Raw genomic sequence first — 72,089 nt, 5'->3', positions numbered from 1 at the left:
TTTTTTCTTGAGTGAAAAGCTGGTGCGTGGCACTTCTCCACGTAATTTTTGGCAAGGAATACTAACACAGATTTTCAACGAAAATATAACTCTTAGATGAAGTTAAAGTCTTAGTTATTTTGTTTAAGAAAAAGTCTTAGTTTTAATTTTGATAGTGTAGGATTTAACTCATAGAGCTATAGAAATAATATGGGGAAGATGAATTATTATCCTAAAAATTATTAAAGACTCTATGATATTAAGGACTCTAAAAAATCATTTAAGATCACATTGAGCAAGTTTAGTTAAGTCATCAGTAGAAGGGTTAACAAAAGGTTTTCACTTACATATATTTATATATATTCCAAATCACATACTTTTCCTTTCTTTAATTTTGTTACTTTCTTCTTCTTCATTTTAAGTCACTCACGTGACTCCTCATTTTATTTTTATTTTTATTCTTATCTTTTCAATGTATCTTTTTAATTTATTTTTCTTTTCTTTTAAGTAAGAAAATAATCCTAATAGTATTATATAAATATACAGGTATAATAAACACATCAAATAAAGCTTAATAGTTCTAATTGTCTTTAAGCCAATAAATAACTAGTTATTTAAACGTTTATTTTATTTGGGTCTTTCATTACTATCCTTCTTACAATAGTTTCACCCTCGAAACTATAAGTCAAAAAATAGTCTTAGATACTACCCTCTCATCTTCTCCTTCTATTCCCAAGTTGCCTCAGCATATATCCAGAACCCTAGGGAAGCGACATAGTAACTGATTTGTATATATTGACTTTTTTTCAAAGTTAGTATGTTTCTCCACATCTTATAAACCCAATGTCACAACCTAGCACAACAGACTTATTCCCAAACAAGCTCTTGTACTCTTAACCAAAGCTCTGATACCATTTGTAACATCTCGATCTGACGACTGGCCTCACGGTAACAACACGAGTCTTTTCAGTGCTCTTTGACCTCACTCGTGCACTTCCCGGGAAAACTTCTCGAGAGGTCATCCATCCCAATATTTCTCCAAGGCAAGCGCACTAAACCTTTAAGTTTTTATGAATTGGGCTTCCGAAAAAAAGATGCATCTTGTTGTTATGAGTAGTACCAATCAAATCTTTTATAACCTCCTCAACTGTATAATCTCATACCATACAGTCTCGGAACACCTCTTGTTCTGATACGAGATCGATTCATTCATGTGTACCTCCGCCTAGAAGTCTGTCTGGAGTCGCACCTTATTCGTTCCTCACTACATCGGCGATCATTCCCCGCCCTCGTCGACTCTGGGTGTCACAAGTGGGGGTTGGAACCTTGGAGGCTTTATTTCAACTTTTCAAGACACAAAAGGGAACATGAATTAGGATCTTTATTGTGTCATCTCAAGGAATCCCACTAGGTTTAAGTTTAGAATTAAAGAGAATTGTAGTTTGGATATGAAGCCTTAATTTCTAGCATTGAAATTCTATTGGCTTTAGGAGCCAAAAAAATATCTATGAAGAAGATATAGTCCACGTTTCAAGAATCAGCAATCATGGCTGGCTTTTAATGTTGGTAAGCGTGTGATCGTGAGTATTTTGGTGGCTATAAAAGTGGGCCACGAAGGAAATCATATTAATCGACTAAAAATTCCCATTATTCTCCAAGAGTAGGTGTTGATCGAACAATGACATTTTTGGGGGGCGCATATTCGCTTAAAATTTTACGCTTGGCAAAATTGAAGCTAAAATATTAAGTGTTATTGTGGAGGACGTTTTTTCGACTAACTAATGTCAATTTTTCCATGAGGGAAGAGAATTAACTAAGTATCAGAGTTGTTAGAGGAATAATTATTTAGTCATCAAAGTTGATGAGGAAGGATTTTTTGCTGCTCTTGGCCATTGTGAAGGGATTTGAAGGAATCATTTTCAGCCTATTGCACTACTTTGAAGGCTAGCTCTTGACTGGATTACAGGAATTTTTTTGTGTTATCCTCTGTGATACTATGTATAGTCCTTCTTAGAGACATCATCTTGATTATTGAATCCATGTACTCTTTTTCCTTCTTCAGATTTTCCCAAGGGGTTTTTCCTGATAAGGTTTTAACGAGGCATGTGTTCTCTAATCCATGTACTCTTTGTATCAGTACGTTATGTTTTCAACTGACCCCTTGTGGGCATCGACAAATGTCTTGGTGCCCAGATTCAACTATGTTTATCGGAATTTGAAAGTTAATGAATGGCTTAGCGGTTGAACTGGACTAATGAAATTGGAGCTACGTGGGAAGTGCTGAAAATCGTGGGGACTTAATCAATGGCAGCCACGCATCTAGCTATTTTCTAGGGCTTAACCACCGATTGGAAGTTAGATACTTGGTCTATAAATGGTGTGATCTTGGATTGTAAAGGGATTCGCGAATTTACACCTAGAAATAATTCCATATGTGCTTTTGAAATATCCAAACAACTGAGACTAAAAATGCAATATACCTGAATTCAACTGAGTATGTGTTTGTTTGAACCCTCTTTGATTTTCACGCAAATGTCTACGTTTTGTATTGAAGTTGGTGTATGCTCTTTGTCATTTAGTTAATCTTGTTTTCATGTTAACGAATTCCCTTGTTAGTGCACTTTTGTTCTAAGTTTACTTCGTTTAATCACAATTTTTTCACTTTAATTTCTGTTTCGATTACTTCTGGACAACGTTTTCATTAAAGATAACCCTCAATTGACTTGTTTCTAATCTAAGAATTATAATTTAGAAAAAATATTTGTGTATCCCCCGTTTCAAAATAACCGTCCGCTTGAAAAAAAATTGTTTCATAATAACTGCCTACTTAGAATTTTAAGGGAGTATTAATTAATGTTTTTCTATATAATGCCCAGATGAGAACGATAAATAAAGAAGATGAAAATGCAAATTTAAAGGTAAATTAGTATAATAAATAATATGTTCTTTTAAAATAAATAGTATGTTTTAAGAGTTAAAAATACTAATAATATTTTTAATATGTGTTTTTTCTCTTTTGAATAACTATATTGAAATAGGGTGAGTACATCAATGACTACTTTAGAATTAATTACTAATAAATCTATATTAGTACTTTATTAAAAGTATACACTATAGTGTACACGAATGTGATTTTAGAATTAAAATAGAAATAGAATGTGCGTACAGATTTATTTATTCAAAATATATCATCTTTATCGATACCTAATTGCACAATGACATGTCAAGATTGTAGGATCAACTATTATATGATTGAATAATTGCATAATGGCGAAGTTGTTAGGACATCGCATTCAATAAAAGAACATGGTAGTCCTCAACAGGCAATAGATCACATCAATGGAGAAAAAATACATATACTAGAGAAACAAAAATACAAGAACAAAAGCAACGTGTTTTAAAGAATAGATTATGCTGATAAATATGTCTAGGAAACAATAATGCATTGTCACGAAATCCTTGTTCGCGGTATACTTTATTGGATGGTTTAATATTATATATTGTATAATTTTGATACTTTACCCATTTTCTTTTCCACGTATTTTCTCTTCCAATCTCACTCACTTTTTTCTATCACATTTCTCATTTATATTTTACACCTTGATGGAAATGGAGGTGAAATTAAGGTGCATATATATAGGTTATTGTCCTTAGGATAGGCAACCAAATGTGACGCACGAAATTTATATTTTAGGTTTTTTTTTCCCTTAGGTTGTTGTATAATCTATTGAGTATGAGTAATTAAATACTTTGTTGAAGTGTTTCCATGTCACATATTCTTGTACTATTATGTACTATTTATCATTTCAAAAAAAAAGTGCTATTTATGTATTTTTCTTAAAATGAGTTTATTGTTTTCCAGTAAGTTTAAACTCTTCTTTACCAAATGTCTCAATCCTATAATTGATGAGACCTCATTCAGGGTGGTTGCTAGTTTTAAGTTTTGATATTTTTTAAAAAAGCAAAACTGTTTTCAATTTACAATTTTTAATGGTTTTCAATTTTTTTTTAAAAAATTATTGTAAAAATGTGTAAAACAAGTTAACCTGATATGATTGTGGATTGCGCTCGCATCTTGGGTTTTCGGTTTGCTTCTGTTATGAACTCTACTCCCTCAAGTCTCTTCTCCTAAGAGTGATAGTAGATATATTTAAGTTTATGAATCATAAAGTATTTTTAAAAAAGATTTGACTCTAAGATTATATTTTATGTTATGTTACATGAATGAGTAAGTTAAATAATATGGGGTGGTCATAGCCACCTTGAGCACCCGTAGTGGCTCCGCCACTTGCTTAGACTCCCTTGGGGAATTATTTCCCCTATTGTTCTGGCCATGATTTTGGTCTCTCGGATCTTCACTAGTTTTGTAAGAACAGCCTCCCCTATCATTATGGCTTTTTTCCTGTGACATATTTTTTAACTTCTCATCTCGGATATTTGTTCAACCCTGATCGTGGGTTTAATTAATTCATTTCTATTTATCTCATTTCTACCAATTCATTTTTATTACATGATTTATTAATTATATCTTTTTCAAATTTTTCTTCTTCCAATGTCTCTTGGAGTGTGCACATATTTGGGTGTGAATGAAATTGTTACTGAAGTTTTTTTTATAAGCCAAAATTTACATTAAATGGGGTATAAAAGGAACTCAACCCAAATACAAATAACAAAATAAAAGCAAGATAAACCAACTAGACAAATTACAATGACCCAGTACACAACACAGCAAAAACGCCACTACCCAGCACACCTACCCGAGAAGAAAAACCAGACTACACCAGACAAAAATAACACCCAACACCAGCAGCTATGCATAGGACCGGCCACGAATCCCAGCAGCTCCAAGCACCCATGTCCAAACTACACAGATTGCACCCAGACAAATTGTTACTGTAGTGATCACACATTTTGACGTGAATCAATCATATTTCTCATCTGTTGTGAATTGTGATATTGTCGTAGGAACATACTGCTGAAATAATTATAATATGCAATGATGGTGAAGACATTTCACATCAACTTTTATGATTCTTCATGATGCGTGGACCCGGCAAGTTAAGACACGATGAATACCAAACGTAACTTGTGCATGTCAATGCAAAACTATTTACAATAAAAATTCATTTACACCAAATCCATCCCATAGAAATATGAGAGAAGGAAATATGTGATACTAGTGTTTTTACCCTCGACGATCTCGCAAAAATGAATATTTAACCAAGTAAAATCACAATGAGTATCACATAACTTGCAGAATTTGTCAAAAACTTCATATATATTTAATCCTAAATAGTTTGTGAAAAACACTTTTAAAATTGTGAAAAACATACTTAAATGAGATGAAAAATTGTTACCGAGAGTTGCGAAGGTATAAGACATAAGGGTTGAAGGGAAATGAAGAGTTAGCAAAAATTATTAGTTTTTACATAAATTAGTTTTTATGTAAAATGTCTTTCCCCGTGAAAGATTTTTACCATGTGATCTAAATATAATTATATTTTTCAGTACACTAAATATAAGTATATAGTACTCATTTAAGAAAAATGTTTTAAAATCTCACTGAATATTTGGCCCCAATTACTATTATTTAGTACTAATTTTAAATTTCAAACTCAAATTACAATTTTTTTTACAAATTTTAAAAAAGGAAACACATTAACTTAAATTAAATATTGACTCCTTAATCTATACATTAACTTAAATTAAATATTGACTCCTTAATCTATGAGATGATTCTATAAATTAATTAATTTATTAAAAAAGTAAAAAAAGTCATTTAATTATTGTGAATGAATTGACAAATGATTTAGTGTGAAAAAGAACGTATTATGTATCTAAGCAAAATAGTTTAAAATCCGAGTGAAAATTTGGTTCAAATTACAATTATTTAGTACTCATTTTAAATTTCAAATTTAAATTAAAAAATTATTTTTTACAATTTTAAAAATAAAAAATGAATTAAGTTCGAAATTTATGTTCTTCCAAATTATTTTCATACAAAGTAAAACTTTTCACAATAATTGTTTAGATTTTATTCGAATATACTTTCCCTCATTTACCATTAAAACATGGATTTTAAACCAAAAATAGGATTGGAAAAACATGACTTTTCATAATTTGTTGTAATGATAATTAAAGGAATTAAAATTAATTTTCGTATACATAAAATTAGGATCGATCCATTGAATAAGTAAAGAACATGAGGTGTACCCATCTTGGGCAAGTTCAATAGTTATCATTTTCTGTTTAATATCATGTTTCTCGAACTCTTGTTCTCCACTTGCTACAATGAGAATCCCAATTACATCTGGTGAAATACATAAAAAAAAATTGTAAGGAATGGGAGTTTAAACTAAAAAACCGGATTTTCTATTTAATGTAAAAAAATGTTTAATGTATTTTTGTATCATGTAATATTCTAAATTATTTTAATTGCATTCAAAACCATTATTTTCTTTTCAATTAAATTTATGTTAAATAAGGAAATCAGTGTTTTTTTCTCTTTTTAATAGTAATTAGTATTAAATGTTGTATTATGATTTTTTTAAACATGTAAAAGTATTAAATGTTTGAAATTGTCAATGATACATAATTAAAATTGTCAATGATACATTTTAATGTGATTTTCATATCATGTTATTTTCGTATCATGTAAACATTATTTTAATTGCATTCATAACTATCATTTAATGGGGGACAAAAATACAAAATTATAGGGAAATCAATTAACTGTTTTTAATATGTGTGAGTCTCTGGCTGTGACACTTGTCAGCCAGAGAGGGGGGTGATAACTTTTATTCTTGTAATGTCATGTGTATAATGTTTTTGGATAATGATTTTCTTTTATATAGTATATAGATAACGTGACATAAAAAATAGAAATATTTTTGGACCGTCATGAATTTGGATTGGGTCGAACGTGCCTCCAAGCAGAACGCCCCAAGAACCAAGTAAGGAAGCCCAAAAGGTAGACAGCCAAGCATGAAGCGGAGCCCATATTCATCCCCCTATTCTTTCCAAGAATAGTCAAAGTAGTTATTATTATTCCCCTTAATTTCCTCCCCAAATCATGTAACCTTGTCAACTCATTCAATGCATTTATTACTAGGGTTGTGGGTTCACCAATATATAAGGGGGAGTCTGTTTTTTTTTTTATCAGCAAAGTGAATAGATATATTGACAAATGAGGCACAAGGGGAGGCTCAACCCATGTACAAGTACAAAGAAGGTAAAGAGACAAACAGAAAAAGAAAAGGCTCAACATGAGGAACAGTAGCCTTCTTGCTCAAATAACACATTCAGCAAAATACCAAAAAGAAAGCAACAAGACTAAGCCTTATTTTTAGTTTAGAGCTCAACCAAGTGGAAACATATCCTCTGTGATATATAAGGGAGGTTCACTCTATTACTAGAATAACACTCTTGAGCTTCTTTGCTCTGCCCTAGAATTTTATTTCAGAACATTGGCGTCCACCGTGGGACCTGGTAAAACATTTCCCAGGACCTCAAGAAAATACCCGCAGCTGCTCCAAAGCACCCATGGTTGCTCTCTCCTCAACTCTGGACAAAATCAACAGCGGCTAGATCTTCTCTCCAATACTCACATACTGAAGGCCGCTATTTTCCTTCCAGGATGGTGATTAGGCAGCCTGTTGTCCTACAACAAAACCACAGCACGCCCATTCTTCCCTTGGCTACCACTTCTTGTTATATTGATTTGAGTTTTAAATTACAAAGAAATAAAAAGAAAAAATATCAAAATAATGAGACTTTATGAGCAATGAAGTCACCACATCAACACAAAATACATCATTTTAATTCAGGTTTAGAAGTTTTAAATTTCAGATTATGCAAATCTCTTGAAGACAGATATTAGTTAACTCTGGTAACAGTTTTCTATTCCATATTAAAATTGGGATGTTGAAGTATTTTTAGAAGTGAGATTATTTTATTTGCATGACTTACAGATTGTTTCTTAACTGTGCTGGTCTAGCAGTCAGTTGGTTTAATTTACGAAAATAAGGTTGTGGCTAAATGATTTTCGGATATCCCTTCATATCTTTCATTGTGCTTCTTTTTTGCTTTATGTTATCATGTAAGAGATTATTATTTCAGTACCTATTGAGGTCAGGAATCCTCCACAAATCTCGTTAATTATTTACTCTATTGCGTTCAAAATGTGATTTGTACATCCTTATTTTCCTACCATAATCAATATATTTATTGTTTCTCTGAAACGGTTTCTAAACATGTTTATTGCCATTCAATAATCATTGACTGGGATTCACTACATTCATGGACGCTATTTATTGCTATCTTTTTATGATGTGTTTTTTTTATATAAGGTAATTTCATTATGACTAATAAATTGGCAAGCCAATCTGTTATTTTCTCTTGTAATATGGAAGATTTTCACAGACTGACGACATAAAGAAGCTCTGAAAATCAAGGAGGAAAGGGCTAGAGGTTCCTGAGCTCGGCTAAAAAATCGAAAAGATATGTAAACCGTAAATTTGAAATGGCAGCATAGTCAGCCAACTTAAAATGACCAAGTTTCTAAACCATATAAGACCAAGTTGCCGCTTATCCTCTCAACATCTTCAAATTGATCAAATTAGCTCGTGGCTGGCCAGCCTGGCCTAAGAGTAACGGATAGCTAACCTACTCGCTTACCATGATCCTCTAGCAATGTCGTGTTGGTCTATATGACTTGAAGACTAAATTACTAAATATTGGCCAAAGTTGGATAGCCTTCTCTGCTCGTCTGGTTGACCTCATGGAAATTCTATAGTGTATCTCCACAAGTGCTATATTTGGATCTCCGCCAACACCGATTGCGTGTCGACGTCACCGCCTGGTCCTCGACCAGGTGCATTAAATCTCCGCCAACTCCGGTTGCGGTTGCGCGTCGAGCCTCACTGCCTGGTCCTTGACCAGGTGTGTTAAATCCCTGCCAACTCCAGTTGCGCGTCGAGCCTCACTGCCTTGACCAGGTGTGTTAAATCTCTACCAACTCCAGTTGCACGTCAACCTCACTGTCTGGTCCTCGACCAGGTGAGTTAAATCTCCGCCAACTCCGGTTGCGCGTCGAGCCTCACCGCATGGTCCTCGACCAGGTGCGTTAAATCTCCGCCAACTCCGGTTGCGCGTCAAGCCTCACCGCTTGGCCCTCGACCAGGTGTGTTAAATCTCCGCCAACTCCGCTTGCGCATCGAGCCCCACGACCTAGTCCTTGACCGGGTGCGCTAAACCTCTGCCACCTCCGGTTGCGCGTCGAGCCTCACCACCTAGTCCTTGACCAAGTTCGTTAAACCTTCGCCAACTCTGTTTGTGCGTTGAGCCTCACAACTTGACCCTCGCGCGAGGCGTCGAGTACGATACGATGCAAATAAGTTTAAAGAGGAAAAAACAACAGGTTCATTAAAGACAGCTGACTTAAAGCAACACGTGCCCAATTCTTAAGGCTTTTGTGCCTAGTTCCTAGCCACAAGCCTTGGGAGGCTGTGGACCGTCATGAATTTGGATTGGGTCGAACATGCCTCCAAGCATAACGACCCAAGAACCAAGTAAGGAAGCCCAAAAGGTAGACAGCCAAGCATGAAGTGGAGCCCAGATTCATCCCCTTTTCTCTCCAAGAATAGTCAAAGTAGTTATTAATATTCCCGTTGATTTCCTCCCCAAATTATGTAACCCTGTCAAGTCATTCAATGCATTTATTACTAGGGTTGTGGGTTCACCAATATATAAGGGGGAGTCTTTGATGTATAAGGGAGGTTCACTCTATTACTAGAATAATACTCTTGAGCTTCGTTGCTCTACCCTAGGATTTTATTCCAGAACAATTTTTGATATAAAATAAGAATCAAATATGAAGGAAAAAGGGGTAAAATTAAGATGGAGGAGAAATGATAGTTTCAATATATCAAAATCCTGCTTTTGGAGGTAGTAAGTACTTGGGGACCCATATGTTTAAACAAAATTGGGGAAACTCTACCTTGTAGGTTGATACAGTACTGTTTAATGTTTAATAGGAATAAAAGAGAGAAATGAAAAGAAAACTTAAATATATATAAGATAGAAGAGAAATTGAATATGAATGACATAGTCAATACTTACCAATTTTTTTCTCAATTTCTTAATTGCAGTTTTGGTCCCTGATCCAATACAATTGTGCAAAAATGGTGTCTAATTTTTAAAACGAGCGGTCAAGGTCCCAAACGTTTATGTCGTGAGAGGTTTTACTCCTTCCGTTAGTTGACTAACGGAAGTGGCTGATGTGTGCTTCATTAATTGACGTGGCACCCATGTCAGCCATCCGAGTAGGTAAATAGTTATTTAAAAATTAATTTCCCCCAAATTCCAAAAATCATTAAATTAAATTATTAAATCACCTAAATAACTCAAAATTATAGTTCGTTCTCTTCCATGACCATCCCACTAAATTCATCTACTTCAACCATCTTCCCCGTGGGTGTATATTTAGAGAGGGGATGACAGGGGTCATCGCCCCCAAGAAGTTTGAAATTATTACCAACAAAAGGTATTTTTATAGAGGTTTTTTGGTAGTCAAAGTCCGGCCCAAAAATTGTTGATGTTGTAGAATTTTAGTCGGATCTCTTAGTTATTTCAAAGTTTAATTGATTTGCAACTATCTGAATTAAATAGAAGATTTAATGCAGAGGCAGTGAAACTTCTCATACTTAGTTTATCTTTAGATCCTAAGGAAATTTGTAAATCATTTGATAACGAGAAAATATGTAATCTTGTTAAGAAATTTTATGCAGATGATTTTTCCGAGCTAGAAAAAAGGAATTTGTCGTTCCAGGTGAGACATTATCATTCAGATGTTTCCCGAGATCCCAATTTAGGAAAAATTTCTTGTTTATCCGAGTTTTACCAGAAGTTAGTTGAAATTGGAAAAGTGACAATATTTCCACTTGTTGATAGATTGATACGTCTTGTTTTGACACTCCCTGTTTCAACAGCATCCACAGAGCGATCTTTTTCTGCAATGAAAGTTGTTAAGGCTCGGCTTCACAACAAAGTTGAAGATGATCTTCTCATAAATTTATTAGTTGTAAATATCGAGAGAGAAAATTGCTGAAAAAATCTCTGTTGATACAATAATAGATAAATTTAGTACTATGAAAGAACGAAGAGTTGTATTTAAATAATTTTTTATTATTGAAAGTTTATATAATATTCAATGAAGATTTTTTTAGTCTTATGTTTTCGCTCCCCTAATAAGAAAATCCTGGATACGCCCCTGATCTTCCCAAACCTAAATTAATCCCCTAAAATCATCGTCCTCTTCCCTAACCTAATTAACTCTCTAAAACCATCTTCTTCAACCAAATTCGCCCCCTTCCATCCCACCACCACCTATCCTCACCCCACCCCATCACCACCAAACCTCTAACTAGCAAACTGATCCACTACCCAACAACCCCACCCCCAAAGAACCTTTGCCCCTCATTTTTTCCCAACATCTGATCCCCACCCCTTGCAAACACAACAAGGAGGAACGGTGTGAGAGAAACCCAAAACAAGAGAACTCCACAAAATCATATCGAGATCCAGGATGAAGGAGGAAAAGTGTGAGCTTTGAAGCATTTGGGTTCTGGTTTCTCAATCTCTGATAATCTTCATGGTAGTTGAGAAAAGACCAAGCCAATTCTCAATCTCGTGCTCCTCATCATGCTCGGCAGATGAATGATCATCGTCTTTGTTCGATGCAGATGCAAAAAAAAGCGAAGCTAGCTAGACGCATTTTCCCTCACTATGTCATGGAAGCGTTCCATGATTGTTCTTGATCTAGAATGTTGCAGCTAATTTCCTTTCCATTTTGGATTCTTCGACTTCATCCGTTATACTATTCCCCTTCTCTTCTTTGCTGAGTAGTCTCCTTCAACTCGACCCTCCTTCATCATTTTTCTCTTCAGAATACCCTTTCCCCTTTTTCGTTGAAGAAAATCTACTTTGGAAATTTTGTTTTTGGTTTTGAAAATTATTTGTTTTGGGTTCTGAAATTATTCTCCCCTTTTTATTCTGGGATTTCTAATATTGATTCAAGGGTCAAGGGGTTGCATTGTAAAAGAATGGTTTTTGTGGATGCTTGATGAGTGCAATGGATATTCATGTTTTGTTGTGTTGTTTGGTTTTTGTTCTAGAGATTAAAGAAGAATGATGAAGATGGAGATGTGTTTAATTTAGATTTGGATTAAGGAGTTATTTAGGTTTTAATAATGTAATTTAATTATTTTTGGAATTCAGGGGAAAATATATATTTTTAATAATTATTTACCTACGTGGATGGCTGACATGGGTGCCACGTCAATTAATGAAGCACACCCATCAGCCACTTCCGTTAGTCAACTGACGGAAGAACTAAAATCTCTTACGGCATAAACGTTTGGGACCTTGACCGCTCGCTTTAAAAATTAGGGACCACTTTTGCACAATCATGTTAGATCAGGGACTAAAACTGCAATTAAACCTTAAGAAATTGGGTTTGCAACTAATTATCATAAACTCTTTATAAACTTTTCAACCATATCAGAGTGGACCTTAAGAGTTTGTTTATTTGTTTTCTCACTAATATTTTGCTCCCCACCAATTTATGTACCTATTTAGAGAGATAAAGAAATAAAAGAGAAATAAGTAATGAAAAATTATGAGTTGACATTTATTCTACTAACACTCATACGAGAAACATAGGAATATGAGAAAGAAATTAGAGATGTGATGAGTAATGTAATAGGAAAATAAAAAGTGAATGAAAATGGGTGATGGAAGAGAAAATGAGTGTAATATATCAAAGTTAATAAGCGGTAGACACAAAAGGTGATATGATGAGAAAATAATAGAGAGATAACAAAAAAGAGGAAAGAAAGTGAATGTAATAGGGCTAAATAAGTTGTTGGTCCCTGTGTAATAGGCAAAGTTTGAAAATGATCCTCGTCTGAGTGAAGATTGGATTCAGTCCCTAGTTTTTTAGAAACTACTCAGTTTTGGTCCCTTCCAAAGGAGCTGGTCTGGTGACCTTGCCACATGGCTTCACCGGTCCTACGTGGCCATGCCTCGTGTTTCATGAGGCTAACGTTGAATTTTTTCTTTTATCTTTAAATTTCATTTTTCCACTTTAGTTTGCCTCACTAACACCTAAACTAACCCCAGTTTAACTCTAACTCACTCACCAATTAACATAACCCTACTAATTAACATAACCCAAAAACAAATTAACCCAAAGGTGATTAAACCTAAGTGAAATTCACAAACCCAAACACCGAAAAAATTGAAGCAGCACACAACAGCACACAATCCAAAAAATCGAAGCACATCGACGGGAAGAGGAACGCAGAACATCGACGAGAACTTGAACACAGAACATCGAGGAAGAGGAAGATGGATTGGTCGAGGAAGAGCGGCACATTTCTTATTCCAGAAAGAGCGATGAGAGTCAAAAGCAAGAGAAAGAGCAAACGCTCTTCACTTAGGGTTCTTACACGGTTTTATGGTCCCGCGAACAGAGATGAACAGAGTGAAGATGGAGGTGAGATGGATGATGCAAAAATGGCGCCAAACAGGGAATCGAATGACCGAAGATGGAGGTGAGATAGATGATACGAAAATGGAGAAAAACATGGGAAACAAGGACCGAATGAGAGAAGAGAAGGAATGAGAAGATGGAAGACGATGGAGCTTCAAGGTTCGATAGAAATTCACAAATCTAGGTTTTTAATTCATATATCTAACTTCCTCTTCCTCTTGAATCGATTTTCCTCTCTTCAATCAATCTTCCTCTACATCAATGTTCCTCGTTGCCAGTGGCGGATCCAGGACTTTAAAAATATAATTAAAAACAACTTTAATATGTTTATACATAAAAAATTATACAAGTCATAGTTGATGCAAATACGTGGGTCTTTGGTGCAAATAGGCGCAAAACTTAGTCTACTAGTATAATTTAAAATTTTCAAGGGGTTCAAAAAAATTATATAAGGAAATAAGAGCAATTTTTTTATTCGGGGGGTCCGCCCCTACTCGTTGCTCATTCGCTCTCTCTCTTGTCAAGCGTTTTGGCAGTGCAGTGAGTGTTTTGAGGATTTTAGTTTAATCAGTTCTAGGTTTAATTAGGGGTTATGTTAATTAGTAGGGTTATGTTAATTAGTGAGTTAATTTTGGTTAAATTGAGGTTAGTTAGGTGTTACTGAGGTAAAGTCATGTGGCAAAATGAAATTTAAAGGTAAAAGAAAAAAAATTGCAATCAGCCTTGTTAAGCATGTGGCATAGGCACCACGTAAGACCGGTAAAGTCATCTGATAAGGTCACTGAATCACCACCTCCAACAGGGACCAAAACTGGGTAGCTTTCAATAAAAATAGAGACTAAAATCAAATTTTAGTCCCACGAGTAACTATTTTCAAACTTCGCCTATTAGTCAAGACGTAAATTAATCCTATAATATATCTGTGAAAAGTTCACCTTGTTAATATCATCTACCGGTAATTTCAGCCACCAAGTAATGACAAAAAAACAAGTGTCTAATTAATTTCATTTTCTATATAATGATTGGATCCCAACACCAACAAGACACAGCCTATACAACTCTAGCTTCCAAATTTAATTTGTTACTGTCACTGATTTCATTTCTCAAGAAATTCCATAACAATGGGAGAGATTGATCCAGCTTTCGTTCAGGCACCAGAGCACAGACCCAAGCTCAGTGTCATAGAAGCTGAAGGAATCCCTGTGATTGACATGTCCCCTCTGTTATCATCAGATGATGCAATTTCCAACACAGACCCTTCAGCCATTGAAGAGCTTGTGAGGCAAGTGGGCAGTGCATGCAAGGAGTGGGGGTTCTTCCAGGTGATCAATCATGGAGCTCCTCTTGAGAGCAAGCAGAGGATTGAATCAGTTGGGAAAAAATTCTTTGCTCAGAACTTGGAGGAGAAGAAGAAAGTGAGGAGGGATATTGTGAAGGTGATGGGATATTATGAGACTGAGCATACCAAAAATGTTAGGGATTGGAAGGAAGTGTTTGATTTTACTATGGAGGAACCCACCTTGATCCCAGCTTCAATTGACCCTGATGACAAGGAGATCACTGAGTGGTACAATCAGTGGCCAGAGTTCCCCCCAGAGATGAGGTAATTTAATTTGATGAGTATAATCCATAACATCTCCCTTTGAATTTCAACCCTGCACAAATTGGGCCCGACAAACTAATAGCATGTTTTTTTTTTTTTTGAAAAGCCAAACTAATAGCAAGTTATATGTTTCCAGAATCAATGATAACACTCAAAAAGTACTAAAAGTTATAAAACCAAAATCAATCAATAATATAATTGAGAAAAGTTTCTCTGAATAAATTTTAGGTGAAATTGATTCTGAATATTAATTAATCCAAATATGCTTAAACGTTTCCACATATATAATTTTGACTTTAAAATCAATTACAAGGTTTCCAAACTTGTAGTAAGCTCAATTGCACTCATTCAATTTAGAAAATGTTAATTACGAGAAGATTTAAAAATTCTAGCCACTACAAAAGTATTGTAATATTTTATGAGGAAAGTGGTATTTGTCAAATTTTGAATATAACTATTCTATATTTACTCAATATTGAATTTTCATTATTGGAGCTTGATAAAATTGGCGCTCATGTGGGTAGTTATGATGGAATTGGGTGAGGGGTGGATCTTGGGAGGAGAGTGTTTTTTTTTGTTCTATCGAAAAACTAACAATAAAGAAACAATTACAACGAGATCAAGCGATTCCTCAAGATTAGGATTTCTAAGTCCCAAGGGGGAGTCTCAATCACGCACCAAGGATTCAAAGGAGAAGACGCTACTCTCTTCGCCAACCAATCCGCCGGTTCATTACATTCTCTAGAAATGTTATCCAAATTAACCCTCCAACTCCTTTGCAAGAGTTGCTGAATGGTCCTCAAAGTTGGCATAAGTAGATGAGAAAATCAATTTTTCTAGAATAAATAAGGTTTTTTTCACATTAAAATTCTTCAAATTTGGTTTTAGTCTATCAAGAGATGTCTCTCATCACATAATCTTCTTGGCATATGGTGTAGCATACAACGTAGGCGCTCAAATGCGAGTATTTTGCTTGAGCTTACATTTAGACAATGACTAAAATAAAACAATTCTCTAATAGTGTAAACTGTAAACTAAAATGCAACTTTGCTTCCGCTAGTAACTAAATTTTATTGACCTAAAAATTAGAGAGATCACAAATATATTTAACTTATTTTTAGAGTTTAATTGATATACATCGTCAGTGTAAAATAGTTTTACACTAACAATCAATTACAGTATGACATGTGAGAGAATCTATTACATTTACTTTAAATTTTAATTAGAGAAAAAGGATGATCCACCGACGGTGTAAAGTTTTTTTACACTGTCAAACAATCAAATTTCAAGGATGTGCCACCTCAACTAATGAAATAAAATAAAAATAGAGATTTTCTCACATTCTTGAAATCTGATTGGTTGATGGTGTAAAAAACTTTACACTATCAGTGCATAGAAATTAAACTCTTTTAATTAATACAAAAATATACTTTCTGATTTAGCGGATATCAATTGGTTGTCTGTGTGAATAAACTTTACATTGTTAGTGTATATTCATTTAACTCTTTTATCGGAAAACCATATTTAACTAATATTTTTTATAAGCGCCAATTTAATTAATTATTTAAATATTCTAAGTTTATTAGGCCTATAAATACTGTTTTTATGCCATAACAATTAGAAAATTAAATACTTTCACTCCCTTGTTAAAAGTCATTTTTTCTATATATCTTTTGTCCTAGAAAAGAAATTACTTTACAATATCTATTAAGCTTTAATTTTTGTTTTCATGTTTACTTTTATATTTAATATTTAATACTCTACATTGAAATAATTTTTCTACTTTCCAAAATTTTAGATAAAGGAATGTAAATATGGAGAGAGAATTTTAATATAGGGAAAATTTTTTTGAACTCAATATAGGGAAATTTAGGAAAGTTATTAAATAACCAAAAATAATTACTACTAAATTTACGGAGTATTAACTAATCTTAATTATTTTTTATAATCTTAAAAAATTACACTTAGAATGGAGAGAGAATTTTAATTTAACGAAATTTAGGAAAGTTATTAAATAACGAAAACAAATTACTACCAAATTTACAGAGTATTAACTAATCTTAATTATTTTTTTTAATTTTAATAAATTAAATAAAAGTGACTTATAATAAGGACGAAGAGAATTTTTTTTTTGGTACATAGGAAAATTAAAAACAAGAACTACAAAGCAACTAAATCCTTCTGGAGAAGAGGCACTACTTCCTCAGGAGGAGAATCTAAATCCATTGCAGCACACTGAAGCCTGGCACCAATACCCGCTAGACAGTCTGCTGGAGCATTTCCCTCTCGCTGAACATGACCAATTTTAACATCCCAATTCCTAGAGAGAAGCAAAAGGATATCCATTAACACAGTACTATACCGATGAAACTCCGCGCCACGCTTCTCGATTGCACGAACCATCTCCAAACAATCTGATCCACAAACAACTTTCCGCCAATTCTTCTTCCAAACATATCGCAATCCCGTTGCCAGTGCTTTCATTTCTGCATACAGAGGGTCTCCTCCATTACTCCCAACATAAAAACCTCCTAGCCACAAGCCTGCAGAATCACGCACAAGGCCTCCCACTCCCATACAACCACTAACCGCACTATAGGAGCCATCCACCATGAGCGAAACACACCCCCTGGTGGCGGTGTAAGGACGAAGAGAATGATCAGTCACAAAACATATTGGAGAAATTAAATATAAAATTAAAAAATCCAAGATTTATTGTATTTACATCGTAAATGTAAAAATCCTTACACTTCTTGTTTTTTTTTTTTACAACATAAACTCATATATATTATTGATTAGCCATAAATCCGGCAAAAACAGAACCAACATCTGATCAAAACCTGCTCCTCCAGAGTTTACAAACCCCACCTAATGATCACAAAGAAACTTTGACACTTCTTGTTATTTGTCATGTTAGAATATAAATTTTTAATTTAATTAAGGTAATAAACTATGTAACTCATTAATTTTTTTTTGGTACATCAAAAGATAGATAACTAGTTAAACTGATATAGTATGAAAGATCAAATGTCCATGTAGTTCATCAAAATTAAGCAAATAAACAGCTAAAAAAATTAGAGATTAATTTCTATGCACCGACGGTGTAAAAAGTTTTACACCATCATTCAATCACAACCTTCCATTTCCTATTTTTAGATATTCCTAAATTCAAAATTAATTGTAAGCTAACAAAATGGAGGAATGTGATTGAATGATGGTGTAAAACTTATTTACACCGTCGGTGCATAGAAATTAATCTCAAAAAATTATTAAATTTTTGTGCACTGTTACTGTAAACTTATTTACAGTGTCATTCAATTGAATTCTACTAGATGAAAGAATATTTTTGTTTTAATTAAAGTTTAAAAAGAAAGATATTATTCCTCCTACATTATTGCATGCTTATGATTGGTTTTGAAATGCATACATTAAAGTTTCAAAAGTTTATCAAATGAAATAGAATAAAAAATAACCGCATATTTTAATTTAATAATAATCCTATATTCATCTAAACTAATAAAATATTTTTTAGAATTTTATGTTAAAAAATGAATAGCAATTATTCCAAAACTCTTGTGCTAAACCAAGAGCCCAACGCAAACACTCCGGAAGAGCTAGGTAGTCTGTTTCAAAACAAACACTCCGGAATCCCAACTCTTGTGCTAAACCAAGAGCCCAATGCAAAGAGAGAGCTTCCGCCAAAATCGGAGTTAAAACTGGTCCCATCACCATTGTTGCTGAAGCTAAAACTTCTGCATCCCTATTCCTTGCCACGAATCCAAAGCCTGCCTCATGAGACGGTTGTAGAGAAGCATCAAAATTGATTTTAAAAGTACCTGCCGGCGGACGAGACCAAGTGACGAGACCAAGTTTATTAAAAAAGCTTTAAATTATTTAAATAATCTCTTTTTTAAATACTTTAAAAAAAATTAAACTAGTTAAATAAGCTTTAAATAAATCAAATAAAGTTTAAGATATTTGAAATGACCTGCCAAACATAAAGTTAGAAGAAATTGTGGTATTGAATCCATTGAACCAAATTATATATCAATCATTGCTCTCTCTCACGCACACAACACACATAAAGAGGGTAAATCTAGAAAGATAAGTATCTACGTAAGATAATTCCACTAAATAATTAATATTTAATGTTACCTATAAAATATTGCATCATTATTGAGCTTTGAGCTTTATGGTGGTAGGTTTTGATTTTGATCTCTTGTACTCATTTGGGAGGGTTTGTCCTGAAGTTTTATCGGTTAATGAATATTATCTTTTGTTGTTAAGACTTAAGTAAAACATGGCATCAAAAGATAAAAAAAAGTCGCCACACACCTAGTGATAGCTAGTTGTACACTTGTACTTTATTATAGAAAGTTAGAAAAAAATAAATAATCTTGTTAATCATTAAGGTTCATGGGCAGTTCTATAACTTCTATCCAATGAACGATGTATTATAAGTATTGGAGAAATTATTTTAACTTATATTATGAACCATAACTTTTATTAGTTTACAATAGACAAAGCTAATACTGAAGGTTAGATATTATTTAAATTTTAGTTTTGTATATAGAAATTTTTTATGTGTTTATTAAAATATTTTCTTTGAAGATTGATTTTTTTTTGAATAACTTTGAAGATTGATTTTAAACATAATAAGAGTATATTATAAGGATTTTGTATTTGACGGTGTAATATTTTTATACATACTCTAATGATTGATTGTTAAACAAACTTTTAATTTAACTAGAATGTAATTGTTTTGAATATGTGACATTATTGTCACGGTAAAGATATTTTACACCAAAGATATTTGGGGTGTGTTTGTTTCAACTTATTTTTAAAAGAAAAATTTTATTTTTAAATTATACAATTTTTAAGATGTTTGTTTTAACTTTTTAAAAAATCACTATTTTCTCCTTCACTTGGTTTTTATCCCATTGGTTTTTCCTAGTAAGGTTTTAATGAGGCACAATCTCTATACTTGGCCTTTTAAGGGGAAGGTTTGTTGGCTTATGTGGGGCGGTTTGTGTAGTTGTGTCCTACCTAATGAGGGGTTGTCCTCAGGTACTTGTACTTGTCTCATTTCAATAATATCATTTTACTTTCGAAAAAAAAATCACTCTTTTTTAGAAAAAGATAAAATCATATTATTTAAAAAATATTATTTAAAAAACTATTTTAATTAACTTTTCCGAAAATTCTCTTATAATAGATTTGAGAGAACATAAAAAAATTATATTAATTAGCGTAACTAAGCACAAATCACCTTATATTAAAAAATATCCTTTTTAGACAGTTAAAATTAATTTTTTATTCAGAGACAATCAAAATCTTTCCCATTGTGAGATTTATTGATCATATTTAAATTTCTGACATTTGATTATATAGAGAGACCTTCCAAGAATATGCTCATCACATGGAAAAGCTAGCACTCAAGTTAATGGAGCTTATTGCCATGAGTTTGGGCCTGCCCCCAAAGCAATTTCATGGGTTCTTCAAGGACCAAACAAGCTGGATTAGGCTTAACTATTATCCACCATGCCCAAACCCTGACCTTGTTTTAGGGTGTGGTCGTCACAAGGATTCTGGTGCTTTAACGGTTCTAGCCCAAGATGAAGTTCCTGGGTTAGAAGTGAGGAGAAAATCTGATGGTGAATGGGTTCTGGTCAAGCCCTTACCTGATGCTTATATCATCAATGTTGGAGACGTAATTCAGGTACGTCCATTTCATCTACCTCTCCAAATTTTTCGTAAAATTAAGTTTAGTAAACTTAAATTTATTACAATTAAATTTTATAGTATTGAATTTAAGCCACTAAGTTTGTGTTTGAAAATGGTATTGGAAAAGTTAGTTTAAAATAAAATATATTTAGATGGCAAGATAAAATTACTTTTAAGATATAAATATAGACGTACTGTCTTAACGGAATAAGATTTTTTTCAGTATACAAAAGTGTTAGCCACACTCTCTAATTAATTGAAATTTATGTGGATCTCACTAAATTTCAAGTGGGGAACATACCCACATCAATTACAACCAATGAAAGAAAAAGGGTTAAGAAAAGAGTGTTGCTTAGATTTTTCTTTTTTGTACATGTTATTTACAATATAGTTTTTTTATTTATTTGAAAACACAATATAGTTCTTATTCAGTTATTCTTATTCTTATGATGAGTTAAAATCAATTTGTAATGAAGAAGTTCTTTTAATTTGTGAAACATATCTTTCTGAGTTCACACGGAGCAGCTTTAATGAGCACCTTCTATCATTATTTGTGTTTGCCGCCTTGCCGGATAAATTCGCACCCATTATGTGTAACATTGGTAGAGATAATTGTTTCCCTCAGGTTTGGTGCAATGACGCATATGAGAGTGTTGAGCATAGAGTGATGCTGAGTGCTGATAAGGCAAGGCTTTCATACCCGTTCTTTCTGTTCCCTGCACACTACACCAATGTGCAGCCTCTGGAGGAGCTTACAGATGAACAAAACCCTCCCAAATACAGGCCTTACAATTGGGGAAAGTTTTTAGCTACGAGGAAGCGTAGCAACTTCATGAAACTTGATGTGGAGAACATCCAAATTCATCATTTCAGGATTAATAATTAGATGCGGCATTTTACAATGGTGCTGTGATGATCAAGAAGCCGGGTCTGGAAAAGGAGCATGAAAATATGAATAAGATGTTGTGTCAACCGATAATTATGTATTATGATCTTAAATAAGGAGCCAGCTCATGGCCTATGAATATTATAATGCCACCTCATGTGAGTTTCTGAAGCCATTTTCCATGAACTCTTATAATGACGGCTATTTATATATAGTTCGCTTTAAAAATATTATTGTGCCATAATGTCTTTATATTTTTAATTTTATTAAGCATTCCTTGTATATTTTTTAATCAATGCCACGAGCAATTTTTTTTGTTAAGCAATAAATAATATAAATAGGCACAAGGGGCGCCACACTCATGGTATACAAAAAGTAAACAAACACAAGAGCCAGAAAAATGAAACACAAGCACATAGGGCTGTCCAACATGACCTGGACCGAACCGAACCCGCTTAAACCGCGTTTTTTTTTGCAAAACCGGTCCAGTCGGGCCGGAAAACAGGTTTTTCGGTTGAAAAAATCGATTTCTGGTGGTCTGGACCGGTCGGTTCCGATTTGACCACCAAACGACCGAACCAGTTTTAATAAACTAAAAAAAAACCCAAGCCCACTAACCCTAACCTAATAATATAAATACTCACTATCCTCTCCCAAAATACCCTAGTATACACATTGAGCCTCCCAGCCGCCACCACCATTGCAAATCAGCCTCCACCCCCACTTCTCACCATGCCAACCAGCCTCCTCCACCATGCCAACCAGCTATCCGTGACCACCACTGGCACCCAAACAGAGAGTGCGGTGGCTCCATTCTCAACCTCTCATCGCCGCCACCCACCACTATTCTAGCTTTTACTTCTCCTTCTCCCACTCTTTCATACGAAATCTTCAATGGATGTGCTCGAAATCGCATTGCTCCACCTTGCCTCTGATGATTTCATTCCTCTCTCTCACACATGAGATGCCACCTCGCCTAGATCCAGATCTGGTCGAGAGATGATGAGATGAAGATCGAGTGAGAAGAAGAGATGAAATCGAAAGATTTGTATCATTGTAGCAAAATCTGTAACATTATTTTCGTTTCTCTATCAATGATTTCTGATTTATGTTCATCTTCTATGCTCTATTCATGTTTTTTTTAATGTTTTCAAAACCAGTTAAGACCGACCCACGAAACCGTGATCCGGCTAAAACCGAACCGAGCAACCCGTGTCTTCTTCACGGTCGGCGGTAGATCTTAGATTTTGGTGTTTTTCAACCGTTCAAAACCGAAGCACTGGCCCGAATCCGACCGTACCCGTCCGATGGACACCCCTACAAGCACAGAGAGAGGAAGAGAAATACGGAACCGACACAAAACAAGAAAAAAGAAAGAGAGCAAGGGAGCTAGACAAAACAAGGGCGTATTGTAAGACTATGTACAATGATTTTGTCATTCAACACCCTCATTTTTCACTTTTTACACTCCACATCATCTTCTCTCTCTTCCACCTAATAATTCAACACACGTTCAACTTTTACTCACTACAATGGTTTTGTTTAATAAAATTCAACACCCTACCTCACCAGTTTTATTTCATATTCTTATTTTCTTTTATGTTTTTGTTTTTTGATTATATATTAATAACAATTATCGATTTAAATTAAATTAAAATAATTAAGAGTTAATTTTTTTTTTCTTTCTAGTTTAGTAATTTTTTAATTTTATATTTTTAATTAATTTTTTCTTGCAAGTAAAAATGTGTTTAGAGCTACAAACAAGAGTTTATTGGAGGCTAAATAGAAAAACTAGAGGGGAAAATGTTGTTTTTTTACAGTGTTCAAATCAAATGAACAAAGTCTATATTTATAGACAAAAAAAAGATAAATTTTGGTGAAAAAAAAATTAATTTACTACGAAATAATTGACCCCAAATAATTAGGATGAGATAAAAATCTGTAAATTACAACAACCAATGAGATTTTGCCAAGTGTGTTGAGTGGGCCCATTTACTATTCATTGAACTATGTTGAAAGTATTCAACATGTTGAACATTAAGCATGTCATTCAACTATCTCATTGCACATAATCAATAGTTGAATGCTTGATTCAACTACCACATTGCATATAGTTTAACCCGTAAACAAAGCACCAACACCCACTTAGGTAAGCCTCGAAATTGCTCATCAGACATGAAGGAAATCTTCCTCGTTTGCTCTTCCAACCAACTGGGGTGAGCTGTCCTCTACACCTCTGCACGGCCACACCTAAAGAGCTCACTTTGTTTTGCAGATAGAGAGAATAAGCAGTGTTGTTGTAGATGGGCCATCATCTCGAGGTTTGCACACTTGGTCCCACTTAATCCATGCTATCTTGTGATTCACCTCAATTCCTCCCCAAAAGAAGGTTCCCATGATACTTGTTGCTTCTCTAATCACACCTTTTGGGACCCAGAAGAAGGAAAGGAAGAAGAGTGGTAGAGCATTGAGCACACTATTGATCAGGCGTAATCTCCCTCCCATCGAAAGGGTTTTTTGTTTCGAGGAGGATAACTTCCGCCTCATTTTAGCTAAGATAGTTTGTCACAAAGAAGATCATCTAGGGTTTCCTCCTACTGGGATGCCAAGAAAAGTAAAGGGCGGTTTTGTCACCTTACAATTCAGGATTGAGGGGAACACCTGAAGCTCACCCTCCGTTACAAAAATACCCACACAACAGCTTTTAAGGAAGTTAACCTTGAGACCCGAAGCCAATTCAAAGCACTTGAGTATACACTTTAGAGTAAGAACATTCTGAATTATTGGCTCTCCCATTAGTAATGTATCATCCACAAATTGGAGCACTGCCACCTCCACCGCCTCTAACTTGCCCACCTTGAAACCCACCAGTTTTCTCAAGGCCATTGCTTTTATTACCAAGCCTGTCAGCCCTTCAGCAATAACGAGAAAGAGAAAAGGAGCCAAGGGTCACCCTGTCTAACCCCTCTCATCATACCAAAGTCCTCACAGCAATGATGTAAAAAAAAAAATTATACATAGACATCTAATTAGGTTTTTATCGATGCCACGAGCTAATAATCGATTACCCAAGTGCTAAGTGAATAAAAATTAAAGTATTTTCTAGCAACAAAAAAAAACTTTCCAAGATTGTTTTTATCAGAAAGATTTAAAAAAATTAAAACTCATCACTTTCAAGTTAAAATAAAAACAATAGTTCAATAGTAAATAGTCCAGTAAATGTAAAGAAATCTAAACTTTGTTGTTGGGCTGAAATAGCATGCTATCATCTTCAGGCTTCGCTAAGCTCTCATTTTCAGGCTTTGTTTCTGATTCTGATTCAAGAAACAAAACAAGTATAAACAAGAAATAGCAGTACTGATATGCATATATATAAAGTGAAAATAGAACATGGAAATAATTTGGTTGTTTTTCATTCAGAAACATATAGGCAATATATACACAAATACATATCTCTAACTAAATGATTCTCCTCCTATAACTCAGCACTCTATTCCTACAATCAAGCTATTCTAATATGACTAATATGATTGTTACCATATTTACACCAAGAATCATGGGATACAATTAACTCTCATAACAATAAAAATCATAGAATATAGTTGAATTTTCTAACAATATATGAAAAAACAAAGCAATATTCACATCAAAAATAGAATCAAATCATAATGTGATAATCAGTACACAAAGGAACATAACGTATTTGATCTTTGAGCAAGAGAGTATGTAGAGGTCTACCATAGGGAAATGTAGCCTTTTTTCTATCCTAATCATGAAGTTATAAAGTTTTCCAACCTAAATAGTGGATAATTAATTTTCTGTTCCGCTCTCTCTCTTATCATTAAACTATTTATCATTCTTCCCTCCCTTAGCAATAAAAATTTATAACCTCCCTCCAATTTTTAATGTTAACACCTTTTTCTATGCAACTTTGAAAGCTCTTTTGGGGACTTTCATTGGAATTTAATTTCCACTTACTAGACAAGACTTTGAATTGATGTAATGGAAATTTAATTTCCACTTACTAGTAAGGGTATAATTGACAAAATAGACCTTAAAACATCAAAACGACAGTTAAATAGGAACAAAAAATTTCTTTTAAAACGACACTTAAAAAGGAACGGGGGACTATAACACATTTCTTTACCAATATTCATCTCATCTTCAGGCTTTGTAGTGTTGTCCCCTTGAGACAGGAGTTGAGGTTGTTCATATTGCAAAGCTACCCCATCAGTGTTGTCTCCTTGAGATAGAGGCTAAGGTTGCGGTTGTTGAGACAGAGTGAGATCATCTCCTTGAGTAGCAGGATTTTCAACGTCGGCTTCTTCATTGTTGGTCTGAGCATCCAAATCAGGTCCATTGAAGCAATAATGGCTACAAACCTCAGGAAGGACCAACATTAGAGTAACATTTACAAGGCCAACGTATAAGACCACTTGGGGATGTGCAGAAACATTAGAATATATCACGCCAAATGTGAAGCATAGGATGAGTAGGATTGACTGAACGGAGCCTTCAAAACCACTCTTAATTTTTCTTCTAATGTGAAACACCCCTATGCAAATCACGACAGTCATGATATAGGCGCTGATCACAAGCATGGAAACTCATTTTTCTTTTTCACCCTTAGATTTTTTCCCCTGCAGTGATAGGTTGTCCACCAGGATGGTGAGAAGGATGGATTCAGCCATGAAATAGCTCCTGAATCTCAACTTGTACCACCATAATTTTTCCACCTTAGCTCTCAGGAAAAATTGAGTATGTTAGAAGTGAATCTAAACAGTTAGACCACAGGATTGTGAAGGCATTGTTTACAGCACAAGTCAGGGATTCAGCAGCATAAAAAACTTTCCAAGCTTGTTTCTATCAGAAAGATTTGAAAAAATTAAAACTCATCACTTTCAAGTTAAAATAAAGGCAATAGTTCAATAGAAATAGTCCAGTAAATGTAAAGAAATCTAAACTTGGTTGTTGGGCTGAATTAGCATTCTATCATCTTTAGGCTTTGCTAAGCTCTCATCTTCAGGCATTGTTTCTGATTCTGATTCATGAAACAAAACAAGTATAAACAAGACATAGCAGTACTGATATGCATATATGTAAAGTTTAAAGAGAAGTATAAACAACACATAGCAATACTTATATGCATATATGTAAAGTTTAAAGAGAAGATGGAAATATTTTGGTTGTTTTTCATTCAGAAACATAGAGGCAATATATACACAAATACATATCTCTAATTAAATGATTCTCCTCCTATAACTCAGCAACCTATTCCTACAATCAAGCTATTCTAATATGACCAATATGATTGTTACCATGGTAGTCAAAATCGCGTGTTGGAGCGTGAGATCGCATGTTCTTACGTGCTGGTCACCGCCGTGCTCGATCTCGCCCTCCGGCGCGGAAATATGGAATCGAGTGAGATCGTCGTGCTGGAGCGTTAGATTAGTGGAATCGACGTGCCGAGGCGAACCCAGATTTGCGTTGTATGGATGGTTTTTGACCCGTTTCGCCCGCTGATTCGCGACTCGGGTAAGTTAAACGCTTAAAATCCCATAATTTTCGTAACTTCCACCGTCTCCTCGATTCAGCCATGATTCAGCCTCGAATCTGTTATTCAACCATTAATTCCTAAAATCTCTCAAACATCCAAATTCAATTTCAAATTATGCACGATCTGTTTTGGGTTTTCTATGTAATTGCGTTATTCTCCTCTTCTCACTTCTCAGTTCTCAGTCTCTCACCATCAGAAGTTTTGCTTCATCTTCTCCCTTACTCTAAGTTGCACACCATGTCTGGAACAGGGGCTCCAAACCCTGCTGTTGGAGGCTCATCCTATGGTGCTGGTGCTGCACCTACTGCCACAGGTGTGGCTGCTACTGCTGGTGCTGTGCCTCCTGTGGTGTCTAGGTCAATGGCTAGGAATGCAAAGGGAAACAGAAGCGATGTAGCATGGAAGCATGGGATTGTAGTGGATGGTTCAAGAAAAATCCAGTGCAAATACTGTCAGAAGGTTATTACACGAGCAGTTTATAGGTTGAAACATCACCTAGCCTGCACTAACAAGGATGTTGAGCCTTGTATTGCTGTGACTGATCAGGTCAAGATGGAAATGCTTCTGATAGTTGCTGGTTTGCAACAAAAATTGATCAAAAAGTCCATGTATGAGGAAGAGGAGGAGCAACCCCAAGTCCAACCGCAAGTTGGTGAAAAAAGGAAAGACATCGAAACCATGTTCAAGAGGAAGACAGTTAACACTCAAGCCACCATCAACAACATCTTCAAGAAAGGGGATTAAAGATGAAGCACACCAAGCAATTTCAAGGTTCTTTTACAACAATGTCATCCCATTTAATGTGGCAAGGAGTGAAGAGTACCTTGAGATGTTTGATTTGGTTGCTAAACATGGCCAGGGGTTCAAGCCTCCATCCTACCATGAAGTTAGGGTCAAATACTTGAAGGAGGAGATTAAGTTTACCCATGCTAAGCTAGAAGAACACAAGGCTGAATGGAAAGAAAGTGGGTTGTACCATAATGACGGATGGCTGGACCGACACAAGGAGAAGGACAATAATAAATTTTTTAGTGAACAGCCCCAAGGGAACAGTATTCTTGAAGTCTATTGATGCGTCTTATATTACCAAAACAGCTGAAAGGATCTATAAGATGATTGATGATGTAGTTGAGGAAATTGGGGAGGACAACGTTGTTCAAGTGGTGACGGACAATGCAGCCAACTACAAGGCTGCAGACGAGATATTAATGAAGACCATGAAGAAGCTATATTAGGCATCTTGTGCAACGCATTGTATAGATTTAATGTTAGAGTACTTTGAGAAGAAGATTCCCATCCATACCAACACAATTCATAAAGGTAGAAAAATTACAACTTTTATCTATGGGAGACCTTCTCTAGTTTCTTTATTGCAGCAACACACAAAGGGAAGAGACATAGTGAGACCAGGGCTTACTCGTTTTGCAACTTCATATTTGACATTGGGTTGCCTTAATGATAATAGAGGTAGTTTGGTAGGGATGTTTACCTCAGCAGAATGGAAAACGACCACGTATGCTAGGTCGCAAGAAGGGAGATTTATAGAGGATGTGGTGTTGGATAAGGAATTTTGGAAGAATATTGTTTTTGTTTTGAAAGGTGCATTTCCATTAATGAAAGTTCTTCGATTGGTTGATTCCGATGATTTTGAGGATCCACCAATGGGAAAAATCTATGAAGCAATGGACCAAGCCAAGGAGAAGATGCAAAAGGCTTACAAATGTGTCGAGGACAGGTAACATTCATCTAATATCTAAGTTCAATTGATTCATGTAATTGTTTTATGTTGTTGTCTTGAAACTAATTCCATTCTTTATGCTCTTTAGTTATATGCCTCTGTGGAACATCATTGATGATAGATGGGATAGACAACTCCATAGACCTTTGCATGCTGCTGGTTATTTTCTTAATCCTCAGTTACACTATGCACCTAGATTTATTACTGGTCTTGAGGTTAGAGATGGATTGTTTGATGCCATATCAAGGATGTTGCCTGACATTCAAGAGCAAGCCAAGATTGCGGTTCAAATGGCTCGTTTCACTAATAAACAGGGCCATTTTGGCAAACCTTTGGCTTTGGCAACGTTTATGCATAAGAGTCCAATAGATTGGTGGACGTTTTTTGGGGATGAAACTCCAGAGCTTAAAAAGTTTGCTCTTCATGTCTTAAGCTTGACATGTAGCTCTTCCGGGTGTGAGCGTAACTGGAGTGCTTTCGAAATAGTAAGATCTCAATAAGAATTTGAATTGACTTGTATTACATTTTGTGTGCTTAGCTTATTTGTGCTTGGGTTGAATGTTTGTCTAGGTCCACACAAAGAGAAGGAATAGATTGAAGCAACAAACAATGAATGATGTCGTCTTTGTTATGGCTAACTCCAAATTGGGTAAGAAGAAGCAAGCTAGGAGGAGTGATGAACTAACTATTGATGACATCCCATCTGATAATGAGTGGATTGTGGAGCAAAACAATAATGAAGATGGTACAAATGAGGCTGAAGATGATTTGATTCGAGAAATACTTGGAGAAGATGTTGGTGAACATCCTCTAGATGATGTGGATGGTGAAGAAAATGACGATGAAGCTGCATTGGAAGATGATTATCAAGATTTTAATGTGAATGTTTTGCTAGATTAGATTTTGATGCCTTAAGACTTTTGGATATGGAGACTTTAATTTGAGTTGTTAATTTATTATGTTGTCTTTGGATTTGGAGTTATTTTGTAGTTTTCTGGAACTTTGTTTCTGCTTGACAAGTTTTGGCTACTGTCATCACACTCTCTTGGAGGGCTTGCTATCATCAATGCATCTTTTTTATGCTTCCTCTCCGTTCTGTAGCTGTAGCTGTTTGGATTGTTGTTTTTACTCTTTTTTATGGCTTTCTAGCTTATGTAGGAGTAGTCTTTTTATTAAGTGTTGTATTATTTTGAACGCTGGTTATTTAAGACTTTTTATTTAGTTTGATGTCCTATGTTATGAGTTGGTATTTTACATATATATGAATTTTTATGCATATATATATATATTTATATATATATATATATATTTATTTATTAATAAGTAGGATCTTACGAGTCGTGTTACGATCTCGCTTTTACGATCTTTTACTCCCCTCCCGATCCCAAGTAGAATCTCGATTTTGACTACCTTCATTGTTACCATATTTACACCAAGAATCATGAGATACAATTAACTCTCATAACAATAAGAATCATCGAATATAGTTGACTTTCCTAACAATATATGAAAAAACAAAGCAATATTCATATCAAAAACAAAATCAAATCGTAATGTGATAATTAGTACACAAAGGAACATAACGTATTTGATCTTTGAGCAAGACAGTATGTAGAGGTCTACCATAGGGAAATGTAGCATCTTTTCTATACTCTTTGAATATTTGTTAAACAAACAGAGATTAAAATTAGAGAATAATGCAATCAGATTCAAGATAAGGAATAAAATATCATAACAAAATGAACATGAATCTTAGAGATGAAGGATTCAAGATAACTTTCTTTCCAATGCAAAACACCTCTGTGCAAATCACGACAATCATGATATAGGTGTTGATCACAAGCATGAAAACTACTGTTGCTATTTAACCTTTAGATTGTTTCTTCTGCAGTGATAGGTTGTCCAATAGGATGGTGAGAAGGATGGATTCAACCCTGAAATAACTCCTGAATCCCAACTTGTACCACCATAAGTTTTCCACCTTAGCTCTCATGACACTTGGCATTGACAGAAGCATGGTCGTCGATGCCATGTATGCCAGGAAAAGGATTCTGATGAAGGAGGCAATATTATATAGATAAACACCAGCAATGTGCTTGGTAAACTTTAGGGTCAGAATGAGTGTCGTTAGTTTGAAAATCCACACGAAACTATTATAGAGCCACATGTGTTTATCAGTGTATTCAAACACTTTGGTGACACTGGAATTGGCCATGGTTGTTGTTTTTGTGAGAAAGAGAACAAGCGGAGTTTTCCACCTTAGCTCTCATGACACTTGGCATTGACAGAAGCATGGTCGTCTATGCCATGTATGCCAGAAAAAGGATTCTGATGAAGGAGGCAATATTATATAGATAAACACCAGCAATGTGCTTGGTAAACTTTAGGGTCAGAATGAGTGTCGTAAGTTTGAAAATCCACACGCCTAAACTATTATAGAGCCACATGTGTTTATCAGTGTATTCAAACACTTTGGTGACACTGGAATTGGCCATGGTTTTTTTTTTTTTTGAGAAAGAGAACAAGCGGAGAGAAGAGGGTGGGGTGAGTAAGAAGGAAGAAACAAAGTGTTGTGAAAAATCGTAGTCATTTTGTTGCAATCTAAAGTACATAATTAGAAAATAACAGAACGCAGAGAAGAAGCGATGCTCAATGGAGAAACAACCAAAAATAGGAATGGTTTCAGAGCATTCATAATTATGGGAAAATGGTGATCGGTTTTTTTTAGGAGGAGGAACATGTGACTCTCTCTAGTCAAAGAGTCAATCGATGATGATGTGTTAGATGAACAAAATGTAAATAAGGCACTTGTCAACTACTGAGAAGATTAAATAATAATAATTTTAAGAGGTATATTGAAATGTTATCAACTTAGTGGAGGTCATGGGTTTTAATCATCATAGTAGTAGTACTTGGTAAGTAGAAATTTAACATTTTCTAAAATTCATATAGTTTAAAATACAGTTGAATTTTGATAATTGTCTCATTGAAACATAAATATAGTTTAAAATACAACTTGACAAATAGACTTTTGAATATTAATTTGGATTCCAACTTCAATCACGTTTAACATTTTCAACTTCTTGCCCTTGAATTTTTTTTCTAAAATATTTTTTTTCGACCCATTGGAAGATTACAAGGAGAAGCAAAAGACTAAGGAATGCCTAGAGCGTACTTTAACGAGATAGTTTCCAAATCCACCGGAGGAACCTCATAAAATTGAGTACTTTAAATATTTTATCTTATTTGGCATCTATATTCTATATTATATACTAAAGAAAGGTATACTAAAGAAATTTTTTATACGAAGGTCTATGCCTCGTGGCACCCCTCAATTCATCCAGTTTCCCTCCAAGAAAAAATGGCATTCAACTTTTTTTGTCACAACATAGAAGCATGACTCGCAGTATTTAATATGATCTAATTTAATTAAATTGTAATTTTCAATTGTTTGTATAACCTTTATTTTCAATTTCTAATTGAAAATATATCAAATATTAGAAGAAAAAAAAAAACAAAATTTGAAATTATATAAAAAATAATCACAAATTATAAATTAATTTTCAGTTTCACATTTTACCATATTACAAAAATACAGATTTTAAAATGAATGAGATTACCCGGGCAATCTAAATGTCTTCTTTTTGTGTAGAGAATATCATCTGAAAGTTCTTGCCAACACTTATTCCAAACCACTTCAAGATTTGACATGTTAGAAATCAACACCACAAACAATCTTCTAAGGTGCTCCCCTGATGGCTAGAAGCTCCCTTCATTTATTGCCTCTACAAATTCTATATCATCTTGTAGCAAACCAAGAGCATAACATGCATCCTTAAAGTTATTGTAGGTCACTTCATTCACAGTCGGAATATCTTTATAACTCGTGCAATTTTTTTTAACATTCAAAAGCCTTAAGTAATAGTCTTCATCGCATGATGGAGGCACATGTGAAATTCTACCAATTGAGAAACCATGTTTTCTAGGACGTCATTCTCTTGTATCATCTTTCCAAACAAATTTGATGGGGTATTTTAAATAAGTAATGTCTTGCCCCACTGCATAAATTTGATTAGCCTCCATTCAACCCAAAAACTTATTTTTCTTAATGTCGGCTTTTTCAATTGCGTCCTGAACCGTCTCATTGTCATTGTACACAATGCTCTATTCATCTGGAAGATGGAATTTCAGCCTCACAAGTGGAGGCTCTCTATAATGGACTTCAAATTCAAACAATCTCCAAGCTGCCTCACATGAAGAGATGTGTCTGCTCATCCAATACCAATCGAGATACTTGTATATTTGTTTGATGTAGTTGAAGAATTGTACCTTGAGTGAGACCTTAAATACAAATGTCTTTTCTTTGAAAAGTTCTTGAGCATACACATCCATGTTAGCCTAAAGAAAAAAGAAATTGGTAAATATCTGTAATTGTAAATGTTATAGAAGTACACCTAGATGAGATTACTCTGGCAGCATATAAATTGTTAAGTTCAGCCGCACTTTTGTTTCAAATAATTTGAAGCCTCACCGTCAAATACGGTGAATGTTGTAGAATTAGTTCCACCAACCACCATTAATTGAATGTTGTAATTGATAGATTGTCTTGTAGTTGTATTAATAATTGAAGATTATCGAAGCTATTAGTGTATTTACTATATGTTTGCGTAAGTTTAAAATAGACACCTAAATATAGCATTCTGGTAATTAACCCTTGTTGCATTTTATGCAAAAATATTTTCCATCTTCATCCCTCACACATGTTAAAAATTTCTCATTGGGCACGTACAATATAACCAACTTGTTCTTAAATCAAAGTCTTTCACAATTTCATATGTCACAAAATAACCATCCTGAAGAAATGATTATGAATATCGTTAATTTTAAATTTGAAATTATGAATTTCAAATAGGAAATTATTTAGATTCATTATTGTAAAATTATTATGGGCTCATTATTGTAAAATTATTATGGTCTTTACTCCCAATAGATTTTGAATTTGTATTAAATCTTTCTTAATCTAATATGTTTTTAAAATTTGTATTAAATCTTTGAAATTCAGAATTTCAAATTTCGAATTAATGATCTTCATAATAATTTCTTCAAGATGGTTATTTTGTGACATATGAAATTGTGAAAGACATTGATTTAAGAACAAGTTGACTATATTGTGCGCACCCAATGAGGAATTGCTTAACTGGAGTAAGGGATGAAGATGAAATATTTTTGCAGAAAATACAATAGGGGTTGCCATAATGTTGTATTTAGGTGTATATTTTAAACTTATGCAAACATATATTACATATACTAATAGCTTTGTTTATCTTCAATTTTTAATTCAACTACAAAATAATCTACCAATTACAACATTCAATTAATGGTGGTTGATGGAACTAATTCTACAACATTCACCGTATTTGACCGTGAGGCTTCAAATTATTTGAAAAAAAAGTGTGGCTGAACTTCACAATTTATATGCTGCCATAGTAATCTCATCTAGGTGTACTTCTATAAAATTTACAATTACAGATATTTACCAACTTCTTTTTTCTTTAAAGAAAAGACATTTGTATTCAAGGTCAAAGTGAAGATACAATTCTTCAACTACAGCAAACAAATATGCAAGTATCTCGACTAGTATTGGATGTGAGTAGACACATCTCTGCATGTGAGGAAGCTTGGACATTATTTGGGTTTGAAGCCCATTATAGAGAACCTCCACTTGCGAGGCTGTCATTCCATCGTCTAGGTGAATAGAGCATTGTGTACAATGACAATGAGAAGGTTCAGGACGCAATTGACAAAGCCAGCATTAAGAAAAACAAGTTTTTGGGTTGGATGGAGGCTAATCAAATTTATGCAGTGGGGCAAGACATTACTTATTCAAAATACCTCCATCAAATTTGTTTGGAAAGATGATACAAGAGAATGACGTCCTAGAAAATAGGGTTTCTCAATTGGTAGAATTACACATGTGCCTTCATCATGCAGTGAAGACTATTATTTAAGGCTTCTTTTGAATGTTCAAAAATTGCATGAGTTATAAAGATATTTCGACTATGAATGAAGTGACCTGCAATAATTTTAAGGATGTGTGTTATGCTCTTGGTTTCCTACAAGATGATATAGAATTTGTATTGGCAATAAAGGAAGCGAGCTTCTGGGCATCATGAGAGCACTTAGAAGATTGTTGTGGTGTTGTTGATTTCTAACAACATGTCAAATTTTGAAGTGGTTTGGGATAAGTGTTGGCAAGAACTTTCTGATGATATTCTCTACACACAAAGAGGGCATTTAGATTACCCAGGTAATCTCATTCATTTTGGTTCTTTCTAAAGAGCACATAACCTGCCAAACTGATCTACTTTATATGTGTGCATGCTTGAATTTAACAGATGATCAGAAGAAAAAAAATCTAACACTTGCTGAGATTGAGAAACTGCTACAAAACAATGGCAGGAGTCTACATGATTTTGCTTCAATGCCTTATCCTTTAGATATTGTCGTGGAAGACACAAATCAAAGACTGATTATAGAGGAATTGAATTATGATAGAAAGGAAATGCGTAAATACTTGGTCCAATGTCTCTCTTCAATAGCTAACGAACAAAGGCATGCATATGACAAAATAGGTAATGTCGTGTATGGAAAAATATGTGGATTTTTCTTCCTATATGGCTACGATGGGACGGGTAAAACCTTTGTCTAGAACACGTTATCGACATCTATTTGCTTAAGAGGTGATATTGTTCTAAATGTGGCTTCAAGTGGGATTACTGCATTGTTGTTATCAGGAGGAAGGGCGGCACATTCAAGGATCAAGAATCATATACCTATAACTGAGGATTCAACATGCAACATAAAGCATAACAGCCCTCGGGCTAAATTGTTCATCAAGATGAAACTGATAATTTGGGACGAAAAGCTCCTATGATGAGTAAATGGTTAACGAGGCTTTGGATAAGTGTTTGAGAGACTTTTTGAGGTTTACCCCAGGATATGAGTCAAAGTTTCCATTTGATGAGTAAATGGTTTACGAGGCTTTGATAAGTTCTTGAGAGACATTTTGAGGTTCACCCCAAGAATTGACTCCAAGTTTCCATCTGGAGGAATAGTTGTGGTTTTGGGCGATGATTTTAGGACAATATTACCTCTTATTCCAAGGGCATCTAGGAAAGATATCGTCAATGCAACAATAAATTCATCCTATCTATGATCTTTTTTTTCGAGTTCTTTGTTTGACCAACAATATGAGACTCTTGCAAGGATCTTCATGCTCAAATGCATTAGATATAGCAGAATTTTCAGAATGGTTGTTGACTATTGGTGATGGAAAAGTTGGACAACCAATTAATGGTGAATCTGAAATACAAATACTCGGTGAAATCCTTATAAAAAACTCTGAATCTGGTTTTGAAGACTTAGTAAATTATTCTCACCCTAACTTGTTGCGGAACATGTCTAAATCAGACTAAAAGAACTATATTAGCCCTCACAATTGAACTAGTTGGAAAGGTCACTGATTACATGATGTTGCGGGTATCGGAGAAGAAAGGAATTATTTGAGCTTTGATTCAATATTTAAAGAAGATGACAATGTTGAGAGTGAGTTGGATACATTTTCCCTTGAGGTATTGAATGTGATAGTTGTTCAGGGCTGCCTCCACATAAGTTGACTTTGAAAATTGGAGTCCCGGTAATATTACTGAGATATATCGATCAGCCCAACGAATTGTGTAATGGAAAAAGATTGACGGTAAAGAGATTTGGAGGTCATGTCATTTTGTGCACCGTCCTAGGATGACCATTGTCGCAACGTGGGTCACGGCGGGACGATGCTAAATTGTTTAGAATTCAGAAGAGTCGCCACCAACATTTTTAAAGCGGGAAAACGTCAAAAAATCTGTAAAGATTCGATCTTCGCAATCATAGTTGGATCTGGGAGTCGATTACGCATAGACAAGGTACTAACACCCTACTGAAGGTATGAAAAACGGTAGAAAGGGGGGGTTTGAATAACGTTTTCAGTATAAAACTTCCACCTTAAAGATTTTGACAAATCTTTCGAGAACTTAAGTGCTAAAGATAAGAGATAGAAAAGCACACAAGGATTTTATCCTGGTTCACTTGATAAATCACTCAAGCTACTCCAGTCCACCCGTTAAGGTGATTTCTTCCTTCTTAGAATGAAGGCAATCCACTAATCAGGTAAGAGTTACAACTGCACTTGAAACCTACAAGTGACTAACAATTACACTGACTTAGCTCACACTAAGATTCACTCTCTTAGTCTTCTCTAGGATCCGATCAACCTTGATCTCCTAAAGGAACTAAACAAACTGTTTATCAAAGAATTGTTTACAAGAGATTTGCTTCTAAAAAGCTAATAGTAAACTCAATGAATTTCAGATGAAAGAAAACTTAGAAGATTTTTGAATATGTCTTGCGTATGTGAATGCTTCTTTCCGTTTCTTTCAGTCTTCAGCCTCTTTATATACTCCAAGGATTAGGGTTGAGCGATGCATGGGAAATGCTACCGTTGGAGGGCAGTTCTGGAAAATCCAGCTTCTGCTGTGGCTGAGAACGTTAGGTAGGTCGTCAGGAAGGTACAGTAGCTTTTGTACTTGGATAGCGACGCGACCTTTAAACCTAGGAGACTTCTGATCAGGGGAATGCTTCATATTGGAACTTGTGAAGCCGGTTGATCAGAGTCAGAGGGAAAGCACAGATCCTCTGACCATTGTATCTTCTGATTCTGAACTCAGAGGGAAGAACATGGCCTTCAGAGTTTCTTGCTTCTGGACTTCAGAGTTTCCACTATTCAGCTTCTGGATCTCAGAGTCTTCTACACCATCAGAACATCTGAGCCTTCAGTGTTTCTTGGTTATCAGACTTTCTGGATCTTCAGAACTTCTAGTGACTGAGTCCACATCAGAGTTTGTATAACTTCAGAACTTCTGAAGCTTTTCCACTGTTCATACTGAACATGGTGAATGCGAAAGCGTTGCTTGGGTCACTCTTTATACACAGTGCTTCTGATTTGTGTGAGATTGAGTTGAGGTCAGAACCTGCAAATAGCACACTCAGAAAAACACGTTAGAGTACCACAATTGTTAATATCAAAAGGTTAACTTGTAATCATCAAAACATAGAGTTGTACTACTAGATCAAAACTTGATCTTACAATCTCCCCCTTTTTGATGATGACAAAACTAAGATTTTTGATGAACAATTCTTAAACATTAAACTGAATTCACTCAGAGTTTAGAGATATAGAATAAGACTTATCCTGATGTGAATAGTTTATCTTGCTCATTCTGAATTCAAGTCACTGCTTGATTCTGAGCTTAGCTCCCCCTGAATCTAATACTTGATGAAAACGTTAGTAAAGTCTAGATTCTAAGCTAAATAATATAAGAGTTCAGAGTGAAAAACTTATGACATAGATGAAAATCGAGTAATCAGAGCGCATAAGTAATCAGAGTCATGGACAAGGTATCAGAGTCTTGGGTATCAGAGTCAACTTATAATCACTTCAGAAGAAGTGAAATGTATTCCTTGTATTTGCCCAGTGACACATCTATGGTCATGAAGGTGGAACTCTTAAAATCTCCAAAAGAAAAATAAATCACACTAACACATCTTACACATCAAAAACTGGGTTTACTCCCCCTTTTTGTCATAAGCAAAAAGCTTGGGGTGTGAAAAACTTAGCTTGAAGTACAAGGTACTCCCCCTTAGAGAAGGTCTAAGTTTAAAGGAAATGAAAACGATGCAAGAATCAGAGTTAGGCGAAATAAATAGAAGAGTTAATGCAAGAGAAGAACGTTTACCACCGGTCAAGTGAGTAAAGAGAAGGGTCAGTTACCAAGAACTTAACTCGAGAAACCGTAGGAGCATTAACTTTCAGAGAGAAAGTGAAGCCTATATAAAGCGTTGGAGAGAAAGGTAAGCTTCACACCTCGAACAATTTTCAGTAAGGAAAAAAAATGGCATCATACATCGTAGCACTAGAAGAGCTGAGGAAGAAGGCCTTTGAGGAGGACTTGTTCCTGAACATCAGGCATCCAGAGGGTACAACGACCATCGCGGAGCTGACACAGACACTGCTGGAAGAGGACCTGCGTCCAGAGGTGAAGAGAGACCTGAGGGAATTTCTTGCCTTCGTGGAGGAGGTGCAAGAACTCAGCCGGCTTGAACTCAAGCTGCTGGAAGAAAAAGAAAGTTTGGAAGAGAAGCTCAAGACTGCAGAAGAGATTCTGGAGAGGGATGAGCTAAAGGACAGGCTCAACAACATCCAGCATGCACTGGAGCGTCTGGAGAAGGATAGGTCAGAGCAGCGCCAGGAGTGCAGAAGAATGAGGAGGGATCCTCCATTCTAGATTTTAGGGAAAGAATGTATGATGTAAACATAAAGAAATGATGAATAAAAAGATTTTTGCAAACATATGTGACACAAATATATATATATACATATAGAATCACAAACGAATAAAGTAGAATAAATAAATAAAAAGAAACAGAGTTTAACCAAAAATAAAACAACGTTAAAGAAAAAGAAAAACGAAGAGATCCTAAATTAGGGTTTATCAGTTCGTCACAGAAGTTCCATCATCATGTGCTTCATCTCAATGAGCATGGATTCATGAATGTCAAGACGCTGTTCCATGATGTCGAGTCTGGATGAGCTGGACTGAGCAGAACCGGAAGGAACATTCTGAGCAGCTTGAGAATCTGGAATGGAAGCAGAAGTAGCAGGAGTAAACACAACTGGTGCAAGTGCTTGGCATCTAAGAGCTTCAGCCTCAGCTTCAAGTCGCTCTGCCTCTAGTCTGGCTTGTTCAGCTTGAGCTGCTGCTTGACGTGCAGCTTCTTCTGCTTGAGCTTTCTTTCTCTTGGCTTCTTCAATAGCTTCAAGAAGCTTGTGTCTCTGTTCTTGTTCATGAAGAGCCACCCTTCGAGCAAACCTTTGCTTGGCAGCCTCAATCCTCTGACTTCCCTCTGTATGCAGGAGCTGCATCATAATTGGAACTTGAGCCACCAGCCAAGTGCCCAGATTGTTCCACTCATCAGCCACACGTTCAGCATTCTCACTGAGGTCAGTCTGACCGTGCACATTGCGGAGCCTCAAAGAGGCTTCATGATAGAAAATATTGATGCACTCAGAGAGAGATGTGGGTTGGAGGTGAGTATAAGGAATTATGGAGAGGTTGGTTTCAGGAGAGGCTGGGTGATTGCTGCTATGAGCTTCAGAGGCACCTTGTGGAGAACCAATGTTAATCATTTGAGTATTGGGTTCAGAGGTTCCAAGGTGAGGGTCTGAAGTTTCAACCAGAGGATGGGGTGATCTAACCGAGGATTGGTTAGACACTGATTGTTCGGGTTCAGGTTCTGGTTGAATAGGCTCTTGTTGGTCAGGGGCAGGGTGAGCTTGTTGAGCCAAAGGGTCTGCCTCTTGTAAAGGATTGGCCAAGATAGGTTCATCTGGGTCAACTAGACGTTCAGGTCTAGGGCCAGGATATCTCCTAGGGCTTGGACAAGTGAGGTAATATTCCTCTAAGGTAGACACCTTTTCTTTTCTGACCTCCATGAATTTTCTAATGGATTCAGAGTTATTGGAGGGAGAAGAATCAGCAACATTGGTTGGGAAGGATACGGGTGTATAGGCTGTGGAAGAGTCTGTATCCGTGGGTTTGAGAGCCAGACGTTCTGATGCTCTTGGGACAGAGTGATCAGAGGTTCTGGGTTCATGGTCTGTGTGGGTAGGCTCTGGTTGTTCGAGTGGGTTGTATGGAATGGTGATGGGAGAGGTAGGTTCTTCTGACCTAGAGGGTTGGTTCTGAAGCAAATTCCAGAGAGGTGCTTCAGTAGGGGAAGGGTGAAAGAATGAAGATCTTGGGGAATGTGGTGGAGAGGTGGTTTGTGCAGCTGGTTGGGATTCAGGAATAGGAGTGAGGGGATTTGAGGAGTGTTTGAGCATGGCAGATATAGGGAGTGCATCAAATAAATTCAAATCATCATCAGAAGCAAGTGCAGGCTTACTTGAATGTGCTGATGATCTAGTCACTCTGGCAGGAGGTTCAGTCCTTCTGACCACTTCAGCAGCTGGTTCCACCCGAGTAGGCTTCACCACGATTCTGACCTGCTTCTTCTTCTTCTTAGGAGGACCATCCTCATTATCACTATCATCACCATCATCAGGCTTTCTCTTCTTCTTTTTGACCAGAGGGACATCGGATTCCTCAGAAGATTCGTCCAGTATCATCTTCCTCTAAGCTTTCTTCTTGGGAGGAGAAGGAAACTCTGGAGCTGGCGGCAGTCTGCTGACGAAATCATCAAGATCAATTTCGAATCCTTGAGCCCTTAGGTCATCAACATAGCACCTAATGGCGTCAGGATTGTCTGCCTGTGTCCACAGAGGGTAGTCATTCAGAGGCATCCTTCTACTTCTGATCTCAGAAGATGTGTCTTCACGAGCAGGAGCAATCTTCTTCTGGACCAAACCCATCTTCTTCAGAGAATTTGCAGTGAAGACATCACTGACCATGGTGCTCAGATCCTCTACACATCCAGCATTGACCAGATCTTGCACCAGGTTGCTTTCAATGAGAAAGTCTGAGAGCAGTCTCCCAAAGGGGATATATTTGATTGCTGACTTGATGGAGGCAGTGGTGCGAGACTTCCGGATGCATTCCTTCAAGTAGGAGAACAGGAAGTAGGGAAGGCAGATCTTCTTCTGGTCTTGGATGAAGAACAACATCACCTTCTGGTTGAAGTTGATGTAGTCTGGAGAACTGCCCTTTGGTCTCTGGTTTATGCAGTGTAGCAAAATTTTGTGCCAGATCCTGAGCTTGGGATGAAGGTCCATCACCTTGTAACTCGTCTTGCCCGGTTTGTAAGTGGTGTACAGGGCCTGGTTGATTGTATCCTTGGTGCTGGGTTTCAGCTTCGATTACGTGAGTTGGAAACGATACCCATAAGCAGTGTCTGCACCCAGCAAATTCACGAAAGACTTCTCTGTGATGATGATCTTTCTTCCGAGAATGTGAGATACCACCTGAGTATCATCGCAGTCGGCGTGCTTCCAGAATTCCTTGACTAATCTATCATACACCGGTCCTCGAAGTCTGTTGAAGTAATTTCCCCAACCTTGAGCTTGGACTTCAGGACGAAGATCATACCCATTTGTAGCCAGGTTGTCGAGGTCGAATCTCCATTCTGCCAGGACTTGGAGTTCCTCAGGAGCATATACACAGTGAACGGCACAGCCCCGTTCTGCAATTGGAACACTCTGGTCTTGAGCTTGAACTTGATCTTGTGTCGGATTCTCAGGGCCCCTTTGACCCGTTGCTAGACCAACTACCATGTGAGGGAACTGGGGTGCATCTGCAGTAGATCTTCTGGTTTGTCTCACCATTTTTGAAGCGGTTGAAGGTTTGAGGTAGAAGATGAAGGTTGGAAGATGAAGAGAGATCGAGAGAGAAATCGAGAAAAGCGGTTTTTGAAAAGCAGAGAGAGCGAGAGTAAAAACCGGAAGTGAAAGAGATCGTGTGTGTATAGTGGGTTTTAACAAATAACCGTTGTTGATTCAAAAAGCACTTTAAGATCAACGGTTGAAAATTAAAGATAGATAGTAACAGTAAATACACAAATCACACACAGGAGAGAAGCACATCTACACGCAATCATAACAGACTGTCACACAGGCACAAGGAACTATGCATCAGAAATACTGACACACGTGTTGTTGTCTCAGCTTCAGAGTCAGTACCAGTGGGTACACACACTCTGATTGAGTTACCTTCTGGACTAGACATCTTCTGATCAAGAAGTATCATAGTCAGAGGTTCTGATCCATCTTCACTCTGGACAAAAGTCCATGTTTAGATTTTTCAGAATAAAATTAAATCTATCCTCTGCTAAGGGCTTTGTAAAGATATCTGCCCATTGATGGTCAGTATCAACAAACTTCAGAAGAAGTACGCCCTTCTGTACATAATCTCTAATAAAGTGATACTTTACCTCAATGTGCTTTGCCCTTGAATGCAAGATAGGATTCTTACTCAATGAGATTGCAGCAGTGTTATCACAATAGATTGGGATATTGCTCTCAAGGATCTGATAATCCTCCAGCTGATGTTTCATCCAGAGCATCTGAGTGCTGCATATTGCTGCTGAGATATATTCTGCCTCTGCAGTTGATAGTGCAATGGTTGATTGCCTCTTGCTTGCCCATGAGACTAGATTGCTTCCCAGAAATTGACAATTTCCAGAAGTACTTTTTCTCTCTGTTCTATCTCCAGCATAATCAGCATCACAGTAACCTGAAAGCTTATACTCTGATGTTTTCTTATACATCAAGCCAAGGTTAGTGGTGCCTTTCAGATACCTTAGGATCCTCTTAACAGCAGTTAAGTGGGTTTCCCTTGGATCTGATTGGAAACGAGCACATAAGTGAACACTAAATAATATGTCTGGCCTAGATGCAGTTAAGTATAGAAGTGAACCTATCATGCCACGATAGAGCTTCTGACATACTTTACCACTTTTATCTTCTTTCTCCAGAATGCATGTAGGATGCATTGGAGTCTTGGCCACTGTAGATTCCAGCATATTGAACTTCTTCAGAAGTTCTTTAGTGTACTTGCTCTGATGGATATATGTTCCTTCTGGTGTTTGATCAACTTGTATTCCCAGAAAGTACTTTAATTCTCCCATCATACTCATCTCAAATTCAGCCTGCATCATCTCAGAAAATTCTTTGCATAGAGATTGATTAGCAGAACCAAATATAATATCATCAACATAAATTTGCACAATTAAGATATCATCTTTATAAGTCTTGCAAAAAAGAGTTGTATCTACTTTACCCCTTACAAACTCATTCTCCAGAAGGAATGAGCTAAGTCTCTCATACCATGCTCTGGGAGCTTGCTTCAGACCGTAGAGTGATTTCTTCAATTTGAACACATGGTCTGGTTTCTTCTCATCTTCAAAACCTGGGGGTTGATGAACATAGACTTCCTCTGAGATATAACCATTTAGGAAGGCACTCTTTACGTCCATCTGATGTAGAACTATGTTGTGATTTACTGAGAAAGAGATCAACAGTCTGATTGCCTCCAGTCTTGCTACTGGAGCAAATGTTTCAGTGTAGTCTATTCCTTCCTGCTGGCTGTAGCCTTGAGCAACTAGCCTTGCCTTGTTTCTGACTACATCTCCTTTCTCATTCAGCTTGTTTCTGAATACCCACTTCGTTCCAATAACATGGACACTCTCAGGCTTCTTCACTAAGCTCCAAACATCGTTCTTGGAAAATTGATTCAGTTCTTCTTCCATGGCCAGAATCCAATCCTTGTCCTGAAGAGCTTCATCTATGGACTTGGGTTCAATTAAGGACACCAATCCTTTCAGACTGAGCAAGGTCTCTTCAGAGGGTCTGAAGGCAGATCTGGTTCTGACTGGTTCGTCTTTGTTGCCCAGAATCAATTCCTTAGGGTGAGCTGCAGTGATTCTGCTCTTCTTCAGAGTTTGTGAGTTAGAGGGACCAGCTTCTTCCTCTGGTTCATCTTCCTCTGGCTCATCTTCCTCTGGAGCTTTGCCTTTGTCAGAAACATTAATGCTTAAATCTGCAAACTTTTCAACTAGCTTTGACTGGTCAGAGCCAAGCTTATCGTCAAATCTAACATGAATAGATTCTTCAATAGTCTTAGCATCAGTATTATAAAATCTAAAACCTTTAGATCTCTCAGAGTAACCGAGTAATAGACACTTAGAAGACTTAGCATCAAATTTATGCAATCTATCCTTAGTATTGAGAACATAACAAACACAGCCAAAAGGATGAAAATAAGAAATGTTGGGTTTTATGTTCTTCCACAATTCATAAGGAGTCTTATTCAGAATTGGTCTCACAGAGATTCTGTTCTGAATGTAACATGCTGTATTTACTGCCTCTGCCCAAAAGTGCTTAGCCATGCCAGTTTCTTGGAGCATGGTTCTAGCCATCTCCTGAAGAGTTCTGTTCTTCCTCTCAACAACACCATTTTGTTGAGGAGTTCTGGGACAAGAGAAATCATGTGCAATTCCATAGGAATCAAACAGACTCTCAAACTTGTCATTCTCAAACTCTCCACCATGGTCACTTCTGACACGCACAATCCTACAAGCCTTCTCGTTTTGCACTTGAGCAATGAAGGTAGAGAACACAGCATGAGACTCATCCTTGCGGGTTAGAAACTTTACCCATGTCTAGCGGCTATAATCATCAACGATAACCATCCCATATCTCTTGCCACCTATAGACTCAGTTTTCACTGGTCCAAAAAGGTCGATATGCAGAAGTTCCAACGGCCTTGAGGTTGAGACAACATTCTTTGCCTTGAGAGGGACTTTTGTGAATTTGCCTTTCTGACATGCTTCACAAAGAGCGTCTGAAGCGAACTTCAGATTGGGTAAGCCCCTGACAAGGTTTAGCTTGCTCAGCTGAGAAATCTTTCTCATACTGGCATGCCCTAACCGTCTATGCCATACCCACTGCTCTTCATTAACAGACAGAAGGCACTTCACATTCTGAGCCTCCAACTCAGATAATCTGATCTTATAGATGTTGTTCTTCCTCTTGCTGTTAAACAGAACAGAGCCATCGATCTGACTTACAGCCCGGCAGGACTTTTGATTGAATATAACATCATAAACCTTGTCAGCTAATTGACTTATAGACAATAAGTTATGTGTTAAGCCGTCTACCAATAACACATTATCAATGCATGGACTACTATCTACACAAATAGTACCAGTACCAACAATTTTACCCTTTTCATTTCCTCCAAAGCCAACTTCACCTCCAGGCTTAAGTTTCAGCTCTCGGAACATACGCCTTTCTCCCGTCATGTGACGCGAGCATCCACTGTCCAGATACCATGATTGGTGTTTCAGTGGAGCTATCAAGGATATCTGCAACATAGATAATCTTGTCCTTAGGTACCCACTTTCTGGGTCCTCTCTTGTTAGTTACCCCAGAGGTTCTGATCACCTTGGGTGTCTCAACATGATATTTTAAAGGAATATTTGCATGATATTTAGTCATAGAGAAGGATCCCTTTTTAAGAGGGTTTTTAGCGACTTTAGCAGGTACAAGATCAGGCAATATGGTACCAGAGGGAACAAAGCATTCATACAAGGATTTAGCTTTAGACACAGAGGGCTCATTTCTAATTGGTTTAGAATAGCCAATGCCATGCATTCCATTTCTGCTTACGCCATAGATCATTGAAGCCATTAAGCTTCTATCCACGCTTTTAGCTAGGAATCTTTGAAAAGACTTTTCATACTTAGATTCATTTCTACAATCAGAGGCATCACAGGCAACAATTTCTTCTAACTTAGCAATCTGGTTCTTAAGCACAGAGTTAGAATTGATCAAGGCATGATTATCATTTTTCAAATCAGAGATAATTTTCTCATGTTCAGAAGGAGTCTTGGAAACAGCAGATAAGTTCTTTTTAAGCTTCTTATGCTTAGACAATAAGGAGTTATACTTATCCATAATATCAGACAATGCATGTTTCAGTTCAGAGGTAGAGAAAGAAGCGAATACCTCATTTTCATCGTCTGAGTTAGGATCTCCTTCTGATTCTGAGTCAGAGTCAACAGCTCCCTTTGACTCTGCTGAAGGTGTGAAAAACGACTAGAAGGGGGGTTGAATAGCGTTTTCAATATAAAAACTTTCCCCTTAAAGATTTAAAGTAAATCTTTTCGGTTTCTCTATGATAGATGGTGCAGCGGATAAAGATAGAGAGAAGAGAAAAGCACACAAGTATTTTATCCTGGTTCACTTGATAAATCCCTCAAGCTAATCCAGTCCACCCGTTAAGGTGATTTCTTCCTTCTTAGAATGAAGGCAATCCACTAATCAGATAATTGTTACAACTGCACTTGAAACCTACAAGTGACTAACAATACACTGACTTAGCTGTCACTAAGATTCACTCTCTTAGTCTTCTCTAGGATCCGATCAACCTTGATCTCCTAAAGGAATCACCACTAAGATTCACTCTCTTAGTCTTCTTAAGGATACTGACCTACCCGGTCCCTTAAGGAAAATCAAACAACTGTTTGAGGTTGGTGTTTACAAAGGTTTGCTTCTAAATAAGCTGAGTGTAAACTAAATAAGAACAGATGAAGAAAGTAGAGGCTTGAATCTTTTCTTGTATTGCAGCTCTTTGTTTTCTCTCACCCTTAGCTTTCTTCTTTTCTTCAGCCTTTTATAGTCCAAGGTGCAAAGGATATTTCTGTTGAGAGAATATGACCGTTGGAGGGCATTTCTGGAACTTCCAGAACCTGCTGTGGCTGAACCTTGGTAGGTAGGCTTTTCAGAATAGTACACTGCTCTTGTACTTCTTGATAGAGACATTTGCCTTTAACCATTGACTTCTGATCAGAGTTATGCTTCGTGTTGGAACTTGTGAAGCTTGGTGATCAGAGTCAGAGGGATGCTTGGATCCTCTGACCTTCGTAACTTCTGCTTCTGGACCTTCAGAGCTTCTGAGCCTTCAGAGCCTCTGGTCCCTCAGAGCTTCTGGTCTTCAGATCTTCTGATCCTCAGATCTTCTGATCCTCTGATCTTCTGATCCTCTGATCCTCAGATCCTCTGATCCTCAGATCCTCTGATCTTCAGATCCTCTGATCCTCAGATCCTCTGATCTTCAGATCCTCTGATCCTCAGATCTTCTGATCTTCAGAACTTCTGACGAATATATCTTCTGGTGTCAGAATCAGAACCTGTTTGTCAAAACACTTAAGACAAACATTAGAGTATCATAGTTGTTCATCCACAAATAAATACTTGTTATCATCAAAACATAGAGTAATACCACATGACCAAATCTTGATCTTACAATCTCCCCCTTTTTGATGATGACAAAACCATGTATTTTGATGAACAACTCTAAACAAATAAACTGAATACACTCAGAGTATAAGGTATCAGAGTTAAAACTTATCCTGATGTGTATAGTTTATCTTGCTCCTTCTGAATCCAAGACTCGTGCTTGATTCTGAGCTAAGCTCCCCCTGAATCTAATACTTAATATCAACGTTAGTAATATCTAGATTCTGAGCTAAATAATATAGGAGTTGTCAAGATACTATAAGTTCTCCCCCTTTTTGTCATAAGCAAAAAGAATGAAGGTGGAAGAAAAAAAATAGTAAGAGCATAAGACGAAATACTCCCCCTCAGAAGGAATACCAAGGGATACTTGGCTGCTGATTAGTGTATCTTCTGATGAGAGCAGAAGTGTGGTTCTGGTGACATCTCCGTTCTGGACAAAATTTCATCTTCAGATACTTCAGAATGAGAGGCTAGGAACCTACTCTTCATCTGATGACGCAAGTCAGAAGTTGTAGTAGCATCTTCTGATGTTGTTGCTTCTGGTTTGACAAGTTCTGAGTCTTTGTTTCTATCTGAAACAGTCATGCTCATCTCTACAAGCTTTTTCAGCTAGCTTTGACTTGACCAAATCTTACTCTACTGATGCCTCCAAGTTTAACTTCACCTTCAGATTCAAGTTTTGGATCTTGGGACATATGCCTTTCTCCCGTCATGTGTTGCTTGCATCCACTGTCCAGGTTCCATGATTGGAGTTTCGATGGACTTATTGAAGATATCTGCAACATATATAATCTTATCCCTAGGTACTCACTTTCTGGGTCCTTTCTTGTTAGTTAGCCCAGAAGTTCTGACAACTTTGGGTCTTTCAGCAGGATAATGGAAAGGAATTTGAGCATGATATTTTGACATAGAGAAAGTTCCTTTCTTAAGAGATGATGCAGCAACTTCAGAAGGTTTAGAATAGACAATGCTATATATTCCATTTCTGCTTACGCCATAGATCATTGAAGCCATTAAGCTTCTGTCTACGCTTTTAGCCAGGAATCTTTGAAAAGACTTTTCATACTTAGATTCATTTCTACAATCAGAGGCATCACAAGCAACTATATCTTCTAACTTAGCAATCTGGTTCTTAAGCACAGAGTTAGAATTTACCAAAGCATGATTATCAATTTTCAAATCAGAAATAATTTTCTCATGTTCAGAAGGAGTCTTGGAAACAACAGATAAGTCCTTTTTCAACTTTTTATGCTTAGACAATAAAGAGTTATACTTATCCATGATATCAGACAAAGCATGTTTCAGTTCAGAGGTTGAGAAAGAAGCGAATACCTCATTTTCATCGTCTGAGTTAGGATCTCCTTCTGATGCTGAGTCAGAGTTAACAGCATCCTTTGACTCTGCTCCTTTGTCTTTGACAATAGCCATGAGTCCTTGAACTTCATCATCAGAGTCAACATCCTCTGACTCTGATTCATCAAAAGTCACCATCAGACTCTTCTTGGTCTTGAAATGCTTCTTTGACTTTTTGTCCTTTGATGAGCCTTTGAATTTGCTCTGCCTGTGCTTCCAGATGCAGTTGAGCTTTCTGGATATCAGAGTCAGCTCATCTTCATCAGAATCTTCAAAGGCTTCTTCAGATTCTTCTGCTTCTGCTTGGAGAGCCTTAGCCTTTTCAGATTTGGATTTCAAGGCTATAGACTTCTTCTTCTGATCCTGATGTTCAGCACGCTTTAGTTCATGATACTTCAGTATGCTTATGAGTTCTTCCAAACTCATCTGCTCAACATCTCTAGTTAGCTCCAAGGAAATTATCAAAGGCATCCAGCTTTCAGGAAGACCTCTAAGGATCCTCATGACATGATCTGCAGTGGTGTAGCTATTGCTGAGGGGTCTTATTCCAGCAATAATCAACTGGAATCTGGAAAACATATCCTCAATGGATTCGTCAGGTTCCATTTGGAAGGATTCATATTTCTGGATCAAAGACAGTGCCTTTGATTCTTTCACTCTCTTGTTTCCTTCATGAGACATCTTCAAGGATTCAAAGATGCCCTTGGCGGAATCACGATCAGTAATTTTCTCATATTCTTCATATGAAATGGCACTTTGCAGAATAGCTCTTGATCGGTGATGATCTCTGAACTCCTTCTTTTGATCTTCACTCATCTTCTCCCTTGGGATCTTTACACCATGTTCATCGACAGGAGGGGTGTAGCCATCAACAACAAAATCCCAGAGATCAGGATCAAAGCCAAGAAAGAAGCTTTTGATTCTGTCTTTCCAGAAATCAAATCTCTGACCATCAAAGATAGGTGGTCTTGCACTGTATTGATATTTGCTTGTAGTAGTGATGGAATCCATGAGTTTTTCACACTGGCCCGGATCTACTGAACACTGTTAAGTGTGGTAATCAGAACTTGCGCTCTGATACCAAGTGAAGGTGTGAAAAACGACTAGAAGGGGGGGTTGAATAGCGTTTTCAATATAAAAACTTTCCCCTTAAAGATTTAAAGTAAATCTTTTCGGTTTCTCTATGATAGATGGTGCAGCGGATAAAGATAGAGAGAAGAGAAAAGCACACAAGTATTTTATCCTGGTTCACTTGATAAATCCCTCAAGCTAATCCAGTCCACCCGTTAAGGTGATTTCTTCCTTCTTAGAATGAAGGCAATCCACTAATCAGATAATTGTTACAACTGCACTTGAAACCTACAAGTGACTAACAATACACTGACTTAGCTGTCACTAAGATTCACTCTCTTAGTCTTCTCTAGGATCCGATCAACCTTGATCTCCTAAAGGAATCACCACTAAGATTCACTCTCTTAGTCTTCTTAAGGATACTGACCTACCCGGTCCCTTAAGGAAAATCAAACAACTGTTTGAGGTTGGTGTTTACAAAGGTTTGCTTCTAAATAAGCTGAGTGTAAACTAAATAAGAACAGATGAAGAAAGTAGAGGCTTGAATCTTTTCTTGTATTGCAGCTCTTTGTTTTCTCTCACCCTTAGCTTTCTTCTTGTCTTCAGCCTTTTATAGTCCAAGGTGCAAAGGATATTTCTGTTGAGAGAATATGACCGTTGGAGGGCATTTCTGGAACTTCCAGAACCTGCTGTGGCTGAACCTTGGTAGGTAGGCTTTTCAGAATAGTACACTGCTCTTGTACTTCTTGATAGAGACATTTGCCTTTAACCATTGACTTCTGATCAGAGTTATGCTTCGTGTTGGAACTTGTGAAGCTTGGTGATCAGAGTCAGAGGGATGCTTGGATCCTCTGACCTTCGTAACTTCTGCTTCTGGACCTTCAGAGCTTCTGAGCCTTCAGAGCCTCTGGTCCCTCAGAGCTTCTGGTCTTCAGATCTTCTGATCCTCAGATCTTCTGATCCTCTGATCTTCTGATCCTCTGATCCTCAGATCCTCTGATCCTCAGATCCTCTGATCTTCAGACCCTCTGATCCTCAGATCCTCTGATCTTCAGATCCTCTGATCCTCAGATCTTCTGATCTTCAGAACTTCTGACGAATATATCTTCTGGTGTCAGAATCAGAACCTGTTTGTCAAAACACTTAAGACAAACATTAGAGTATCATAGTTGTTCATCCACAAATAAATACTTGTTATCATCAAAACATAGAGTAATACCACATGACCAAATCTTGATCTTACATCTGCTTCCTTGTCTTTGACAATAGCCATGAGTCCTTGGACTTCACCATCAGAGTCAACATCCTCTGACTCTGATTCATCAAATGTCACCATCAGACTCTTCTTCGTCTTGAAGTGCTTCTTTGGCTTCTTGTCCTTCTTCAATCTTGGACAGTCACTTTTGTAGTGCCCTGATTCTTTGCACTCAAAGCATGTGACTTCCTTAAGCGAGGACTTCTTCTGACCTGAGGATTCAGACTTTCCTCTTGCCTTTCCAGAGCCTTTGTATTTGCTCTGCCTGTGCTTCCAGATGCGATTGAGTCTCTTGGAGATCAGAGTCAGCTCATCTTCATCAGAATCTTCTGATGCTTCTTCAGATTCCTCTTCTTCAGCTTGAAGAGCTTTTGACTTCTCAACCTTAGCCTTTTCAGATTTGGATTTCAAGGCTATGGACTTTTTCCTCAGATCTTGCATCTCTGAGCGCTTCAGCTCATGGCATTTCAAAATGCTGATGAGTTCTTCTAAACTCATATTCTCAACGTCTCTCGTGAGCTCTATTGAAGTCACCAAAGGCATCCAACTTTCAGGAAGACACCTGATGACCCTTATGACATGATCTTTTGTTGTGTAGCTCTTGTTGAGAGGTCGTATGCCAGCTACAAGCAACTGAAATCTGGAGAACATTTCTTCAATGGACTCATTTGGCTCTATGATGAAGGATTCATACTTTTGGATCAAAGACAATGCCTTTGATTCTTTGACTTTCTTGTTTCCTTCATGAGACATCTTCAGAGATTCGAAAATGCCTTTTGCAAACTCACGATCTGTAATCTTCTGGTACTCTTCATAGGAAATAGCACTTAGAAGAATTGCTCTTGCTTTGTGATGTTGTGAGTACAGCTTCTTTTGATCTGCAGTCATCTCTGACCTTGGGATCTTCTTGCCATCTGCATCAATTGGACGCTCGTAGCCATCCACAATAATATCCCAGAGATCTGCATCGAAACCCAGAAAGAAACTTTCCAGTCTATCTTTCCAATATTCGAACCTTTGACCGTCGAACATAGGAGGCTTTGCATTGTAACCATCTCTTTGAGTTTCACTGGTGGTGGCAGCCATTGTTTTTCACACCGGCCCGGATCACTGAACACTGTTAGGTGTGGTAATCAGAACTTGCGCTCTGATACCAATTGAAGGTATGAAAAACGGTAGAAAGGGGGGGTTTGAATAACGTTTTCAGTATAAAACTTCCACCTTAAAGATTTTGACAAATATTTCGAGAACTTAAGTGCTAAAGATAAGAGATAGAAAAGCACACAAGGATTTTATCCTGGTTCACTTGATAAATCACTCAAGCTACTCCAGTCCACCCGTTAAGGTGATTTCTTCCTTCTTAGAATGAAGGCAATCCACTAATCAGGTAAGAGTTACAACTGCACTTGAAACCTACAAGTGACTAACAATTACACTGACTTAGCTCACACTAAGATTCACTCTCTTAGTCTTCTCTAAGATCCGATCAACCTTGATCTCCTAAAGGAACTAAACAAACTGTTTATCAAAGAATTGTTTACAAGAGATTTGCTTCTAAAAAGCTAATAGTAAACTCAATGAATTTCAGATGAAAGAAAACTTAGAAGATTTTTGAATATGTCTTGCGTATGTGAATGCTTCTTGCCGTTTCTTTCAGTCTTCAGCCTCTTTATATACTCCAAGGATTAGGGTTGAGCGATGCATGGGAAATGCTACCGTTGGAGGGCAGTTCTGGAAAATCCAGCTTCTGCTGTGGCTGAGAACGTTAGGTAGGTCGTCAGGAAGGTACAGTAGCTTTTGTACTTGGATAGCGACGCGACCTTTAAACCTAGGAGACTTCTGATCAGGGGAATGCTTCATATTGGAACTTGTGAAGCCGGTTGATCAGAGTCAGAGGGAAAGCACAGATCCTCTGACCATTGTATCTTCTGATTCTGAACTCAGAGGGAAGAACATGGCCTTTAGAGTTTCTTGCTTCTGGACTTCAGAGTTTCCACTATTCAGCTTCTGGATCTCAGAGTCTTCTACACCATCAGAACATCTGAGCCTTCAGTGTTTCTTGGTTATCAGACTTTCTGGATCTTCAGAACTTCTAGTGACTGAGTCCACATCAGAGTTTGTATAACTTCAGAACTTCTGAAGCTTTTCCACTGTTCATACTGAACATGGTGAATGCGAAAGCGTTGCTTGGGTCACTCTTTATACACAGTGCTTCTGATTTGTGTGAGATTGAGTTGAGGTCAGAACCTGCAAATAGCACACTCAGAAAAACACGTTAGAGTACCACAATTGTTCATATCAAAAGGTTAACTTGTAATCATCAAAACATAGAGTTGTACTACTAGATCAAAACTTGATCTTACACCTACGACGTCCGTTTATAAAAACGGTTACTTCTAGTTAATTGCGTAGAATATATTAGTTTTTAAAATACTTATTTCGCCCCAAGAAATATTTATTAGTTTTACATATTAAATTAAATTAGTAAAGAGAAAGTAGATTATTTATGAATTCGGCATGACAAGCCTTTGAGGCTTGTGCCTACGTATCACCCTCTGTGCAATGGGGTCTTCAAGGCCACGCAGTTCTTAGGGTTTAAAAAGAGTTTTAATTAGGGGTGCCTGACGAGAATCGCGCCCCGACCTATGTATTCTCTTTAAAGAGACATCAAGGCACCATAGTTCTGAAGGAAAAGCTTGAGAGAGCTTGACTTTGAAGGACTTGAGAAAACTTGAAGAAGCTTGATTATGAAAGGCTTGAAGAAGCCAGAGCTTGACGGTGAAAGCTTGAAGAAGCTTGATTTGAAAGGACTAGAGAAAGCTTGAAGAAACTTAATTACGAAAGGCTTGAAGAAGCCCGAGCTTGACAATTAAGGCTTGAAGAAGCTTGATTTGAAAGGACTAGATAAAGCTTGAAGAAGCTTAATTACCAAAGACTTTAAAATGCCGGAACTCGAACTTGAAAAGCTTAAAGAAACAAAAGAGAAAATTTAATGAAATATTGTGGAAATGTTAGAAGTTTTTATGAATTTTCTTGAAAGAGATCTTCTAAAACTTGAAAGTGATATACTTTATATCAATGTTCTGAAAACTGGACCGTTCATCGAACCGGTCAAGGCACTGGTTTAAGGTTTAAAGGTTCAACCGGGGTCAAATCGGGGTATAACCGATAGTAATACTATTAAAAATATTTTAGACTGTATATAACACTAAACTAAAAAAAATGTACAGATTTTTTAATACATTCAATATGAGAATTTAAATAATAAGGCTATATTTCTTTTAAAAAATAAAATTTGTTTTCTTTTCGTAAATGAAAGAGAGCTGCCTAGCTAATGATTCCATTACATTGTTAAAAATATTTAATTTCATTTTTTCTTGAAATCTGGTAATAGGCTAGTTGAACGGTTCATTTATATTTTTTTTGGTTTTATTGACTTTTTTTTGGGGAAAGTTATGAGTAGTAATAGATTGATGTTGTTTTTTATGAAAATAATTAATAATTAACAGTCATTGTGCGGAGACCAAGGGACAATTATTGTATACTGGGCAGAAAGTGACAAGCATTGATTACAAAAAAGACAAAATGCTTCATTTCAGAAAATAAAAAGACAAAAGCTACTAACCGGTCAAACCGTAAGTCACCGGTTTTACCGGTTCTGTCCGATTTTTTACTGGTTTAACGGTTTTTTATCGGTTCTCATATACTTCGGTTTTAGTAGCGTTCCGGACAGGCAAGTAGTCTGGTTCTCGGTCCGACCGGTCGAACCGGCCGGTCCGGTTCGGTTTTCAGAACATTGGTTTATATTTTTAATGTTAAAGACAATATTTTGTTGCGCTTTGTGTCTTTTAATTTTGAAAAGGTTTTTAAAATTAGTTCTTTCGCCCGGATTTAAACCCTGACCGTGGCGCCGGTCACGGCGGTGGTCGCCGAGAGCAATGACGGGACAAGAATTGCGTCAGGATGCTGGACATCAATGGTGGAGGAATGAATCCAATTACAGAGGACGGGATCCCGGACAGCAATGTAGAGGAATGAATCCAATTATAGCGGATCTCGATGGTATTCAAGGCGTTCGTGGATTGAACACCCTAGTCAGAAACTTGCGGATCCAAGATGGCAACAGCCGGCGAGGGAGCAACCCGTCCATTTTTTCCGGCCAAGGGCTGGTAGCCGTCAATAAAGTTCCAGAATTTCAGAGAAAAAAAGAGATAGCGTGCCTCGTGATCAGAAGATGCGAGGTGAGTTCTTTTCGGTGTTTGTGGACGGCTTGAGTGATCGAATCACTCTTTTGAAACTGCGAACAATCTTCGGCAAGGTGGGGAGGGTGAGCGATGTATTCATCCAATTCAAAATAAAGTTTCAGCGCTGTTTCCGTTACGGTTTTGTTTGATTTCAAACTGATGAAGAGGCAAGGGAGGCTATACGCAGGTTCAATGGGTTGCGGCTTGAGGGAAACTACCTTGTGGTGAACCGTGCTAAGATACAGCAAGCCTCCACGAAGGTCAGAGATGAAACTCAGATACAATAGCAATGGCAGAAACAACGCAAAGTTTGGCGGCCTAAGACGCCGCAAATCAGACTGGATAATGAAGCTCAGGCCAAGAAAGTCGATCTTGGTGAATCACAGGCCAAGAAAGTCGAGTTTGGTGAAACATAGGAGGTTGCACACATTAAAGGAGGATGCCAATTGCGTATGTCGGCTGCTGATTTAGAAGACATGTGGTATCAACGCTGTGCTCATGCTCGTACACTAGAAACAAAGCCAATTGACGTTATACTGGATGAACTTGCTCAGATCGGTATGTATAATTTTCGCTTCATTCCGCTTGGAGCCAATGAAGTTCTGTTAGAATTTGAAAACAAGGAAGAGATGGAGGATACGCTAGCAAAGTGTAGAACAGAATAGGGTTGATTTCGCACGTATACTAATCCGAATGCACCACCCGCTACTCCAATGCTTTACTATGACAGTAGATGTGGATGGCACTTCGAGTATTATACTGGTAGAGAAAGATGAGTCTGCTTATGATTATGGAATGGTTGAAGGCATGTCGTCTACGCCGGTGAAGATATATAATTCGGAGGATGACTTGAGTTCAGAAGAGGATCCTGAGCATGATGGTGATAGAGACGCTTATGAAGCACTTGGTCCACAACTATCGTCGGAAAAAGACTTTGAATCTGCTTAAACAGTTGAATCAGATGAAGAAGATGAAGTCTATAGGGATGACAGATTGGAAGTGCTTCAAACAAGGCTCGCCGAGGCGGTTGCAGATTTGGACGATGAAGAGAAATTTTTACACCATGATGACGGCTTGGAGAAGGGTCACGCTCAAGCCTCTTCACCGGCGGTGGTGGTGGCCGAGCAGCAGCGGCCGGAGACGGAACAGCAAGGAGGGCCAACCTTGATTTCAAATTCAAACGACATCAATGCTCCATTCAATACAGAAGAGAAAGTCAAGGAGGAGTTACAGGTTTTATTGGCATCAGGTTATACGTTGAAGGAGTTAGAGGGATGGAGGAGCAACTTAAATTCAGAAGGAATCTTGATAAAAGAAAATCAAATATGTATTAAAGATTTTCAAAATCCTGTTACTAATTTTGATAACAAATTTTCTGTTACAGGGTATTCTTTTAACTCACAGGATTTGGCTCAGAATTATAGTTGGCCTTTTTATACAACTTATTGGGACCCACAACATATTAAGCAACAACAAACAACAAGGGCATGTTTGGCTCCACTCCTGAGCAGCAAAAACGAGTTTGTGAGGCTCGCCACAAACAACACAAACACGCCAGCTTCTGCACCAAAGGAAGAAACTCACGTAACACGTGAAACCTTCATCAGAACCTCTTCTCATCAAATTGTCCGGTAAATTTCTTCCCCTACATCAAGCACGTTGCTGCCAGGTGAGAACAACCATCCCAAGACGCCAAAGAATTCATTATCAATCATACCCGTAGTGTCAAGCGCTCCGACACCCCTCAATTCTCCAAATACAAATTCATCTCAAAAAAGCTCACAGAGGGGACCCATAGCCTTGCCGGATGATTTTTTAGAGCCAGTTCCAGGAGAAGATGGGGTGACAACGCGCTCGCAGAGAGCATGGTTGATCGGAAAGCAGCTGGGACTTAAACCACGCGGATCAGAAGCTTTGATGCTGAGAGGTTTGGAAGCTCAAATCCGTGAGAATCACCCCCACCTCAATTGATATGTCGGGGCCTTGCCTCACATGCATGTGAGTGGGCTAGGCGGAACTACGAAGAGGGAGGCTGTAAAAAAAAAGCACTTCAGCAATTGAACCCAGATTGATTCTATTACAAGAAACAAAATTGAATGAGCAGAGGCAGCGAACAATTGAAAAGTGGACGCAAAGTTTGCAGATGAATCATGTCGAGGTTCAATCAGCTTGAGAAGCAGGAGGCCTCATGTGTCTGTGGAAGGAGAGTAGCATTCAAGCTCAGTCAGTGGCAACAGACACTAATTTTATTTTATTGTCTGTCAAAATTTACAATTATGAACATACAATTCTTGTGGGAAATGTTTATGGTCCACATACTTTGCCTGACCGTAGAGTATTTTTTGAGGCCTTGAAAGTGCTTGTGATGAGTCATATTGGTATGGTGTTTCTTGGAGGCGATTTTAACAATGTTCCGCTAGGTTCGGAGCGGTCTTCAGGAGGAGTGCTTGATGTAGGTGAGTGGTTTTCCAACAATTTGCCACGGATACTAACTTATCAGACTTGCCCCTGTTAAATGGCGAGTACACTTGGTTCTCAAGTCGCAACGATGGCCTATGGAATCGATTGGATAGATGGCTTGTCTCTGATAAGGAAATCTAATATAAGCTGAAGAACAAATGGGTGCATTTGATAGCTTCTGTTAATTCTTGGCTGTCGTTCTTGCTGTTGCGCTTTAGATTGACGGATGCATCGCAAATGGAATTTTTGAAATTGTTGTTGCTGTTGAAGTAAATAATGTTGTTGTTGTTTTTGCTGTTTGCTGTTGGTTGCTGTTCCTGTTGTTGTTGTTCCTGTTTTGCTGATGCTGTTGAAATTTGCTGGTGTTGTTACTGTTGCTGTTGGTTGGTGCTGTTGCTGTTTTCTGTTGGTTGTTGCTGAAATCCGAAAATTATAAACATGCTGGTGCGCGCTGTTGCTGTTGCTGAAAACTGAAAATTATAAGAATGCTGGTTGTTGTTCCTTTTTTGTGATTGTCTGCATTTTAGCTAATGTTTTGGTCTGTGACAAGATGTCGGACACGATGTCTTAACATCTTGACTGTGACATGTGTCCCTGCGAACTGTTGTGTGCTTGGATGATTAATTGTGAAGCTTTGGATTGATTTCGTGGTAATCAAGTTAGGGTTGTTGAAAAAGCTTATGTGTGCTGCTCAAGGAATATATCAAGTGTGATCAAATTTGTTTCTGTTTCAGAAGATTTGATCTGGTTTTAAGTTGTGAAAGTTCCAATCTATTTTCAAATCTTATTTGATAAGATTTGGTTCTGTTTTAAAAAGATTGACTTTCTGTTTTGTTGTGGACTCCTTTGCTCGTTCAAGCCCATCAAAGACAAGGCCTGAAGAACTACTATTTATGAAGACCTAAACCTAGTTGATAGGCGTGCTTTTGTGTGGAGAAATTAGGGTTTCATATTCGTGAGTTCACACTGTGTTTCTGTTGTTCTCTCAACAACTTTATGTTCTTGTATTAGCTAAGAGTTGTTGTGTTGGTTGTTTGATCATGAGATCTATCTTTCAATCTCTTGTGTAAAGGATCGGTCACTGTGGCAGTGATCATTAGGAGTTAGGGGAAGTTTCCTCGTAGCTTAGAGGGAAGGCCTAAGCTAGATTCACTAGTTGTAATAGTGGTAGACATTGAAGAGGCTCTATACTAAGGGGGAGTAACTTAGGTATAGGAGGGACTTTCATGTATGACCTAAGAGCTATTACTAAGATAGTGAATTAACTCCTGGATTGGTAGCCTCCAGACGTAGGTGTTTTGACACTGAACTGGGTTAACAATTCTCTGTGTTATTTACTATTTTTTGTTGATTTAATACTGTGCTGTTATCTGCTGTACGTTGTGCCAGATGTCCTAGACATTTGGTTCGACATCTGTCCTGTGCGTGAACCAGAATTTCAATTGGCATCAGAGCAGGCACCCTATTCTGTTTGGGTGAGTTCCAAGGAATATGTATTCTGGTTTCATGGACAACATTAAAGAAGGAGGATCACTCCTTAGGCCACCTTTATTGGATGGTACCAACTATGATTATTGGAAGGCTCGTATGGTTGCTTTTCTTAAATCTATGGACAGCAAAACATGGAAAGCAATTGTCAAAAGTTGGAAACATCCAGTTGTAGTATCTAAAGAAGGAACATCAACAGAAGAATTGAAGCCCGAAGAAGAGTGGACGAAAGAAGAAGATGTAGAAGCTCTTGGAAACTCCAAAGCCTTGAATGTTATTTTCAATGGAGTAGACAGGAATATATTTAGGCTAATCAATACATGCACTGTGGCTAAGGATGCCTGGGAGATTCTCAAGACAACTCATGAAGGCACATCAAGAGTTCGAATGTCAAGACTTCAGTTGCTCACAACCCAGTTTGAAAATCTTAAAATGAAGGAATATGAATCCATCTCTGACTTCCATAACGCTTGCGTGATCTAGCCAACACACCCTTTGCGTTAGGAGAAAAAATGTCTGAAGAAAAGTTGGCAAGAAAAATCCTCAGGTCTCTACCTAAGAAGTTTGATATGAAAGTTACTGCCATTGAAGAAGCTCAAGACATCAGCAACATCAAGGTTGATGAACTCATTGGGTCTTTACAAACATTTGAGATGTCTCTCAATGACAAATCTGATAAGAAGAAGAAAAACATAGCATTTGTGTCCAACGCTGAAGAAGATGAAGTTCAGAGCGAGGGAGAATGATACTGGTGAAAGTATTTCAGAAGCTATAGCAGTTCTTGGTAGAAATTTTGACAAAGTTTTGAAGAGATTTGACGAAATGTCAAGGACAAATGTTCAGGACAAGTCGTCCGACATTACCAGGAACTTTGATTTTTAATGCAGAGGCAAGGATGAAGAGAAATCTAGCAAAGACAGAGGGGTTCAGTGTCTTGAATGTGAAGGGTATGGTCATATCAAAGCAGAATGTCCAACGTTTTTCAAGAAACAAGGAAAGGGGATGATGGTCACTTGGTCTGATGAAGATTCTGAAGGAGATAAAACTAGAAATCAAGTCTTGGGACTTACTGTGAAATACAATTCTGAGACTGAGTCCAATGATGGAGAAATTTCAGAAGAAGAACTTACTGAAACATACAAGTTGTTATTCAAGAATTGGCAAGATGTAACACCCCGATTTCGGTGGCGTCACTTTAGTAACCAAAAGTAAACTTAATGCGGAAAAACGTGAATATTTTTTTTTGATAATAACTAAGACGAGACTGAATTAAATAAAACCCAACAATACAAAATCAGAACTAATATATAATACATAAACAGCCCCCGCTGTAGTACTAACCTCGTCACGAGTAAACCTCCAGTGACGGAAAGAAAAGTGTAGCGCCCGAAGGCAATATGTACAGACTGAAAATAAAGGTGAAGTGTCCGCAACACCATCCCTCAAAACTGAAAATCAGCTGGCCCATCGGCCTGAAGCAAGACCTCCTAAGTCCAACCAACTCTCTGTGATTCCTGTAAAGAAACCACACAAAAGCTATAGGTGGGAAGCTACCCTGTCCCAAAAGAAACAAATGATGTTCAGAGCTAAGACTCTACTCCTACACTAATCCCATCTTGAGGAGCTCACACCAGCACCAAAACCTACATGCTAGCATGATCGTCGTCCGAATTCGAAATCCAGAACGACCTAGTCTATGTACACCATCCGTCATCCTCTCGCTACCGCGACGCGCTCCTGTTCCAGCATCCCAACCTAGTTTCTCCCGAAGGGTAAACCATGGTGAACCAGTCCGCAATACTCATCTGACAAAAGGCGTTGTCCGCCAAAACACACACAGAAGACGCGAGGGTCAACTCTAAAGAACTATGTAGATAATAAACCCAATAGGTACAAATAATATATAGCCACTTAGGCTTATAACTAGAGATATCATTCCTAGGGTTGCATGTTCCACCAAATCATAATGACAATAATAACATTTAGCATGTTCCAAGTAAGTTTATCAAATAGCAACCACACTCATCAACTAAGTCAGTATGCATGTTGCGTGATATGTATGCAGGTTAACCCAGTCAACCAATATGCAATCCGGAAATGGATGGGCATCAAAACGGATCAATCCTAGCACCAGCAACGGTGGGACCATTTCTGCCCGCGTGCCTCTTACACCAAGCAAAGGTATGGACAACAACGAGTCAATCCTAGCACCAGCAACGGTGGGACCATTTCCGCTCGCGTGCCTCTGGGATGGACATCAACGGATCAATCCTAGCACCAGCAAGGGTGGGACCATTTCCGCCCGCGTGTCTCTTACACCAACCCAAGGTAGCCAGATCAGCCGTAACCCGTAGGTCTGCCATTTCGGTCTGCTACAAGAGACGTCTACAAACGCTCTTTCACGGCATTCCGGGTCTTATGACCATTTTGGAAACCGACGAGGTCCAGAGTACGTCCTGTGTTAATACCTCATTAATGTTGCATGTATGCAAAATGATTAGTCAAACAACGTCTCCGTCCTCACTCGACACGTCGCCACGTGTTCTAGGGAAGTTAAAGTCTCTAAAAGCTTACCCTAAGGTAAAGTCGATTCTGCGACAAAAGACACACTTCACAACACACATCGCTGCTCCAACAGCACAAGAGTATCACATACTCGGGAACTAACGGTTCCCCGGACTTATCCCCAGGATAGCCCAACAACATCGCTGCTCCAACAGCACAACAACCAACGCTGCTCCAACAGCACAACAACCAACGCTGCTCCAACAGCACAACAACCAACGCCGCTCCAACAGCACAACAACCAATGCTGCTCCAACAGCACAACAACAACAGACTCAACACTTGGATCCGACGACACTTCTCGTTTTCCAAACTATGATTTTCATCCAAAGCCTCCTTTCGAGATTATTACCCTTACTTAAAGATTTAGAGGTTGTTTAATGTCTTATGAATTTTCTTTTCAAAATAATATCATTTTTAGTCTTATCGCAATTCCTATAAGTTCTCAGGATCTTCGAATCCCCAAATGACTCCAGAGAATGTCTCGATCCATAAACCCTATACAAGGCCCGAACCTCGTTCGTCCTATCAAACATTCTCAAAACTCTCAAAATAAAATCGGCATGACCTGCCCGCTATTCTCACCATTCAGAATCTCAGATTTTCAGTGTAAAGCATATTTAAATCATCACAATCAACAACATGTCATATATCAATAAATCGCATCATAAACACTTAGCACTTAGCATATAAAGCATGCACCACACATCCTAGATTACCCACATAGCACATAGCATGTAAGTCAATCTTCAAAAACATTCAGTAGATGAATCATCTACATTGTCAGCCGAAGTCTCAGAAAACATTTTCAATCACACACAATCTCAGTGCATAAACAGTAAACAATGTCGAAATATCGACCCTAAGCATTAACTAGAGATTCAGTGAGAAGCCCTCACCTGAAGGTTCTCCAGCAAAAACTTCAAACTCTTCTTCACAAGCAAGGTGTTGATCCTCAGGAAATTCCTCAAAATCACCTTTAGAACAAAACCACAAAAATCAATCAGAATCTATCGGAAACTAAGCTATCGATACTTACTAAGGTTACTCGAAGTAATCTATACTCTAAGGTACGATAATCTAGCGCGAAACGACAAGTTTTCGGAAAAGGAAATTTCCTCCTCCCCCCTTATAGCTCTCGGCCACTATAGGTAATTGTAGGGTTCGATTTTTCTTCGATCAAACTTGGTTCCTATGCTTTCATAAGCCGTAACTAAGGGTATTCTGAACTCGGAAAAATTATCGGATCAAAAACTGTCGCAGGGGTATTTTGGTCATGATTTTTAACTTAGGATTTTCAAAACTGAAATCCCAAAAATAAAATTTTGCAGGGACGTCACCAACGACGTTTATGACAACTAATCCTACTAGCACTAAGCTAAGGCGATAGTTTTCAGCCTAGAGGTTGGAACTTTACTCAAAAACTACATAAAATGGGTATTTTAGGTTCAAATTGATTCCGGCGGAATTCCGGCGACATAACGGAAAATCTAATCCGGCAGAAGTGATCTTGGGCATACATAGAAGAGGTTTAGAATCAGAAATGAAAGATTCAGGATAGTTTTGCAAAAACCCATAAACTATCCGCTCAGAAAACTCTACAGAAAAGCTATGGAAAAAGCGATCGGAGGTAAGGATTAGCGACTATACCTCGAAACCTTGAAGTAGCAACTGATTGATCGACGATCAAGCAAACGATGAAGAAAAACTCTTCTTCCTTCTTCCTTGTTCTTGGCCGCGGTTTAGAGGAGAGAAAATGGAGGAAAATTGTGTTTTTTCTTCCTTTGTTTGCTATATATAGAAGGTGGAAATTCGCGGGAAAATGAAAGTTCCGCGAATCCGATTTTTCCGGCGTCATTCACCATGAATTCTAAGATAGGTTTTGGCAAAGGAATTCCCAAGCTAAGAAGATGTCTCCTTGTATTTTTGGCAACTAATGCAAAGTCGGTGCAAAGTCGGTGTAAAACTATTTTACCCGATAAGTTGCTTTTTGCCTCGAATGTCGGAATGGAAAACTTCCTTCTGAAGAAAGATTGAAATCATCAAGAGAAATGGGTGTACGCGTGTGGAATATTCATTTGAAGCTCTGAATAGATAAAGTCCTCAAAGTCGGGAAATTCTAGGGTTTTGAAATACCAGGGATTCGGTTTCGGCAAACTTCCGATGATTGGAATCGGACGTTCGTAGATCCTAGAGTTTCGCCTCGAAACGATTGTTATATATGGAAGAAGAGAAATTCTAACATTTCTCTGAAGATTTTTGGAATTAACTGCCATCGTGCCTAAAAGTGAAAATTAGCTATATACTAGGGTTTCTGACCTAGGTTTAAGCGTAAAACGTTCGTGCTATAACTTTTATCGATCATAATGAAATCCTTGAACTTTTCCTGAACTTTCTCCTTCATAAATATATTTCATTTAATAAACTTTCGTTCAGGTTTCCCTTCACATTACATCAACCCTAATCGTGAATAAAAAGTTTATTCACTTAACATAAGCCTAAAACTCGGGCCTTACATTACTACCCTCCAAAAAGAAAGTTTCGACCTCGAAACTTAAGGGTTAGTAAATAGTTCTGGATATTATTCCTTGATCTTTTCTTCTAATACCCATATAGCACCGTTCGTGTCTTTGTTCCAAATAACTCTTACTAAAGCACTCTGCTTTCCCTTCGATTGTTTCACTCTTCTAGTCCCAATGTTGATTCGACGGCGTCTCAAAAGACATATCATCTTCCAACTCTATGTTGTCCGGTTCGACCACTTGCGTTGAGTCTCCGTTTGAAGTAATACTTGTTGGCATTCGTGCAATTGCACAACATTAACCACTCGTTCCTTTGCTTTTGTTCGTCCAAAATGTTGATTAGAAACTCGGTACATCTCTATGCTCCGGAGTGAATGCTCAACTTGAGTCTTAATACCTTGTGCATCACAAGACTCATCCCCTTTAACATTAACTTATCAATAACTTATAAGCTAACCTTCATCTTAATATCTACAATTCATTATTATCGTCTTCGTCCTCAAAACCCTCCTCGCTCAAACCAACTCAGACTTACTGAAATCCCTAACACTTCGCATAAAATGAGATTTATCCCCTAGGAATCCAATCATAACTATACCTCAAGGGACTTAACCAGTCATTTCGTCATCTCACCCTTCAACTTACTGTCATACAGCTCAATAGCATGTGTCGGCTCCACAATATACTTCCGTTTAAACGTATCGGTGGAAGACTACTTCCTAGGCTTAGCATGTTATCCTAAACCTCGTGTACTTCTATAGTTAAAATACGAGCAATAACTGAGTAAAGTCTTAATAGGTGTACTAACTATAAGGTTAAAGCTCAGACAGTATATGTAAGTTAGGTGTGTTTGCACACGCTACGAGAGAAATGGAACAATATTATACCGAAATAAGAAAGATTGGTTAGAAGGTTACCATCGTTCTTGCGCTCTCCTCTGACAAATCCTTCAGCTCTCTCACCGTCCATGGTGTAAACTCTTGCTTTAGCAGCAGAACGTTTTCCACGAGCAGTGTTCACGGTTGGCTCCGTCTTGGGTGCTCTACACTGATCGGCATTATGCCCCATTCTGTTACAATTAAAGCATTTGGGCCTCTTGTCGGGACAAGCATTAGCATAGTGCCCCGGCTTCTCACATCTGAAACAGGTCACCTCCCTGTTCAAAGTCCGATCTCCAGAACCACCAGCAGTACCCGTCATGGGTCTGTAAGATCCTGAAGTAATCCCTCCTCCAGCAGGACGCTGATATGGTTTCCTGCTCTGAAACTTCCCCTTGTCTTGAAAATTTTGAGAACCTGATCTCATCGGCCCTCCAGTTCCAGCCCGGTTCAACCTCCGGTTCTTCATCAGCTCCACTTCCGTGGCTTTCTCCACCAATGATTGGAATCGCATGATTCCCAGTGGCCTCACTGAGTCCTCAATATCGGGCCTCAGTCCATTCACGAAGCGCTTGCACATGTAGCGCTCGTCAACATGATCATTAAAGAATTGGAAATGCTTCGCCAAAGACTCCAGCTTCGAAGCAAATTCTGGTACAGACATACCTCCCTGACGGAGTGTCAGAAACTGCGCCTCCCTCTCATCCCGGGCACTTGTTGGAAAATACTTTTCCAAGAATGCGGTCCGGAACGAGTCCCAGTTGATCTCTTCATGGTTGGCTTCCATGATTCCCCTGGTGCCCTTCCACCAGTATTCAGCATCTCCCAGCAGAAGATAAGTCGCCATGCCCACCTTGGCACCCTCTACAGTCTGCAGAACGCCGAAAATCTTCTCGATTTCCTGGATCCAGAGATCCGCTGCGTCTGGATTAGTACCACCAGAGAAATTTGGTGGGTTTTGCTTCCTGAAGTCATTGAGGCCTTTGTTCTGGTCCAGAGTGACTTCCCTCTGGCGCTGATGCTGTTCACGTGCTTCTTCAGTAGCACGCCTCATGGCATTATCGTTTGCCTGTGCCGTTACCGCTTGGGCCTGCGCTGTTACCGCTTGGGCCATAGTGGCCATCATCGCAGCTAGTTGGTTAGTATTCACCATGTTCTGTTAAGTTAAACAAACAGTTAGTACTCATCATGAGATAGCATCTAGCTTAACTATACAATATGATTAAGCAATAACTTCAATCAATTTTTAAGCGAAAAATCGCTTGCAGACAATCAATTTTCACTCTTTGCAGAGTCACACAACCTAGCACAGAAGACCTATTCCCCAACAACTCCCGAAAGACTCGACCGTGCTCTGATACCACAATGTAACACCCCGATTTCGGTGGCGTCACTTTAGTAACCAAAAGTAAACTTAATGCGGAAAAACGTGAATATTTTTTTTTGATAATAACTAAGACGAGACTGAATTAAATAAAACCCAACAATACAAAATCAGAACTAATATATAATACATAAACAGCCCCCGCTGTAGTACTAACCTCGTCACGAGTAAACCTCCAGTGACGGAAAGAAAAGTGTAGCGCCCGAAGGCAATATGTACAGACTGAAAATAAAGGTGAAGTGTCCGCAACACCATCCCTCAAAACTGAAAATCAGCTGGCCCATTGGCCTGAAGCAAGACCTCCTAAGTCCAACCAACTCTCTGTGATTCCTGTAAAGAAACCACACAAAAGCTATAGGTGGGAAGCTACCCTGTCCCAAAAGAAACAAATGATGTTCAGAGCTAAGACTCTACTCCTACACTAATCCCATCTTGAGGAGCTCACACCAGCACCAAAACCTACATGCTAGCATGATCGTCGTCCGAATTCGAAATCCAGAACGACCTAGTCTATGTACACCATCCGTCATCCTCTCGCTACCGCGACGCGCTCCTGTTCCAGCATCCCAACCTAGTTTCTCCCGAAGGGTAAACCATGGTGAACCAGTCCGCAATACTCATCTGACAAAAGGCGTTGTCCGCCAAAACACACACAGAAGACGCGAGGGTCAACTCTAAAGAACTATGTAGATAATAAACCCAATAGGTACAAATAATATATAGTCACTTAGGCTTATAACTAGAGATATCATTCCTAGGGTTGCATGTTCCACCAAATCATAATGACAATAATAACATTTAGCATGTTCCAAGTAAGTTTATCAAATAGCAACCACACTCATCAACTAAGTCAGTATGCATGTTGCGTGATATGTATGCAGGTTAACCCAGTCAACCAATATGCAATCCGGAAACGGATGGGCATCAAAACGGATCAATCCTAACACCAGTAACGGTGGGACCATTTCTGCCCGCGTGCCTCTTACACCAAGCAAAGGTATGGACAACAACGAGTCAATCCTAGCACCAGCAACGGTGGGACCATTTCCGCTCGCGTGCCTCTGGGATGGACATCAACGGATCAATCCTAGCACCAGCAACGGTGGGACCATTTCCGCCCGCGTGTCTCTTACACCAACCCAAGGTAGCCAGATCAGCCGTAACCCGTAGGTCTGCCATTTCGGTCTGCTACAAGAGACGTCTACAAACGCTCTTTCACGGCATTCCGGGTCTTATGACCATTTTGGAAACCGACGAGGTCCAGAGTACGTCCTGTGTTAATACCTCATTAATGTTGCATGTATGCAAAATGATTAGTCAAACAACGTCTCCGTCCTCACTCGACACGTCGCCACGTGTTCTAGGGAAGTTAAAGTCTCTAAAAGCTTACCCTAAGGTAAAGTCGATTCTGCGACAAAAGACACACTTCACAACACACATCGCTGCTCCAACAGCACAAGAGTATCACATACTCGGGAACTAACGGTTCCCCGGACTTATCCCCAGGATAGCCCAACAACATCGCTGCTCCAACAGCACAACAACCAACGCTGCTCCAACAGCACAACAACCAACGCTGCTCCAACAGCACAACAACCAACGCCGCTCCAACAGCACAACAACCAATGCTGCTCCAACAGCACAACAACAACAGACTCAACACTTGGATCCGACGACACTTCTCGTTTTCCAAACTATGATTTTCATCCAAAGCCTCCTTTCGAGATTATTACCCTTACTTAAAGATTTAGAGGTTGTTTAATGTCTTATGAATTTTCTTTTCAAAATAATATCATTTTTAGTCTTATCGCAATTCCTATAAGTTCTCGGGATCTTCGAATCCCCAAATGACTCCAGAGAATGTCTCGATCCATAAACCCTATACAAGGCCCGAACCTCGTTCGTCCTATCAAACTTTCTCAAAACTCTCAAAATAAAATCGGCATGACCTGCCCGCTATTCTCACCATTCAGAATCTCAGATTTTCAGTGTAAAGCATATTTAAATCATCACAATCAACAACATGTCATATATCAATAAATCGCATCATAAACACTTAGCACTTAGCATATAAAGCATGCACCACACATCCTAGATTACCCACATAGCACATAGCATGTAAGTCAATCTTCAAAAACATTCAGTAGATGAATCATCTACATTGTCAGCCGAAGCCTCAGAAAACATTTTCAATCACACACAATCTCAGTGCATAAACAGTAAACAATGTCGAAATATCGACCCTAAGCATTAACTAGAGATTCAGTGAGAAGCCCTCACCTGAAGGTTCTCCAGCAAAAACTTCAAACTCTTCTTCACAAGCAAGGTGTTGATCCTCAGGAAATTCCTCAAAATCACCTTTAGAACAAAACCACAAAAATCAATCAGAATCTATCGGAAACTAAGCTATCGATACTTACTAAGGTTACTCGAAGTAATCTATACTCTAAGGTACGATAATCTAGCGCGAAAAGACAAGTTTTCGGAAAAGGAAATTTCCTCCTCCCCCCTTATAGCTCTCGGCCACTATAGGTAATTGTAGGGTTCGATTTTTCTTCGATCAAACTTGGTTCCTATGCTTTCATAAGCCGTAACTAAGGGTATTCTGAACTCGGAAAAATTATCGGATCAAAAACTGTCGCAGGGGTATTTTGGTCATGATTTTTAACTTAGGATTTTCAAAACTGAAATCCCAAAAATAAAATTTTGCAGGGACGTCACCAACGACGTTTATGACAACTAATCCTACTAGCACTAAGCTAAGGCGATAGTTTTCAGCCTAGAGGTTGGAACTTTACTCAAAAACTACATAAAATGGGTATTTTAGGTTCAAATTGATTCCGGCGGAATTCCGGCGACATAACGGAAAATCTAATCCGGCAGAAGTGATCTTGGGCATACATAGAAGAGGTTTAGAATCAGAAATGAAAGATTCAGGATAGTTTTGCAAAAACCCATAAACTATCCGCTCAGAAAACTCTACAGAAAAGCTATGGAAAAAGCGATCGGAGGTAAGGATTAGCGACTATACCTCGAAACCTTGAAGTAGCAACTGATTGATCGACGATCAAGCAAACGATGAAGAAAAACTCTTCTTCCTTCTTCCTTGTTCTTGGCCGCGGTTTAGAGGAGAGAAAATGGAGGAAAATTGTGTTTTTTCTTCCTTTGTTTGCTATATATAGAAGGTGGAAATTCGCGGGAAAATGAAAGTTCCGCGAATCCGATTTTTCCGGCGTCATTCACCATGAATTCTAAGATAGGTTTTGGCAAAGGAATTCCCAAGCTAAGAAGATGTCTCCTTGTATTTTTGGCAACTAATGCAAAGTCGGTGCAAAGTCGGTGTAAAACTATTTTACCCGATAAGTTGCTTTTTGCCTCGAATGTCGGAATGGAAAACTTCCTTCTGAAGAAAGATTGAAATCATCAAGAGAAATGGGTGTACGCGTGTGGAATATTCATTTGAAGCTCTGAATAGATAAAGTCCTCAAAGTCGGGAAATTCTAGGGTTTTGAAATACCAGGGATTCGGTTTCGGCAAACTTCCGATGATTGGAATCGGACGTTCGTAGATCCTAGAGTTTCGCCTCGAAACGATTGTTATATATGGAAGAAGAGAAATTCTAACATTTCTCTGAAGATTTTTGGAATTAACTGCCATCGTGCCTAAAAGTGAAAATTAGCTATATACTAGGGTTTCTGACCTAGGTTTAAGCGTAAAACGTTCGTGCTATAACTTTTATCGATCATAATGAAATCCTTGAACTTTTCCTGAACTTTCTCCTTCATAAATATATTTCATTTAATAAACTTTCGTTCAGGTTTCCCTTCACATTACATCAACCCTAATCGTGAATAAAAAGTTTATTCACTTAACATAAGCCTAAAACTCGGGCCTTACACAAGAAGCGTGTGACTATGGTAAGAAGCTGGAGAGAACTGTCAAAGGTCTTGAAAATGAAAAACATAATCTGCTGGATATCAATAACAATCTTCAAGAGGAAGTATCTGTACTGAAATCTAAACTTGAAGGTATGATAAAATCTGTACGTATGTTGAATAATGGTACTGATATGTTTGATCTGATGTTAGAAACAGGAAAAGACAGCCAAGGATATGAAAGGTTTGGGATATGAGAGTGACTCTGCACCAGAAGAATCCAAAAAGATCACTCGTAAGTTTGTTCCTACTGAAAGAAAAACTGAATTCAAGATGTCAAACCAGATGCCACAACATTGTGTCGAACATGTGTATCAACAAAAACCATATACTTACCCACAAGGCAAGAAGGCAAAGAACTTGATTTGGAGATGCCATCATTGTGGAAGATATGGACATATAAGGCCCTAGTGTTATAGATTGTATGGATTTCCTCAGCAACATGATCAACCAAGGATCAATTCACATGTTGTTCAAGCAAGGAAAGAGTGGAAACCAAGAGGGTTTAAAGAGAAAAAGATTGTGAAGGCTTCTAGTCATTTTCCCAGGACCAACAAGGATGTTGCTGATGTACTGGATAAGAAGGAAGGAAAGAAGGAGAATCTGCATACCAAGACAAGATCTCTGAAGTGGAAGAAAGTTTCTGTGAATGATTCAGAGACAAATGTTGAACCAGATGTGCAGAACATTGTGCCCTCTGCTAGAAAACAGATAAGTGGCAAGGGAGTTCCTGTTAATGTTCCCCCTGCTCCTCTGGATAATGTGTCATTCCATAATGAAGCGAATGTTCAGAAGTGGAAATATGTTTGTCAGGAAAAGATTGCCTGTGAGGAAGAGTGTGGTCAAGAAGCTATAGATTGCAAGGATATCATGGACTTTCTTGCTGATGTTGGGTTGTCCTAACTCTATGACTATCTGTTATGTGCACTATGGCTGCCTACAATGGATATCTATGGTAAGCATTTGTGGATTTAGTCTCAACATGTTTCCTGGTTTCATCTAG

General features: G+C 37.8%; 2 protein-coding genes and 1 pseudogene across 2 annotated transcripts; all 3 read left to right on the top strand.

Annotated features, from left to right (window-relative positions):
• The first annotated feature begins 14,566 nt into the window (after positions 1-14,566).
• LOC130737413 (flavonol synthase/flavanone 3-hydroxylase-like) lies at positions 14,567-21,972 on the top strand. Its single transcript, XM_057589174.1, has 3 exons — positions 14,567-15,134; positions 20,526-20,853; positions 21,484-21,972. Exons 1-3 carry the CDS (start codon positions 14,653-14,655, stop codon positions 21,742-21,744), a joined length of 1,071 nt encoding a protein of 356 aa, XP_057445157.1. The 5' UTR covers positions 14,567-14,652; the 3' UTR covers positions 21,745-21,972.
• A 5,566-nt stretch (positions 21,973-27,538) lies between these two features.
• LOC130735915 (uncharacterized) lies at positions 27,539-29,939 on the top strand (annotated as a pseudogene).
• Positions 29,940-35,255: 5,316 nt separating this feature from the next.
• LOC130735914 (uncharacterized) lies at positions 35,256-35,973 on the top strand. The gene is made up of 3 exons (XM_057587785.1): positions 35,256-35,346; positions 35,435-35,731; positions 35,834-35,973. Exons 1-3 carry the CDS (start codon positions 35,256-35,258, stop codon positions 35,971-35,973), a joined length of 528 nt encoding a protein of 175 aa, XP_057443768.1.
• Positions 35,974-72,089: the final 36,116 nt, after the last annotated feature.

Source organism: Lotus japonicus, chromosome 2 (assembly GCF_012489685.1).
Source record: "Lotus japonicus ecotype B-129 chromosome 2, LjGifu_v1.2".
Classification (NCBI taxonomy): domain Eukaryota; kingdom Viridiplantae; phylum Streptophyta; class Magnoliopsida; order Fabales; family Fabaceae; genus Lotus; species Lotus japonicus.
Note: the sequence above shows the minus strand (reverse complement) of the source record. Positions and strands in the feature narration are given on the sequence as shown.

Coding starts and splice junctions, on each gene's coding strand:
- LOC130737413 (XM_057589174.1), top strand. CDS start 14,653: ATGGGAGAGATTGATCCAGCTTTCGTTCAGGCACCAGAGCACAGACCC. Junction 15,135..20,525: donor GAGTTCCCCCCAGAGATGAG/GTAATTTAATTT, acceptor TTGATTATATAG/AGAGACCTTCCAAGAATATG. Junction 20,854..21,483: donor ATGTTGGAGACGTAATTCAG/GTACGTCCATTT, acceptor TGTTTCCCTCAG/GTTTGGTGCAATGACGCATA.
- LOC130735914 (XM_057587785.1), top strand. CDS start 35,256: ATGTCAAATTTTGAAGTGGTTTGGGATAAGTGTTGGCAAGAACTTTCT. Junction 35,347..35,434: donor AGGGCATTTAGATTACCCAG/GTAATCTCATTC, acceptor TGAATTTAACAG/ATGATCAGAAGAAAAAAAAT. Junction 35,732..35,833: donor ATATGGCTACGATGGGACGG/GTAAAACCTTTG, acceptor TGTTGTTATCAG/GAGGAAGGGCGGCACATTCA.